The 63404-nt window shown below is 33.7% G+C and overlaps 11 protein-coding genes across 11 annotated transcripts in view; 7 read left to right on the plus strand and 4 right to left on the minus strand.

Annotated features, from left to right (window-relative positions):
* Nucleotides 1–3437, plus strand: part of TRIADDRAFT_61237 (uncharacterized protein) — a gene marked incomplete at both ends in the record, with an annotated part of 5707 nt that extends 2270 nt beyond the window's left edge. Inside the window, 11 exons of the mRNA XM_002117161.1 lie at nucleotides 695–701; nucleotides 1209–1310; nucleotides 1521–1551; nucleotides 1664–1765; nucleotides 2005–2039; nucleotides 2125–2216; nucleotides 2398–2428; nucleotides 2534–2642; nucleotides 2747–2905; nucleotides 3041–3182; nucleotides 3341–3437. Of these exons, the coding sequence (XP_002117197.1) occupies nucleotides 695–701; nucleotides 1209–1310; nucleotides 1521–1551; nucleotides 1664–1765; nucleotides 2005–2039; nucleotides 2125–2216; nucleotides 2398–2428; nucleotides 2534–2642; nucleotides 2747–2905; nucleotides 3041–3182; nucleotides 3341–3437 (907 nt within the window). The remainder of the gene's footprint in view (nucleotides 1–694; nucleotides 702–1208; nucleotides 1311–1520; nucleotides 1552–1663; nucleotides 1766–2004; nucleotides 2040–2124; nucleotides 2217–2397; nucleotides 2429–2533; nucleotides 2643–2746; nucleotides 2906–3040; nucleotides 3183–3340) is intronic.
* Nucleotides 3438–7458: 4021 nt separating this feature from the next.
* Nucleotides 7459–10265, plus strand: TRIADDRAFT_61238 (uncharacterized protein; the record flags this gene model as incomplete). The annotated part of the gene is made up of 8 exons (XM_002117162.1): nucleotides 7459–7733; nucleotides 8476–8591; nucleotides 8679–8819; nucleotides 8933–9015; nucleotides 9233–9440; nucleotides 9589–9674; nucleotides 9760–9896; nucleotides 10046–10265. The coding sequence occupies 8 exons, from the start codon at nucleotides 7459–7461 to the stop codon at nucleotides 10263–10265; spliced, it is 1266 nt and encodes a 421-aa protein (XP_002117198.1).
* Nucleotides 10266–10954: 689 nt separating this feature from the next.
* On the minus strand, nucleotides 10955–12985 carry TRIADDRAFT_61239 (uncharacterized protein; the record flags this gene model as incomplete). Its single annotated transcript, XM_002117217.1, has 3 exons — nucleotides 10955–11323; nucleotides 11440–12261; nucleotides 12566–12985. The coding sequence occupies 3 exons, from the start codon at nucleotides 12983–12985 to the stop codon at nucleotides 10955–10957; spliced, it is 1611 nt and encodes a 536-aa protein (XP_002117253.1).
* A 1302-nt stretch (nucleotides 12986–14287) lies between these two features.
* TRIADDRAFT_61240 (uncharacterized protein) lies at nucleotides 14288–17298 on the plus strand (the record flags this gene model as incomplete). The annotated part of the gene is made up of 7 exons (XM_002117163.1): nucleotides 14288–14295; nucleotides 15206–15282; nucleotides 15477–15645; nucleotides 15790–15876; nucleotides 16048–16267; nucleotides 16609–16734; nucleotides 16861–17298. The coding sequence occupies 7 exons, from the start codon at nucleotides 14288–14290 to the stop codon at nucleotides 17296–17298; spliced, it is 1125 nt and encodes a 374-aa protein (XP_002117199.1).
* Nucleotides 17299–26528: 9230 nt separating this feature from the next.
* Nucleotides 26529–28349, minus strand: TRIADDRAFT_61241 (uncharacterized protein; the record flags this gene model as incomplete). The annotated part of the gene is made up of 4 exons (XM_002117218.1): nucleotides 26529–26585; nucleotides 26827–26895; nucleotides 27136–28067; nucleotides 28166–28349. The coding sequence occupies 4 exons, from the start codon at nucleotides 28347–28349 to the stop codon at nucleotides 26529–26531; spliced, it is 1242 nt and encodes a 413-aa protein (XP_002117254.1).
* A 4938-nt stretch (nucleotides 28350–33287) lies between these two features.
* On the plus strand, nucleotides 33288–35171 carry TRIADDRAFT_61242 (uncharacterized protein; the record flags this gene model as incomplete). The annotated part of the gene is made up of 5 exons (XM_002117164.1): nucleotides 33288–33352; nucleotides 33632–33718; nucleotides 33912–34131; nucleotides 34354–34479; nucleotides 35073–35171. The coding sequence occupies 5 exons, from the start codon at nucleotides 33288–33290 to the stop codon at nucleotides 35169–35171; spliced, it is 597 nt and encodes a 198-aa protein (XP_002117200.1).
* A 2501-nt stretch (nucleotides 35172–37672) lies between these two features.
* On the plus strand, nucleotides 37673–42017 carry TRIADDRAFT_63420 (uncharacterized protein; the record flags this gene model as incomplete). The annotated part of the gene is made up of 12 exons (XM_002117165.1): nucleotides 37673–37737; nucleotides 39548–39711; nucleotides 39963–40035; nucleotides 40355–40400; nucleotides 40485–40555; nucleotides 40634–40722; nucleotides 40860–40937; nucleotides 41171–41242; nucleotides 41335–41398; nucleotides 41617–41674; nucleotides 41761–41833; nucleotides 41896–42017. The coding sequence occupies 12 exons, from the start codon at nucleotides 37673–37675 to the stop codon at nucleotides 42015–42017; spliced, it is 975 nt and encodes a 324-aa protein (XP_002117201.1).
* Nucleotides 42018–43743: 1726 nt separating this feature from the next.
* Nucleotides 43744–48259, plus strand: TRIADDRAFT_61244 (uncharacterized protein; the record flags this gene model as incomplete). The annotated part of the gene is made up of 14 exons (XM_002117166.1): nucleotides 43744–43848; nucleotides 44462–44591; nucleotides 44786–44913; nucleotides 45031–45236; nucleotides 45614–45687; nucleotides 45955–46051; nucleotides 46209–46309; nucleotides 46451–46525; nucleotides 46896–46961; nucleotides 47060–47154; nucleotides 47470–47565; nucleotides 47651–47752; nucleotides 47843–47946; nucleotides 48196–48259. The coding sequence occupies 14 exons, from the start codon at nucleotides 43744–43746 to the stop codon at nucleotides 48257–48259; spliced, it is 1443 nt and encodes a 480-aa protein (XP_002117202.1).
* Nucleotides 48260–48636: 377 nt separating this feature from the next.
* TRIADDRAFT_61245 (uncharacterized protein) lies at nucleotides 48637–52267 on the minus strand (the record flags this gene model as incomplete). Its single annotated transcript, XM_002117219.1, has 11 exons — nucleotides 48637–48711; nucleotides 48797–48821; nucleotides 49000–49033; nucleotides 49183–49273; nucleotides 49507–49571; nucleotides 49728–50028; nucleotides 50254–50279; nucleotides 50472–50591; nucleotides 50692–50805; nucleotides 51309–51387; nucleotides 52136–52267. The coding sequence occupies 11 exons, from the start codon at nucleotides 52265–52267 to the stop codon at nucleotides 48637–48639; spliced, it is 1062 nt and encodes a 353-aa protein (XP_002117255.1).
* A 3294-nt stretch (nucleotides 52268–55561) lies between these two features.
* Nucleotides 55562–56218, plus strand: TRIADDRAFT_4506 (uncharacterized protein; the record flags this gene model as incomplete). The annotated part of the gene is made up of 1 exon (XM_002117167.1): nucleotides 55562–56218. A coding segment is annotated over one exon (657 nt), but the record flags the coding sequence as incomplete, so codon positions are not given.
* Nucleotides 56219–57959: 1741 nt separating this feature from the next.
* On the minus strand, nucleotides 57960–60217 carry TRIADDRAFT_32129 (uncharacterized protein; the record flags this gene model as incomplete). The annotated part of the gene is made up of 6 exons (XM_002117220.1): nucleotides 57960–58048; nucleotides 58242–58378; nucleotides 58536–58671; nucleotides 58806–58896; nucleotides 58989–59013; nucleotides 60165–60217. The coding sequence occupies 6 exons, from the start codon at nucleotides 60215–60217 to the stop codon at nucleotides 57960–57962; spliced, it is 531 nt and encodes a 176-aa protein (XP_002117256.1).
* Between the last annotated feature and the right edge of the window lie 3187 nt (nucleotides 60218–63404).

The raw sequence follows: 63404 nt of genomic DNA on the forward strand, positions 1-63404 counted from the left end.
TTCCCTAACTGAGCAAATTGTATGCACATAACGCTAACTCTCTTTTTATAGGGAATTTGAGCTTGTCGTACTAGTTGTTATATTATTTACCTTCCTTATAAAACCTAGTACAACTAAATTCACTTGAGATATTATCTTTCGCCTTTATTAAAAATCAATTCTAAACGTTTACATTAGAGAGACCCCTAAACACTGCTATCGTTATAGATTTAATGAATCTGTAGTTGAATAGCAGTCAATGTTATATTGCCGGTAATAAATAATTCAATTTTTAATGCAGTATCGTTAGTATGGGATAGCTATTACTTACTGAATCCTAATTATTTTGAAAGTAAATAAACACTATAAATTAGTATTTCTTATATTAAATGTACACGGAATGAATTAAATCAGCAGTTAATCATTTTTTTTCTATCTTCTTAATTATAATTTTGTGCGAGAAACGGGAAAGGCTTGATTATGGTGCTATTAACTGTGCATTGCCCTAATAAAATCGTGCTTTCAACCTGCCGCCAACGATACACAAACAATTTTCTACTGTACTAATATATCAACGGAATACGTTATGTAAAGTGTAACGGAAACGTCCTAATAGTACTAGATATTGATAACGAATTAAATTTCCCTAGTAGTTCTCTTATTACGTTTCCAACAATATTGCAAATTTAATTTTTCTCTTTATCTTTCATTACAGGTTCAAGGTAATTTTAAATTAATTTCAAAGAATTTGTAGATTTGTTGGCAATAGCCCTCCCGTACTTCAATATATGGGCATATGCGTATATATATACTCATATAAAGAGAAACGATAAGTACCTTTTGTGCACAAATTTATTTCTTAAAACAGCAGTTTTATTCTCACTATTTTGTGCTGACAAGTTGATATCGTATTACGGTAACTGCTTCACTTTTCTTAGTTAGGAAGCATAACTGTGTTTACAATATATCGTACATCAATATACGATTTAAGATTTAAGATTAGTGCTAAAGCATTAGCATTTAGTACCCCTATAGCGTATATGACCAAGTCAGCTTTACTGTATATACCACTTAAAACGGAGGCGATGGTTTAATGGATATTAATTTTAAAATAGGATTATACACTCTTAGTAATACTAGATATATTGAAGTCGATCGCCAAATTTAAAAGATCTAATTATTTCATTACACGATATCTTCACGTATACCCATTTATTGAACTATTACAGGATAAAGGAAACAGCGATCTTGCTCTTAGATGTTTCATGGCATGTTTGAAAGGCATCAATAACAATAATGCGTTTTCTTTACTTCCGCAATGCTTACATAGCGTAAGTAATCATGAACTTTTGGCTTACACATTTCAAAGTCACTCATTTTCAGCAGTTTCCTAGTATCGTTAATTGCAATATTTCTATAAAGCAATTTTCATCCTCTAGTAACCTAGCTTTTTGTAATGAAAAGCAATATAGCAGATATTGTTCTAGACGGTAACAATTCACAGTCTCTAATTCTTTTTATTTTTTTGCAACGCTTACTAGATTGCTACTATTTACTTTGAGCGAGAAAATTGTACGTAGCCAACAATATCCAGCATTCCTATCGTGATATTTATTAATAACAAAGTGACCCGTTGATTTTGTAACAGATGTATTACATGTAGCTTTTTTACGATTTATTTTAGTTGATAAAGCTGTGCAATTTATACAAGCAGAAAAGTTGTATTACGAAACTGCTCTAATCATGGATGTCAGTAATCAGGAAGTTACAGTCAAAAATGATGAAGGTATTTCTATCATTATTTTTTATAGCATATATAACGTATAGGTACTTGTAGAGGTGCATTTTCTATTCACTGGTGACTGCGTTGACTTACTGTCGAAGAATTTGTTATACTAACCATGGTTGTTCGATTGCATAGATCTTATATACTTAGACATATTGTACCATTTTGATTGCTAAATTATACTTTTTCCTTAAATGTATTTTATAACTTTAATATTATCATCATCTTGTTTCTGACAGGAGCCAACACACTAAAAGAACTTTTAGAATTGCAGGTGTGTTTCATACTCGTACGACCGTAAAGTAGTCTTTATCGATATTCTATATAGTTGCTTTATAAATATCTACCCCTCATCTTAGGAGAATGAAGATGATGAACATAAAACCAATCCTTTAGCTGCAAGGGCTGTAGAATTTACTACGTTAGCGTCCATGTGTTTGCAAAATAACAAGTAAGACGTTTAAAATCACTCAATTGTTGTTTTTGCACACTGTTTCGTTACGATTGTATGCTTTTAATATGAAATTGTGAATGATGGTTGTAAAATTTAAATTGAAAAATATTCACTGAATCATAATTTTTACTCTGTTCTGTGCCTTAACATTTGCTCACTTTTTATTGCATTTATCCAGTCCCCATCTAGCCCTTGAATATTGCGGCAAGGTGAGCATTAAACGTATCTTTCATGAAATATATACAGCTTAGGATGAATAATTTAATTAATATCTTGGGTATTTCATTTAATTTAATATTAATTCTAATCTGCAGGCAACTAAGATTCGACAATCAATTTACGGAGAATCTCATGACATAACTAAGAAAACGCTGGAATATTTTACATGCATCTATGCAAGCGTAGGGAAAAAGCAATATTCTGGTAAGTTGGTTTCCTGTACACTCATATAACTTACTATGCGGTAACATCAAGCAATATCGGTATGCCCATTTTGATATCCTTAATTAACTGATCTCGTTTTGTAGATGCCCTGTCCAAATATAAAGAAGCCAAAGATAAAAAAGAACCCGAAGATGATGAAGCTACTGCAGGTGGCAATCGATTAAGGAAACGAAGTGCTAAGCATCAGAAACAAGAAACTGACGATACACTTGAGAATGAATTAAAAGATGATGAATACGAAGGTAGCCATCTTTAATATACAGAGATGAACGAATACAATAGATAAATGCTCTTTTACTCTACATGTAATAATACTAATAGTGACTATACTTGTAGTTATCTATTTCATGACGTCTGACATTATTCAATGTTATTAGATGACCGAGGACCTTCGTGTTTCTTGATTATGGCTGTTATACTGATCATATTGGTGCTGGCAATCCTCGTTGTGGCCGTATGGTGTAACGTAACTCAATCACTAACCTGTCCATCGCATAATCATATCTGGACCAGAGTAAAGTACTTATACTATAACTACAAGCAACAATGGACCAATCAACAGTATATTTAAGATTGCAAACATTTGCAAAAAAAAAAAGGATCCAGCAAACGAAGATAGCCTGTACTTTATAACTTGCATGTATAATATTGTATTACATTAATTTTAATCGCTGTAGGAAAACCTTTTCGTTAACTCGCAGACAAATGATAAGAAAGGACATGTCTCATGTCATTAAGATATTTATGGAATTTTTGTGGTTTCATGCTAACTAACTTAAAATGAATACGCAGTAATTGTTCTATTTGATCTCGCTGCAACTGATTTCAGATTTGGTGCAGTCTCCATTGTTGGCTTTTAAAGATTTTATCTGATAACTTCATCGATATCAGCAGAAATTGTTCTTGTACAGTAGTTCGGGTAAATGGACGATACAGCTCTTGCAAGTAGAGGAAATGGTTGTTCTCGAAGCTAGAAAAATGTTTCACAACAACTACTGCTGCAGTAATATCAATTCATTAGTATCTGTGTTTGTACAATATTATTTTTACAGTTAGATTAATTCTAATAAATTGTGTTTACTATGTGCTATAATTTATACTAGATTGGTATGTTGCAGAGGAATGGTTACTGACATTAAATAGATGGTTTACGCTTTGCTTTTCCCATCTTTCTGTTAAATTTAATTAGTAATTGTAATAAAAGTGTCTCACAATAGCTATCTTAGTCAAATGGTATTTTCTGAAAGGCATTTATTACAAGGTTTTGGAAATGGTAGAGCAATAATTAATTACTGTAAGAATCTAGTCCAAAATCTAAAGTATCCGGAGTTTAAAGCGAAGTGAATTCTCTTCTCCTTAGAGCTCATCTCTGCAGTTCTTCTATACATTTCTTTAAATCCATTTATGACAACTTGATTAATCTACAATCAAACATAAGTCATTCAATAAAATACTTTTCTCAAGTAGTACATCATTATCTTCTACAATCTAAATCATTCTACCGAAGATATCACTACTCTTCTATTAACGTCTAACCCCTTCCTCCGAAGGGCATCTTAACGACTATAGTGTTTCTAACCACATAAATCTTGTACCATAATTAGTCAACTGGCTACTATTAGTCATCAACAATTTCTAATATAGTAGTTAGCAATCATTTAATATTAGCTTCATGATAATATCTATTCAGAATAACCTAACTATATCCAATATAGCCGTGCTTATAATCAAATATGGTGCATCACAACAGTGATAGCGTAGCTTGATCACCGCAGGCATTGTCTGTTTGTGTGATCTATCACCGAATGGAAATAGCAGTGCCTGAACTTGTCTACTTTACTGTGATCTGAAATGGAGAGGATTACGGATTCCTGAAGGATTGGATTTTAATGATTTGCGACCCTTAGTCATCTCCTTTTTTCTTAGGCCCCTGTAGATTGCCATATGTACTCTTTTTAGTCTATGACGTATGGCATCCCAGATAGTTTCCAGTCAAACCGCACAATACTGTCCGAGAAATCTTCCTTCGCGTTTATCAGTGCAGTGAAATTCCTACTTGACATCTATTTCTGTCTGTACTGTTTTAAAAATGGATATTTAGTGGCTAAATTATTCCATTAAGTTTCCCCCCCCCCCCCGCCAAAAAATCTGAATCCTTCAGCAGGGAGTAGAAGAAACAATTTCATTGCTCCGTTTCGCGATACCCATAATATTATTATTTCGTTCCCCCCCCCCCCCGCCAAAAAATCTGAATCCTTCAGCAGCGAACAGAAGAAACAATTTCATTGCTCCGTTTCGCGATACCCATGATATCATTATTTCGTTCGCTACTGCATGGTGGACTCTTCATTCATCAATGCGATCAAGTACAGTAGTACTGCTGTGAAATTAAAAATTTTCATCCAAATTCGTGGCAGCATTCTCGCATGTTAACATACCGTCCTGTGACCATGATGATGATCACAGTTCACAGGACTGTCTATGGTAAACGCTAAGAAAATACGATGGACTGTTTGTTTTATACTGTATAACTGTATTGTATCCAGTTATCATCTGGTTGTTAAAAATAGTTATCATGCAAACCAGTCTTGAATGAACGTTGTTAATGGACATTGTAGTTTGTTGCTTCATGGAAAATTGCTTAACGCATTTAAAATATTCCAACCAACCCTGGCAACGAAGTTATGCCCCAATTTTCTTGCTTAGCCATCTTCAATGTTGACGACAGCATGGTCTACCATGAAGTCAGTCATGCTGCTCCACGACCTTGGCTGTGAATGAATGGCAGTCTGAGATTGTGCCGTGGCTCGTGTTCGACGTGTTGGAGGTGTGCTTCACCTGTCCGCTCCATAGACTTTGTATAAAAGAAGGAAACATTCGATCGCCTAGTGTCACCCCATCTCGTCGTGTCATAGCGCCACATTCATTCAATCACGTTGCCATAGCCATACACAACCGCCTCGAACGCTGACTGGACTGCGACCTTCATCAAGCACGTGATAGATACTTGGTGGCCTATTGTTTCAAAAATACTACGATGCACGTGATTGGTTCATTTCCGTATCAGGAGAGCGCTTAATTTGCATTTTACTATTGTTAAATTTGCGGAATATTTGCACTCCGCCTTTTTATTGAAGGCCTAGTCTACCTCTTGAACGATAGCAAATGCAGCATGGAATTGTATAGACTAGGGGAAAAAATAATAGACGCCTATCGATTGCTGTAAAAGTGCTGGTTAACACGGTCAAAATAACGACTTTTGATAGGGCTCTTGCATCCATTCTGGCCGATACTACCCCCCCCCCTTCGGTCAATGTAGGCAAGTAACTGAGTAGCAAGATTAACCGGTGCTTCGCCAACACGACAGTTACTCGAGCCTATCCAGCCGATTACTCAACCAACTCTTGGTGATCCAAATTAGGCCTAGCGATCATCGATCCATTGATTTACTCTTGATTGAAGAAGGACAAGATATTGCTCCAATCGTAGGCTTTAAAAGGTATAACAACCATTCGGATCTCGATACTTGCTATATCGTAAATTGGGCGATAGCATCAGATCCAACGTGACAACGTATTTTACTACAGCTTCAATAAATTAATGAATTATCTATCGACACTTATTTGATTGCTTTGATGGAGTGCTATTTTATCAACGTTCAGTTCTTTTAAAGACATACGTGATTGAAACCTTGCAATGGACTAGCTGATCATGCTATTCTTATCATACAGCTATATTGCCTTTACAAAGTGCCCTACGCTGGATTGAAATCTTTTTGAACCGTTCGTGATACGTATTCATCGCGCGATGATGATAACTTGATGCATTCCCGCTATCATTATTGTAGTAATAAGACTGCATCAATCTACTAAGTTGCCTTCTACATCCATGATTGCGGCATGATGATTGCAATATAATTAGAGTTACTTGACGATATCATCTTACTGTATGGTAGTCTTGACTTAGGACGGCAAAGTGCTTATGCACTGTACTCGTAAAGTTCGAAATCGAGCGAATAGATTGATTGATTTTATACGGTAGACTACATCAAAAAATAAATAGTCCTCCATGCTTCTACAACAAGCAACACTATCGTTACTACTACCAAGGTACAAAGCACGGCAAACTCTTGACATCACTTCGTGCCACACTTTTCAATATTGCCAACGATCATGCTCGTTAATATCGGAAAGGCGTTTTAATTTGTACCTAATTATCCAAACTAGACAATACACATGGACATGGACAATCTTTCAATACACGCGTATAGGTATATCATCTCTTAGGGACTGACTACTATCCTATTCGAATGTCATTAATCGCAACGTGTAAAAGTAGTTGGAAGCCTTCCTATTTTGAGCCCTTTCATTTTAGCTTAATAGCAGATATTTCCATATGATAAATGGTACGATGTCCCGATTAAATATTAGAGTAACGTTAAGTTAATTTACTCTTAATAGATAGTAAATAATTCATGAGGGTCAAAAAATTGTAGTCAATAGTGTTGTCTTACTTGAAATCGTAGAGCAGTGCTGTCGTCTCAGTCACAATGTGCAAGTTTAAAATGGTGACTAATAGAGATATCAGCATTACTCTAGATTAGATCAATGATACGATGCGCATACAGCATTTATAATATTGAAAATCACTCACATAGATAGAAAATATCCAAGTATTGATCGTGTTATTGTACTGTACTGTATTAAATAGCGACGTACGAGTAGATTGCGATGGAATCATTTGCTAATCGTTCTGATCAAATTCATTCCAGTAGTACAAAACTATCCAGGCAATTATGACGGCTAAATCAGGACACGATTATCGATATTGGTACCTGAATGGTATCCCTTACGATTTTAAAGATTTTCTTAAAAATCATCCCGGTGGAATAAAAGCTATTATGCTAGGACGAGGAAGAGATTGTACGGCAATGTTTGAATCTTATCATACGTTCAGACCTGCTGATGCTCTATTAGAAAAATATAAAGTCAAAAACGGAAAGGTAGTTGAAGGATCATTTTTCACCTTTGAGCCCGACGGCTTCTATATGACAGTGAAAGAAAGAGCTAGGTAAGTACATTGAATCTTCCTATCTAAAAACGGAAATTTTAAACGATAGATCGTAACTTATTTTAAATTAGAAAATTATCGATTATTTGATAGCTCAATCTCCTTCGATTTCCAACCGGTAAAGTATTTCATTTCGCAAATAAATACAAATAGTGTTAGCAATCCTTTCCTGCTCACTACATGCTGTTAAAGTACAGTACATAATGTTCGGAATAAAGCAGGTATTGATGTAATCTTCAATCAGTAACAATGTTAATATCTAGTAATCACAGCTACATCCGGTTATTTCAAAATACTTGCCAATGGCAATGGTATATCAAGGAATCATTATTTTTTAATACCGTATATAAATGGATGTCATACCTTATCTTCGATTTCGAAATTATTTTAAATGTAGCAATATCAACTGTAAAATAGAGGTACAGTAAGTAATTCCCGTTACACTATTTCTACCCGTATAGAAATAATAGTCATATAGCAACAATCGGTAATTGTAACATTTACTTCCGGCTAAGATTTTAGGTTTATTCATATTTTTGGTAAAATCATTTTTGTTTATGCCATGGCGAAATAAACAGTCAAGGATAAATCGTCACGTTATCTGTGTAAATGTTATATATGCTGTATAGCTGAATGACCACTCTTATCCGTATATTGATATTATTTTTATTTTACACCAAATTGAATGTAACCGCGATGATTCCACACTCAAAATTTTAATTCAAAATTTTTATGACCCCAGGCAATACTTTAAGAAGAACAAAATCAATCATACCAAGGCTGACTATTTAGTCGGTGCTTTTACCCTATTAGAAGTAATAGCAACATACGCCTTTATGTTGTTAACGTTTATGACAGGTAAGAGGATACAACAATTCTAATAGTGTATGTGGAGAGAAAATATATCCTTTATGACATGGATATATTAAATTATAAACTTTACAGGAAATTGGATATATGCTGCATTATGGGGATTTGGTAGAGCTATGTGTATCATTGGTCCAACACATGCTGGCTCTCACTATGCATTTTCGAGAAGCCCTTTTATCAACAAAGCCATTTACATTGTATCGATGGCCATCTCAGGTATTCTATATTTTGCAAAATAGGACCTTGCGTATACGAGCAGTAATCCAATCTGCTATTCTATATATTTCGCGAACATGACTATTCATGTTTACCCAATTAACCATCCATAGGTAGTACACCGGCTCAATGGACATCGAAGCATGTTATCGCTCATCACGTTGACACCAATATAGTTCCTGTCGACGATGATACTGTAAGCCAATATTACAAAATTGATCAATTTTATATAATACTACAATATTTCTATATAATACAGTACTATACTATAATATATTATTCATCATGAATGAATTACTAGATAACTATCTTCTTAATGAAGTAAATAAACATGCATCTTGGTTTTGACCGCTACTGATGTATAAGTATCTAAAGGAAATATACACTATCATATTTGTTTACAAATAATATAGATGTATCCATTAAAACGTGTACTACCAGCCCATAAAAGGCTCGCATTCCACCATCTACAGCATATCTATATATGGTTTTTATATCCGTTTACCTTATCTTTCTGGAGCATCTCCAATGCAATAAAATTATTTGCTGATCCACCTATAGAAGGGGTTACACAAGTTATTTACTTAAATAAGCTGGATATATTGGAAACATGGATAGTTCGTAAGTAATAGTAGCATTAATTATCCTGTTGTTTGGTGAAATGAGTGCCTGGTACTGTGATAGTACATTTAATTAGACATTTTATCCCATTAAATCATTTTAACTAGAATCTATCTAATGAATGAAATCTTTCCATCTCATTTTATAGTGGCTTTTCACTTGGCGCAACGTTTTGTATTATTTTTCGTATTTTTTCCATTTTCGGAAGCTATAAAGTTGTATTTAGTATCTGAGGTAAGGTTTACAATAATGAAGCTATAACAGCTACCGTCTTCGTAGTGAACAATAACTTAAAACATCAACTTTGTTTTATTTCTAGATGATAGCTAGCACGTGGTTCTCATTACAGTTCGCTGTCAATCATGAGGTAGATGGCGTTGTTGACCACACTCCGAACAAGAAGGTAGACTGGGGTAAACATCAAGTCATAACATCACACAACTACGGGTCAGATAGGTAATTTTAACTTTACAGTTTCATAATCGTTGTACAAATTTTACTGATTAATTACCGGAGTCTATATTGATCGAAATCTTTAAGTATATAGTAGAAGGGTGTCTACATTATCCTTAATCATTTCCTTTATTATCTTTAATTTGCTACAGTTATTTGGCACTGTACTTATCTGGTGGATTAAACACTCAAATCGAACACCATCTATTCCCTAGTGTTCATTATCATCATTATAAAGAACTATCAAAAATTGTTAGACGGACATGCAAGGAATTTAACATTAAATATATTGCATCATCTAATTTTTATGAGGCCTTGAAAGCTCACTATCGCCATTTAAGAAGAATGGGACAACCGATTGAAGCGGCTTAGCTTACATTAAAATTTCAATCTTTAGATTAAGCAAAATACCTTTAAAAATATCATCCATGCTACAAGGATTGTTCATACCAATAATTACATTAGGCTACTTATGTTTTTGTATTACACGAATCTCATACTATGATAGCGCGTCAATTAATTTTATATTAAGCTGTTAACTGAAAATTGGTTCAGGTGTTAACTTCTTACGAGAGTAATTTGAAACAAATTGAAAGTTTTCAAACGTAAAAACTTTTGACCATTTTAAATTTTTTCGGCCACAACTCAGCCGATAATACTGTAATAAATTGCTCATAGTTGATAAATAATAAAACGTTTGAGACAATATCAAACGGCATCGAAATCTGTAAATCAGTGATCAGTTGCATAAACCCAAACTAGTGTAGAATACTTAAGGTATTAAATTAAACTTGTATTTTCATCCTTGATAAAATAACTAAAAATTAAAAGTGCCAGATAGTTGTACAGAAAAGTATTATAAGCGCAAAATATCAACTTTTAATTGGCTTTACACATTAAGAATGAGTGAATAAGCATTCTATGTACGATTATTATCAGTTAAGAAAAGTATTGCTCGGTAACGCGAGAAGCACTATACGAGCGTGATATCTACTTGAGCTACTCTTAAGTGCTGATGCAAAATGATTACTAGACATTCAAAAAATTTGAGACGTGAAAATCTATAATTTGGATATCTGTTTAACACTGTAGTTTCCGGTCATGTAAAATATATTAACATTCTCATGCTTCATAACAAAGTGCAGTTTGTCATCATCTTCATCTTGCCATGTGAAGGTATCTAAAAGCTGATGTTCAAACATTTGCTTGTAATAGCTAGCGGATAATTCAGTTAAGCAGGCAGGATTAAAATCACGACCGAACGATGTCCGATATGCAGATGAACCAGATGAAACTGCCTTACTTGCAGCATCAAAACAAGCTGAGATATAGACAGCATTATTGACATGTTGGTTAATGTCGATATCATTGGACCTAATGGTAAAAGAGTACTTGAAGGCTTTGATAGGAATCTGGTTAGGGCATGTCACCTACAATAGGTAATAAATAATCGCATACATGCATTAGCTAAGAAATCAATCAAAGAATTTTAATAGTTCATTTTGAATTATATGTATGTAAGTAATGGTCCATTCACAATACGTACCTTTGAGTAACTCTTCTTATTTAATAAGGGGGCAAGAGCTTCTAATAACATTATACTGTCAGGAATATTAGCTACACGACCATGATTAACTGAGACCAGTTTGGTCGATATAGTGAGTAGTTTATTGGAACCTACTTTCAATATGTGGTCAAATATTACCGAAGTACGATTCATACTAGCCAGTTGTATGCTACATTTTACAAGAGCATCTGGAAGAATAGAGTAAAAGCCAGGGGCAATTTTGACTTCATGTCTGACAGGGAAGAATCTACCATCACTGTAGGCAGCTCGCACGCCAAAAATATCAGCAATATCCATTGTCATCTTGTCAAGAGCCACCTTATAGCTTAACATTGTGTCTAATTTTGCATTATTAAAGCGATCTCTTAGCCGATAAAATCCAGGTACATCATAATTACAGCATGTTTCAGAGCGTTGAAGGGGTATCTCGTAAAAAGGTAATTTTTCGGCTTTAAAGTGAGTATTAACATCAAAACTGGCAACACAAACGATGCCATCTTTACTGGTAATACGGAAATCGATGATGAAACGTTCAGCAACATTTTGCTGCCATATCTCTACTAAAAGATTTTCTTCCCTCACCAAAGACAGGACATATATTTGCATTCTAGCTAATCGCAATATATGAGTAAAATTTTGTGCACCTGGAAGATGCTTACAATAAATAGCATGACTAGCAGCATGTTGGCAATAAGTCACATAACAAGCTGTCGGTACGAATCCAGATTGATTCAAATCTTGCGGCCGAACAGGAAAGGAATGTGAGTGGATAGGATCTTTACGACGGGATATTTCTTTAATCTGAGCAAAACGTAGAGTTAGTGATGATTAAGACTAGGCAAGAACACAATACTTGCGTAAAGAGAAAAGATGAGCTGTGCAAAATGAAGATGAAGTAGGTAGTTACATCAGTGCTGTTACAGTTCACTCTGTTATACAAATTAAATTATTGTTATTTGGCAGAAATTTCAAGCAACTTAGTCCTGAAACGTATCAACTTAACAAAATGCAACGGTATAAATGGTCATGTTATAAAGAGTAAAGGTGTAATGAATCTAGAGTTATGCATTGGATTACTGTAATTTTTAATAAAACAGCTACAAACCTTCAAAATTTCGTCCTGATTTCTATCCACATCCACTTGAAAACGTTCGTGATTATCTACTGCTCGTCTATTAATAATTACTTGGCATAATTCGTCTTTGTGAGACTCCTCAGACTGATTAGAGAATGTTAATCTAGCCATAGCACGAAGATGATGATCGGAAATTTGGGGTACTTGAACTTGGATATCGCAAGCACCACCACATTGCAGGGCATTAAATTGTGGAGTAAAATTAAAAACTATCGTCGTCGTGATAAGTTGACTGACAGCATGACTTACTACAGTCGAAGAATTCTCTTTTAAGCATTTATCAATGAAATAATCAAGGGTTAGGATGGCATTTTCCAAGTCGGCCATGGCATATCGATTAATTCCATAGGTAAAATTACGCACTTGATGAAACTGTTGTTGGATCGCCATTCTACTTTTTGACGTATGAAGGATAATTTTACCGCAACTACACTTTCTCTATCCTACTCCCTGTATTCAGCTATCTTGATGCTATCCAGCAACAGTATATACTGTATTCAAGCAAAGCAAGTTGATCGAGTTGTCTATCGATACCTCAAGAAATCCACAGGGTGCAAGCTAAAGCAATCAATTGAATAAAATAGGCCAGCGATCATAATTTCAATCAGACCTTGACCATGCTGTGGATCAAGACTACCGGCTTGGAATATTCAGACTCTGTCGTTTCCAAGTGCAAAGTGTGATATTATTTTTTTGGTCACCACCTTACTCTCGCCAGCCACGTTCAAGTATTTATACTACCGCTACTATCCATGGAAGTCGGCCTTAATTAGCCAAGTCAAGTGGGTGTGATTATTCCATGTAAAATCTTAAGTTTAAACTTTGACCTTCTTCCTCTCTTCCTTTAGACCACAGTATGATCAGACTGGGAGACTGGAAAAGCTCGATAATGTAGAAATTGGGTTGATTAATTCAATCAGTTAAATCTTCAAGTAAACTAGCAAAAATTCGTTCAAGAAATTCAGTCTGTCAGTCCATGGAAGAAGAATTTTACTCTTGTTAACGCCCTTTATTCAACAGCAAGTTCTGCCTGATACAATTTTGAAATATGGCTTCTGTTGGACTCTATGGAGTATCTACATTATAGTGAATGGACGCTTAGGTCAACGCTAATAGGTATGTTTGAGTAGGCATTGCAATATTTTAGTTGTAAGCAATCGCTGATGCAGGAATAAAGTGATACTACAGCTGCGATCTACAACATATTGAATTATCAAAGTCTATCGTAAGCCACTTGATCATAAGTTGACGAGCTCTGCTGCCTTTTACTTTGTTGTCTGGCATTCTACTCCAGCATTGGATAACTCATGAAATATTTTCTGCTACAGGCCTGCAGCGAGGTGTTCAGTCATACGAGTTGCAGCTCCGTTATTTGCCACCGATTACTATGCAATGCAACCATGCCCTCTACTGCAGGACTAGCCTGGTATAAATAACTATCATTCACTATTCTTTCTATTGGTTCATTCCCATCGATTAACCGCCCTCAATATTAATCACAAGCAAAGCCAAGCACAAACTATTTAGCCATTGCAAAAGATTACTGAACGACCAAATTATCCATCCAGAGATTTTGCGCTATCTAGACGACAAAGTTATTTTAGGTGCTTGCTCTATAACAATGAAACTAGAATAATTCATTGTCGGTTAATTTCATACGCTACCGATTTTTATACGGTCAACGTCCTAAACATGGTTAGGTACTTGTTAAATAATAATTCAATTAGGGCGATCACTAGTCTGTTCTATGTGTAACCAATCCTAGAAATTGATGTGTATTAAGATAACCTAAACCATAACTAGGCTCGTATCCGATGCTAACATCAAGGCAACCAATACGAACTATTGATACTATAAATAATTTGCATGAATCAATAACATGATGAGATAATCCGGTAATCCTTTTTATCAATAATGACCCTGATAGAGGCATCTTTAATAAGCTTATTCAATTAGCATCTCATCATGATATGGATAACTACAACTTGTATAGGATCCAAACTGTTATGACTTCTTTTGAACCCCATGCAATACTTTGAGCCGAAATCTTGGAGGTGATGCTGTCATTTCAGCTTGAACTCATGTTGATGGACAATTAATGTTATGATCATTCAAATTTAATCACTTCAGGCTAGTAAAAAATGGTTTCGCCAAATGAATCTTGATAATATACGGAGTATACGAATGTAGATTAGTTCAATCGTTATTTCAATAAAGATGAAATCGTTGTTGGCTACAATCAAAATAGAAATGATCAGACCTGTATCAAAACTAAGCATAACTTAAATAGAAATGATGTCGAAGGATACAATTCCTTAGCTATACTACATTCTCTCCTGAAATAGTTACGGTAATATTTCATGACGTTGAAGAATGGAAAATGATTTCAACCTTAACATCTTCTACTTAAATAGCATCATCCTAAGCAAATATGATTCTACATATTCATTTACGATTTACCGCAGGTACAGTATTGCATTAAGATTAAATTTCTAACGGCTAGACCCAAATTGATCAAGTGTAAGCGTAATTCAATCCTGACTATATGCTGCGCTGTAAAGGATGATCAAATGCTATTTGCTCATGGATTATCACTTTGTACGTATACAGGAAAATGAAAGCCAACAATGATCAAGAATCACTTAACAGCTACGATGCAGCTATCGAATCTGAATACCACCGAACCGGTAATAAATCCATATAAATTTTACCTAATGCATATCTTTGACAGCACTTGAAGGCTGTAAATATTTTTTTAATGTTTATGTTACCTATTAAACAGTACTAGTTTGATTACACTTTTACATGTAGGTAGTATCTAAATACATATTAACTTTCTTTGTAAATTCAATAATAAATTATCAATTGATATCTTTTACAGCGTCTAAGAAAGAAGAAATCGATAGATCATCGAATCAATCAAACTATCGTAAGATCGTTGCTGGAGTTTGTCTTGTATTGGGTCTTGCCATTTGTCGAGCAGGAATGGCTCAATTTGGTAGAAACTTATATACCAATAGCAATTTCACCGCATCATCGTTAGTTACATGGTAAGCAGTTATGACTGCATTATTTATGCCCATGTCATAATCAAATGCTCTACAGTAAGTGTAGATAAATTAGGCAACTCATGCAGGTGTGATAACTAAATCTATTGGCGTTATATATCAACCGAAAATTATTATAATATTCAGGTCTTCAAGATCAACGGGAATTATTGTATATCCTATGGTAGTAATGATAATGATCTTAACTGGTCATAGCTACGAAGATGTACACAGGTACAACAAATTATCTATCGTCAAAACGTCAATTAATTTGTTGTATTATATCAAAATTTTGTGTTTAATATTTATTATCTAAATGAAACTTGTAACAGATTCTTCTAAATGCTAAATATTTACGGTATTAAACTACTCTTCTAAATATTAGCAATTATTCCTAATATTTAGAGAGGGATGTAAAATTTTTGGCAAAACTGAATTATCAATCAAAGATACCGCAAAGAAGATACTTCCATTAATGTTAATATCGATATCAGCCACATATTTCAATTTTTATGCACTTTCATTAACATCTGCAACTAATGTGACAGCTGTAACCTCTACTTCAGCCGCTTTTGTCTACGTTTTATCGTTAATATGGCTGAAAGAGCCGTTTCTAGTTATACGGGTAAATATAACAAATGAAAATTTGTCAACTACTTAATATTGGCAACATTTAATGAAACTTTAAAATTGCATTTAAAGTACCGATCATGTTGAATCTGAATGGCATATCAGAAACGTTTAAAGTAGACATGCTTCAGCTTTTCTCACATTACTTATGCATTAGCCACAATAAATGTTATAGTTAATATCGGTTAATGAATAACACCGATACTATCCTGGATAGTTCCGATGTTATTCATTAACTGATATTAATCATAACACTTACATGTCTAGATTTGTAGTTTTTTTCATCTATTAAAATAATTACATTGATGGATGGCTCACTATGTTCTGCTATAATAGATGCTTGCTGTTTGTACAGCAATCGCTGGTGTGATTTTAATAGCCTATTCTGAGGGGTTTGGATCATATGGAAGTGTTGGTATTGTTTTAGCTACTGCAAATGCAATCTGTTCAGCTTTTTATCGTGTAAGTATAGATTATAAAGTATTTAGAAAGAACAAGCGTCTAATTTGAAGCTTACTGTTCTTTATATCTACAACTCATCAATGATGATTAACATTTAGTGATAATCTTTAATTTTTATTTTTGCAGGTTTTCACGAAAAAAGTAATTGGACAAGCAACTGTAGTACAATCATCATTGTTTTTGAGTATTTTGAGTTTTCAGTTGTTTCTACTTTGCTGGATTCCTATACCAATACTAATATCAACTAAAGTAGAAGCTTTTACAGCAACTGACTTTCCTACAATTCCATTTCTTATAACAACATTAGCGCTTTTAGGCTATGCTAGTATCCTAACAGTTGGGATAGGCTTAACGTATCCGATATATATGTCGATGGGTCCACTTTTAGCTATTCCTATTAATGTACTCATCGATGTTTTCTACGAAAAATTGCTTTTCGATACTATAAAGATCGTCGGTACCCTTGCTGTAGTTCTCGGATTTTTGATTTTAACTATACCTATTCCTATAATAGCATCTTTTTCATCAAGAATGCGTTTAAAAATAGTACGTCTATTTAATTGAGTAAATAATAATAAATTTTTGATAATTATTTTCATGTTCAACTGGTAAAATAATCTGCAGTCTTTATCTTAAATTATTTTTATGTCTATAGACATTTATTAAAGTCTGTATAACTGGCTGTTGTAAATATAAATGTTGCATTTAGATTCTATAACTTGTATTGTCATCTATCAATTATTGTATTTGTTGTTTTATAAAGACACATAATTTCCGAATCTTTAGTTTCATGTTTATCCAATTAAGTTATTTCATCATTGCGTCAAAAAGTTATTTCAAGCACGGCAATATATTTTGATGGTTCAATATCATTTGATCTAATATATATCGTCTTTAATACCATACCTTGAAAAATGAAATACTATCATATCCTATTCAAAGGATTTGCATTGATTAAATGACCACCAATAAAGATCAGTTCATTGAAATCTTGTTCTTTTTTTGTCTAATGTATTGTAACTTTCTAATATTTTGCATGCAGCATCAACATAAAAGGTGCAATAGGCATTTATTACTATAAGATACTTTAAACTAGATAAATGTATGGCTCTTATTATAATCATCAGTAGCTCAAAGATATTTCTTCCTGCATTAGCCATTCAAAAATTAATTCTTACTTTGAAGACAAATAATGATATCTAGCGAAAGAATAACTTTTATGCATTTTTTGATTTAATAGTATTCAATATTTTCTAATATTATAAAACTGCGCCACAATATGCTGCTTTTAATACGTTGAATTACTAGTAAACAAATAACCACAGAGTTATAGCAGTATACAAATCAGTGGTATTATAGTAATATCCACGGTATTCATAGCTACAATAAAATTGCTTTGTTTGTTCGTGCAACGCTATCAATTTCAATTAACTATCGAAGAAGTAAATTCTTAAAATTATTGTAATTGAAAAATATCATTCAGATGTAGAAAGACTAGTGTGTAGTTGTATTATGAGTTACGTTAAATATTAGCAACATCCTAACTCAAAGATGGCATAGGTATAGCTAGATAAATATAGCATTAGTAGCATAGTTATATTCTCCGTGTAACATATAATATCCATATTAAATGTCTAGTACTGTTGCTGCAACTAATATAATATATTTAACATGGAGCTTTGATCAAATGAAATTTTAGCTCAATTTACTCATCAATTAATAAATGATTTATAGAAGTATATATGTCATCTATTAGACGAGAAGCTGGATATGTATACCATCCTGAATTCTGCATCAAGTTTGAGTCTATTTACTACCAGCAAAGTAGCTCAAACAGCCGCTAGTATTTCACTATTGTCAAAAGTCATATGTGAGCATGGGCATATGCCAAATACTACTAAATGAGCGTAATGTATGCCGAAAATTATTCTGCATATATTATTATTAATACACATATTAAATATCTAGTACTATAGCTATATCTAATATAGCGTACCGTATTTTAATATGAAGCCTTGACTAAATAAAATTTTAGCTCAATTTGTCCATCTATCAATTAATAAATTATTTATAGAAGTATGTATGGTGTCTATTAGACTCGGAGTTGGATACGTATACCATCCTATAGTCTGTATTATGTTTGAGTTTATTTACTGCCAGCAAGGTAGCACAAACAATCGCTAGTATTTTATTATTGCCGTAAGTCTTGTATGAGCGTGCGTATATACTATATACTACAAAATCAGCGTATTATTTGCCGAAAACTATGCTGTACGATGCAACATTTCACATTTTTGGTCAAATCTATCTTAGTATACATACCGTATACACAAGCGTGAACTAATATTTAGTAAGAAAAGAACGCAGGTAGAACGAGCTGAATTATTCTAGTCTATTATGGTATTATAAGTTGTTTGTATTGCTTGCCGCCCGCAGACTCTTCATTAATTAGAAATATGAGCATACTTTAGCTATGTATTGCTTATCAGTTAAGATCCCCATTGCAACTTGTTTGTTTCTAGCTACTGATATAAATGTAAAGCCTAGTAAACTGTGGCAATCTATGATATTTCCCATCCTATAATATAATTATTCTTTCATTCATTTCCATCGACTAGTTACCCTAAGCTGGCCGAAGCAACACCAAACGCGAAATGTTAATCACTTAATTCAGCAAGCGATTCCTTAAATGATCAATTTATTCATCTAGAGCTTTTATCAAGTCGAAACGACCAAGTACTTCAGGTACGAGTACTTTTTAATGATTATATAACTAAAGTAAATATCTAGTTCAATCTGCAATCATTCTATAGGCTACTTAGTTGTCGTCCTAAACAGCAAATTGATTCGATAGCTTTTAGTGCATACAGCCCATAAGATCATTCGAGTATAAATAAATCTTACGTCAGTTTTTACGATAGCCGATAAGCGTTATAAATCCACTACATTTTCTAACAGTATTTACTATATTAGCCATCAGAACTATTCTACGCCCATTTGAGGCCCATCTATACATAATTTATCTCAGTTCTAATTCTATTACGCTCTACTGGTATATACCGTAATATTACTGTTATGATTAAACTGAAATTCAAAATCTACATACGGTGTTGCTCTCAACCATTAACTTCCAACTTCTATTATTTTATCAGTAGCTCTTAAATCTAAGCTCAAGATACTTATACTTCTGTTACATAAACTATAACTAGATTAACATCCAATTTTAAAGTCATGGTCCTAATACTAGCCAGTTAATAACACGAAATGATTACATAAATGAATTATGTTTCTATGCAGTAATCTTTTTTATAATTAAACAACGATTTGAAAGGGGTAAAACTATAAAATACTCATTTAATTATAATTAGTGATTCATTTTGATACTTATCATCATACCGTTAACTACAGTTTACCATTTATGAGTGCCATGAATTTTTTATGACACTAATTCAATAATTGTAGTCTAACTAGTTTATATTGTCTTTTCAGCATCATTGCAGTGAACTCCTACTGATTTAATGAAGTGTTACCGAAATTGATTAAATATTCTTAGAGTTCTTTTGCTTTAGTAGTATACGTAATATATATAGCGTGATGTAATAGTTAATGCAATATTAACAGTTAATAAAAGTCATTGTTAAAGTTGACCAATATATTAAAATCATGTCTGATCTAAAAATATATCAAGCATAAATTGAAACAGGAATCATCTAAAGGGAAATTCTAATTGTAGTCTACTTTCCGTTCTAAGACAGGTAACACCATCTGCGTATAATGACATCGACTTCAAAATTAGCAACTTGTACTTAAATATTCTCGTAAGGAAATGCACTTGTATTCATTTACGATCTATATTACGAGTGCTTTAATTATAATTAGTTCAAAATTTTGATGTTGTACCCAAGTTAGTCAAGTTTAAAAGTATATTCATAGCACACTACAATGTAGAGGATAATCAAATAGTTCTTACTAATGGATTATCATTCACTTTACATCTATGCAGAAAAATGAAAGCCAACGTTGATCAAGAATCACGTAATAGCTATGATGCAGCTATCGAATCTCGACACCATAAATATGGTAATCAAAACGAACAAATTTGCTTATACATTAAAATAATATTATAATATAGCGTAACATTCATAATTGGACAGCATGGTAATAAATTCTTTCAATCACTACCAGACACTAGTTTAGTTACGCAATTTTGCATATCAACTAAGCATATATAGTATTTCTGTTTCTATACTGATTTATTTCTGTCAATATTTTTAATAATGTCTGATGACAAAGAAATCAGTACATCCCAAATTCAATTTAGTTATCGTAAAACCATAACTGGTATCTGCCTGGTGCTGAGTATTGCTCTTTGTCGATCAGGAATGAATCAATTCGGTAGAAATTTATATACCAATGGCAATTTTACTGCATCTTCACTGGTTGTGTGGTAAATATAATTGTATTATTTAAGAACTCGTTATAACTAAATATTCCCAAATAACTACGAATAAATTACAGTACACAATAAACACTGTAACAGAATTAAATTGATGAATTTTATATATCGATTGTAAAATCATTATTATAAACTTTATTTACTATTTTAATGCATACTGAATCTACAAGGCTTTATTATCACATGAATTCATTAAATTGCTCCAGCAAACTACTAATAAGCTATAGCTACTTGTTACAAATCGAAATGTGTAACAACAAAACGTTAAACTATTATAGAAATTGTGAGTCTAATATCAGGTTTGCCGTCTCTGAAAATAACCTACGTATGACTCTAGATACTGACGATCTCCTATCATCAGGAGGAATAGTAACACAAAACTAGCCTCTCCGAGGCATAACTGTATTCAAACTTTATTGAAAAATCATTCAATTCATAGTAATCGACATAAAGATTAATAATTAGTTTATAGATATTTAGATAGTATTATAAAACTATGCAGTTAACTACAGTATATAATGTATAAATAGCGTCATAGATAGCGGAGTGTTATCTGACGAAAGTATGATAAGTATTTTGTAGGAAAAGTCATTCGTGACACTACCATATCCTTAATCCGATTAATGATCATGAATTAAATAAGGGCTTCAAGATCAACAGCAATTCTGGTTTTTCCTATGGTAGCAACGATAATGACGTGTTTTGGTCATACCTATAATGACCTATACAGGTAACGTTAATCATGATAAGCTACAATAAATACTGGGTTTATTTACATGCTATAACAGAACCCTGTGTAATATTTATTACCATAAAGTGATTAAGTGAAGCTTAAAATGCATTATCCTGTATTGTAAACAAATGTAGCGGGTAAAATTATGTAATTTTATTTTTAAAATGCCAATAATTGCTGCAAATTTATAGAGAGGGATGTCAAATTTTTGGCAAGAATCATTTATCAATCAAAGATCCAATAAAGAAAATATTTCCATTGACGATAATAACAATAATGGGAACATATTGCAATTATTATGCCCTTTCACTGACCTCTGCAACTAATGTAACTGCTGTAACTGCTACCTCTGCTGCTTTCGTTTATATTTTATCATTAATATGGTTGAAAGAGCCGTTCCTAGTTTTGCGGGTAAATATAACAAGTGAAAATTCGTTAACTACTGAACATTAAAAAAACGTTTGATGAATTTATATCATTGGGGTTAAAGTATTAATTATGCTGAATCTTAATAACTTAAATGCATAGAATAGCTATGTGATGATTATTTCATGATGTGTAAACACATATGTATAACGAACCTGAATTTTTCCCATCTTTTAAAGTGATTTTGTACATTTACTAACAATACTGTACATTGTTATATTAGATGCTTGCTGTATTTATGTCAATAGCTGGTGTCATTTTGATAGCCTATTCTGAAGGTTTTGGATCATTTGGAAGTATCGGTATTGCTTTAGCTGCCGCAAACGCAATTATAACATCTTTTTTTCGTGTAAGTATATTACGGACTGCACTGGTATCAATACATAGAAAGAACAAACATTCAATTCAATATCGTTATCTCTTCTGTTATAGCGGATTAATAATGATATACTGGCATTTATTAACTATTGGTAAATGTTTTATTTTAAAGGTTTTCACAAAAAAGGTAATTGGAAAAGCTACTGTAATACAATCGTCGTTTTATTTAAGTATTTTGGGCCTTCAAATGTTTCTAATATATTGGATCCCAATAGTGATACTAATATCAACTAGAGTTGAAGTTGTTACACCCGACAATTTTCCTTTAATTCCATTCTTATTAACATTAATTGCAATTTTAGCTTATATTTCTTTACTTGTTGTGGGAATAGGTTTAACTTATCCCATATACATATCGATGGGCCCACTTTTAGCCATTCCTATAAATGCACTAATTGATGTTTTTTACGAAAATTTGTTTTTTGGTCCTATGAAGATTGTCGGTACACTTGCTGTAGTTCTTGGATTTCTAATTTTAACTATACCTATTCCTATTGTAGCATCTTTTTCATCGAAAATACGTTCAAAAATGCTATTTCTATTTAACTAATTAATCGATTAACTAAGCAGCAGAGGATATAATTATCATCAACGTCAATGCACAACATATTTAAAGCAAACATTTAATTAACTCCAATGTTCAAGCCTAAGCGATTACTTTATACATTTCTGAGATCCTTTTCTGAAAGAAAGATAGGAATTATTTTAAAGGATATTAATTAAAAGCTTTACCGTAATTGACTACTGTAAATTAAGATGCTGCATTGGCAGTATTTTTAATTTATATTTTACTTATTAATAATTCTAGAATTGTGAAATTTCTTATCTGTAACGATATGATATGTGTGCAAAATTAATTTATCAATAGTCATAAATCATTCGAAATTTATTTAAAGCAATATGACTTGATGATTCAGTCCTGTTTAATCTAATATTTTAAAAATTATTAAATAAAGATATGCGTAATAAAAGTCTCTAATCGATACATATTCTGTCTCTAATTCATACATTTCTTAGCTCCGAAAATTTTAAATACGCTAACGAATAGACTGACATTGGTTAAATGATTACCATTAAAGGCAGAATCATTGAAAATTACTTTGATTAGTGTATTTACAATCATCTAATGATTTCTTTCAGTATCATCCCATAAAGTGTAGCAGGCGTTAATATAGGATGTTACATAAATACGTAGTTTTACATTACGAATATCACAGGAAATTGCTTTCTACGTCAGTTACTTCATGTACTCCTTTAGTATTGGATCAAACGTACTATCATGCAAGAGATCAAAATGGTTACTAGAAACTTTTCAGCCTGTAGAGAGAATGATACTGCACAGAAGCTATTTATAATAGTATTATAGTTAATCTGCTTCTGCTTCATACTACGAAACGAGGCTAGATATCAATTTTTCGTCGAAGATAAACGATTCCTTATAATCGATGGAATGATCAAACTTACGACAATTTGCATAACTGGCTAATAAGTAATACTTATTGGAGAGTGTAATACGTGTATGTCTGCTCATTTTCGGCCGTACCTTTATATTCATTCATCCCGTATATGAAGTGAAGATCTCCCATATCTTTTTTTAGCTCTAATTGTATCAATTATTCTGTAGCCCTATGATTACACAGTCTCTCAGTATTGACGGAAATGAGCTTTAGCTATAGAATAAAATCTTAATTTCATTGTACAGACAGATGATGCAGAATTTGGAGATGCATTTTCTATTAACTAGTAAGATGTCGTTTCTGTATCGGTTATATAGCTTAATTATTTTAATTTATGAATTTGTCTACTTTAATTTCTGCATGTACACCGATAATTAGAACTTAATTGTAAGTTCTATACAGTATGAACTTCGTACTCAAATGGATGCAGCTATTTCTCTTTACGGTCGTAAAGCACATTTAAATCTTTAAATTTCTCTTCAAGTACAGTTTTTAGCTTAAGGTTTTTCCTTAAGTTTAATACAACAAATGCAGCCCACCTAGGCTTTTCCATTTATTTGAGCCAGAAGAAAGAAGTAGGTAATGAAGATACCTATCAACTAAGGAAAAAGAGAAGTAAAGATTATTATCATTTCATTAAAAGAGGGTCTGTTAAATTAAGGCGAAAATTACATTAAACAGAGCCAAATATTCAACAACTAAAGAATTGTTGTACGCATTATTTATTTTACTTCATTATAAATAAGTAGTGATACCATAGTTCACTTGTATAACATATATATCTAGAAATATGTTATTTATACATACGGGTATATACTCATACTAGACTAACTCGCACATCATGTATATAAATGAGATTTCTGATAATATTACGAGTAATTGATGTTTTACTCAGTGCATAATTATATCTACAAATAACATTAACAATGTAGAAGTCTTTATTTCCTGGCATAATAGACTAACTAAGTCTAAAAAATTTTTCTGGTGCTTTAAGTCACTGCTAAGATGCTATATCACATTGTTATGGAGCAAATCACCGTACTTGTTAATTGACTAAACTTTGTTATTAAATTATTATTGGGCTAAATATTAGAAGTTGATAATTTAATTTAAGAATACTAATAATGAGTAACCTTAGATCATAAAGACTTAATTGTGTCTTGAACTCATGTAGAGTATTAATAATGGCGGCTACTTGGTACCTGCAGTGAACGTGTAATTACTGTGCTGAGCCTTGAGCCTTTAATTGGCTCCTAATTAGTTATTGTTAATTAAATTTGTTTACTAATACATACTTATGGTAAACAGTATAGTTTATTGATATTGAATCTCCTATAGCAATCAAGTAAATCTTGCATAAGAAAATTGTTAACTGTGCACCACAAATTCTGTGGAAGGGTATAAATAGGCGAGCGAATACTCAGTTCGAGAGTTGATTGGTTGTGTGTCACTCAAGTAGTCTAGTACTATCACACGTTAGATCTCCAGTAGTACTGGAGTGAATAAGTAATCTAATAGTCTAGTTTAGTCGATCACGAAGACTATTTGTTATACACATAATTACAGTTTATATTATGCAGCTATGTAGAGCTGCTGCTGCAGTATCGAATATTACTAATATGTGATTACATAATTAGTAATACGATAAAATTCATTAAATAAACACCGATATGTAGGTGCTCTATATCGATTTAAGTTTAGTAAAATTGTCCAGGTTGATCATTTGGTAAATACAGACTTGAATATCAATGTCTCATGGACTATGAAAACAAGGCAACAAGTCGTATGGCATTATAACTAGTACTAAGTAAGAAACTACAAGTTTCAATATATATAAAACTTAAATTATTACGATATAATAATTTTAAGAAACTAAAATTACCGTTAAAATCAAAGGCTTTGTAATGACGAAGAATCCACCAACGCTGATACCGATAGGCCCACCTAAAAGGCGAGATTGAAATAGGGATAACTGCAAAGAAGTTAAAACTTTATTATATCATTTTCAAAGAATTCCTTTCTTAACGCGTTTTAAGAAGTTACTACTATGCGTGAAGGAATCTCTATAGTGTAAATGAATAGCTAATATCTTAAGTTATTTGCGTACAATTGTAAATGTCATATACTCTTAAACATATAATAATAACTAAATTTTAGACTTTCATTTTCTTGCCATTATACGCTAATAAATGTCGCAATTTATTTTCTGATCAATTCAACTGTATTAATCTACTGCAAATGCTGTCTTCTGTAGGTAAAAATTCTTTTTTACCATTTATGAAATCATTAAACGTTAATATATCTTGCTATTGTACGATAATAAATATCTCAATTTATTTTCTGATCAATTCAATTGTATTAACCCACTGTAAATACCGCCTTCTACGGGTGAAAATTCTTCCTCCCATTTATAAAATCATTGAACATGAATACATTCAATAATATATTAAACAATAAATGTTTTAAATGTTGAAATAATTTCAGAGATAAAATACCTTAGATGTTACATCTATTAATTATTCTCTTAGCAATATTAGTTGATCATTCCATAATGTTCATACAATAACAGGCGATGATATTTCAGTAGTATTGCATCGAATTTATCATGAGATGGAAATCTAGTATAGTAAATAATAACTTACCTCTGCCAATCCATCATTATTGACGTTAGCAACTTGTAGGGAATATAATATAGAATTAGAAGAATGTGCCTATGCGTATATATTAATAAACATAGTATTAAACATAGTCCTGTAGAATAAAATACTGCGCAACAAAAGTATGTTATTTTGAAAAATTTGTACTGCCTTTGAGCACTTTCTGAACGAATTTCTAGATATGGTAATTTGAATTATTACATATCCAATATGAATTTAGTGATAATAAAAGCAAATTATTTCTTTGAAAGCTCATCATTTCACTAATGTTCATACTACATAGCCATGTTGTACCTCTGTATTAAGAATGGAAGCTGCCCCTGAAACGATGATAGTGTTACCAGTAGTAATAGCTAGCCACATCGTCAAGACCATATTCATCCAGAAACCATTATCGTTCCAGTTAAATATTAGGCGGTATGTGTTGAAACAGGCATGGGCAAGATTTGTAAGGTATAAATGAGCTACAAATAAAGAAAAAGTATCGGAGAGTAATTCTGTTGTAGTACAGTAATCTTCGTGTTGTTGTCGATAAGTTATTATAGCTCGATTAATACTGCTATTGCCCATTTGAACTGCCGTTCTAAAGCATCTGGTTAAATTGCGAAATTTTTCAGCCATGATTAAACAACATAAACAGAATAAAACTGTGGGATAGATCCATGCTGCGGTGCAATAGAAGTGAATGGAAGATATATAAAAGTAAAGAAAGATTGTCGAATTTTCCCAAGGACTGGCTATGATGCTCATTACTGATTTTAAGTCATTAAATGAAGATAAATGAACAAATATTGGAAATGCTATATTTAATGAGGCAAAGATTGTTGCTGGAATCAGGTAAATGATACATCGTCTTCTAGCATAACGCCCAACACTATCTAAAAATCCTGAATGCTCATTAACATGTTTACAACTGATTTGCTTAAAGAATTTGACCATCTTGTGATGACACATATAAAAGTAAAAGGATGCATTGCCAGCGATATGAAGATTCCATAAACCACACATCACCATCAATGTCATCGAGGATGTATTGGTATAATTGGAAAGACTAGGCCATAATCTTACAGCATTAAACCATAATAAAATACAAATTACCATGGCATAGATTCGTTGAAAAATGAAGACAATGTTATTAATTTGTTTCCTTTCTAATGGGCAATTTATTAACTTATAGGTAGAAGCAGAGTGCTTATTATGATACGGATCGCTGGTGTTGGTTTGATCTAGGATCGAATAATATAAGCCAAATGCCTTTAATATCCTTAAATAGGTTTTATAGCGGTCATTATTGGGCTGGCAGTGATGGTCACCCATTTCATACCATTATCTTTCGCGTAATTTTTATCACATTCTTTATCTACATTATTTTCGCGTGATGATGCCGTAAGACAAGGAAGATGAATCTCATTTTTATTTGAATTTTGCTCATCATTATCCCTGCTGACAGGAGCCACATCATTGCTCGGTTTTATTTCTATAGCTTCTTTCTTCTGTGTCATCGCCATTACACAAATCTGTCTAGGTGCTTTATTGAAGAAGTCTATTCTACTGTATACTGATAGTAGTAACATAGAGGAAAGTAACGCGCATTTCTAGTAATTGGTTAATTAACCAATTCGCCTTATTTGCCTCAAGTACATTCTAGTGATGCTACGCTAAAATTTTGATTGTAAGGGATTTTATATAGTATAAAACTACTGCAAACTTACAGTCTCCAAAGGATAAATTGGCAAATCTTCCTATTATTAATTTACCAGTAGAAATATTTAACTCTCCTATCAAAAACAAAAGATACAATTTTTATTGAGATGGAAAAAAACACACAGCTGTTCTAAATAATTTTACGTCTATTGTTGAAGTTTTGAAATTATTTTTGCTTCATTAGCTACGGTACTATATTGCAACTACAAGAATTTCTAATCAGCAGATCGGATATGTCAACAATCTTCGGTTGTTACGATATTAAATTGAAACGCCAGCTGTAACTTCATTTAAAATTGAACGATCGTTCTCTTTAAATAAACAACATTCAATTATATAATTCTAGCTTGCCATAGACATTTTGATTACATTGATCATAGGTATCGAACCTGAATTAGAATTTTTTTGTCAGTTTATTGCCAATAAAATCCTAGGAGGTTCTGTATATGGGCTATTTAAATCAAAGTTGAATTTGAATACATGCTAACGAGTGCAGAGATTATCCAAAGCCATTGAACAATAACTTTTATCATTATTTTCGCTGCTCTACTATATTTGAAGAATACCGCAGAATACAGTATGCATACTGTGATTTTTATATGATATCTTATTCTAGGACACTACTACTTTCTTAATCTATTGAGGGCTTCCAGCAAAGGAGTTTTATTTAGTTTATTTATTACGGTATTAAGTGATATGTGAATGTTGAAGATTTGATGAGATGGATGAGGGGCACAAAATGGATTCGTTAAGAGACTTTATTAGCAGAACATCTAGCATAAGATGATGACAATCACTGCTCGCCTTCTACTGTATATAGAGTTGATACTGTACTAGCTGCTTTCGCATATTTTGCTATACAAAGCATCTGTTGTATGTTAATACAGGGACTACACAACTAAGATTTCCCCTCCAAAATTTCGGAGAGGGTAATCTTAGTTAGGTAGCCCCTGCTTAATAGCAATAATGTAACAATGGAAATTTATAAGGTGAGAAAATTAAACTATTACAGAAAACTAAACTGCAAGTCTGCTACCAGGCTTATCTTTCCCGACACCCATATACAGTACGAATCTAAATACTAACGATTTGCTATCGTCTGGGGGAATAGTAACCCTGCTACTCTCTCATGGACAAGACTAAACACAAACTCTATTGAAGAATCAGTCGACTTGTAGTAATTCTACTTAAATATTGATCATCAGCGCTTAGATAATATTATAAATAAATTAGGCATTTATCTACAAAAGAATGCATAACGCCATAGATAACCGTATTCTTAACATGAGACCAAAGTATGTTATCTGACATAAATAAGATCATCATTAGTTCGCGATAGTCACTTAGCAATAAATGATTAGGGCAAAACATCTTGAATAATTTACAATACATCATTATCGATCAGTTTTTATTCAATGGCCTTAATAAGGGTATAATTTTGTGAAAGTGACTACAATGTGATATAATTCTTATCCCAATCGCTAGCAAGATCTGTATGAGATGGTAAAATAGATCAACAATCTACGTAAAACCTTAACTACAGCAACTAGCCTATTGGATAGAATTTAACAATAAGTTGATGATAAAGGACTTGAGTAAAATTTCTTGATGGATCTACACTAGTACTGGTATGACTATAATATCCATCAGTTCCTAGGTTAAGCTATAATAGGTATCACTCTCTGAAAATGACTAAAATGCAATGGATATTATTGGAATAACTACTGCACTAGGTAGTTGCATAGTGCATAGGATGGAAAATACAGTAGAAGACCTTTACTGCAACAGAAAGCTCGTCTGGGTAAGATTAACAATTAGACGATGATAAACAGTAGTAAAATTTCTAAATGGATTTGCACTAGTTTTGCCATGATTAAACTATTCATCAGTTCCAAGGTAAAGCCTATAATAGACACTACCTATAGGCATTACTGATGTGCGTATGTCATATAACGCAAAATTGGCGAATAATATATGATACATGCGGTAAAATAGTGTTAAACCTGGGATTCACTAGCCCTTTAGTCAATCTGAAGATTGACCGAATCAGGTTTTGATCATAATTAATATGCACACTTATGGTAAATATACAATATCTCTATACAATATAGCTACTGCATAACTATGATATTAATTCATAGTACAGCCATATACCATATTATACCCATATTAAATAGATCAAATATCTATTACTATAGCTATAGCTAGTGTACGTATAGGCTATTTTAATATAAAGCGCTGATTCAATTAAATTGAAGTTCAGTTTGTCTGCGTATTAATTACTAAATTAAATTATTTAAATAAGTGTATATATGTTAGGGTTACATTTACATATTTACTGTCTTTTTGAGTCTATTTATGAACTTTGTCTATGCCGCAGGCAGCATACGCGTATGTGTGGGCATGTGCACAATGCCATGTACTGCAAACGCGCAAGAGCATACTACATAATATAAGAAATATTTTACATGATGTAATATTTCATGTCTTGGTCAAAGTCTATCATAATATGTCTACGCAAGCATGAACAAGCATAAAGCAAGAAAAGCCATAAAGATAAAGGGAAAAAACTGAGTTATTTTAGTCTATCATGATGCAATCATGATCTTATGATCTATTAATATGGTCTACTGCTCATAAATTCTTTATTAGCTGAAAAAATACTTTTGGTTGGACCACTTGTATTAGTTAAGATTCTGACATCATAGAGAATCCATAACTCTCTGCAAAAAGACTTGTAACTCGTTTATTTTTGGACACGTTACTGATATAAATGTACAGCCCCGTAAAAGATAATAATTTATAATATTTCCTGCTCAATATTATAATTATTCTTTATTATCGTTCTATCTTATCGATGAGTTACCCTAAGCTGATCAGAGTAAACCTGAATGCGATACATTAATTACTATTCGAGAAAATTTCGGAAACGATCGATTTACTCTTCCTCTAGAAATCTGTACAATTAGGACGACCAGCCGCTTCAGGTACTTTTTAAATTATTTTACATCTAAAATAAATACTCAATTTAAAACGTAATTGCTTTGTAAGCTACTCAGTTGCCATCCTTGCAAATTGATTTGAAGGTATTTACAATATACAGTTCGTAGGATTATTTAAACATCAGTAAAGCTTACACCAGCTATTGCTGTAATCGATAAAGGGCGTTATTAATCCACCATGTTTTCTGATTCCCAAAAATATTTGTTATAATAGATATTAGTACTATCTCTTATATATTTGATGCCCATCCATGAGTAATTTATTCCTAGTACGGTACTAATATAATTTCGCTATACCGTTATATTTTGTTATTTTGTTGCTAGGTGTAACTAAAGGATTAAAATCTTCGTACTACGAAAACGTTTACGTCATAATTTGTACTATATTTTACCAGTAGCTCATGAATCTTAGCTCTAGCTATTTACATTTAATAACTGTAAAGTAGCCTAAACCATGACTGTATTTATATCGCATTTTGAAGCCAAGATACAAATGCATGTTCCTTAATGCCATGAAATAATTTCAAAATGAACTGAACTGTTAGCTAATAATTATTCCTATAAGCTGTGGCTTTAATTAGGATATCATTACAAAACGCTCGCTTAATTAAGAAAAGATCTCCTACTTGGCTCTGATACGGCTAACCATTTCATCATGATTCATGAATGCTGTAATTTATTATGACACCCATGTAATACTTTTAGTCTAAATAGTCTATGATGTCGTTTCGGCATAATTGCAGTAAACTCATACGGATTTAATACATAGCACTGTAATTGATTAGAGTCTTTTTAATGGCCTTTGCATTTGTAATACACCTTATGTACGTAAAATAACAGATCAACTTGAACTTGAATACTTAAATAATATCGTAAAGAAATGGTGTACATTGATATTTATTCATGATCTATATCACAAGCAATATAATAAGTTAGAAAAGAATTTTATTATTAAATCCAAGCTAGTATGGTGCAAGCGCGTTCTGACAACATGCTACAATGTAGAGGATAATTAAATGTTGCTTGCTAAATAGATTATCTATCACTTTGTATCTATACAGAAAAATGAAAGCCAACATTGACCAAGAATCGTGTAGGAGCTATGATGCAGCTATCGAATCTCAATGCAATAGATCTGGTAATAAACGGAAAAAAATTGCTTATACATTAAAATAAATCTTTAATATGTACAGTATTAAAAATAAGTGATTCTAATTGTAAGGTAAAATTAAATGAGTAAATAATATTTAATATTAATATATACGTAATCGTTCTGTAATCCTTAACATGGATGTAAAAGAATTTACTATATGAAATAGCATAGCTTAGATCATAGCCTAAATATAGCCATTGAAATTCACGTATCATGATGACATGTTATGTTATTAGCGAAAGGGTATAAGCACAAGTTGCCTAATAAAAAGAACTGATTTACAAGCTACTCTCGGAGTAAGCAACGTGTAAAATAATAGTTTATGTACATAACAATCATAATTTAGTTACTATGCATACTCGGACAGGAGTTAATAAATATTTTGGAATGACTACCATAAACTAGCTTGATTGCTCAATTATACGCATTAACTAATCGGATACAGTTCCTACGCTGATTCATTATAATTAATATCTTTTATAGCACCTAATAACGAAGAAATCAGTAGATTCCCAAATCAATCTAGTTATCGTAAGACTATAACAGGTATATGTCTGGTATTGGGTCTTGCTCTTTGTCGATCAGGAATGGCTCAATTTGGTAGAAACTTATATACTAATGGCAATTTCACTGCGACGTCACTAGTTGTATGGTAAATATTGCTACGATATTCAAGAATATGTTATTATCAAATGGTGTCAAATAACTATGGGATAATGATATAATAAATAGTATAACTATAGTCAAAATTTTTATGCAGTATATCAGCAGTAAAATTATTGTTATAGGTTTAGTTAATAACTACCTTAATGCATACTAAGTCTACAAGGTCTTATTTACCACAAGTGCTCTTTAAATTGCGTAGGCAAAGTACTATTAGGCTGTAATTACCATATTTAATAATCTGATTAATGATCATTAATAACATAAGGGCTTCAAGATCAACGGCAATCGTTGTTTATCCTACAGTAGCGACAATAATGACATTTTTTGGTCACACGCATAAAGACCTATACAGGTAACGTTAATCAAGATTAAGTTATAATACAACATTTATTTACATGCTATAGCGGAATACTATCTCATGTTTATTACCGTTATGTATCTAAATGAAGACTAATTAAAATGACTTACTTTGTGCAATACATAATAGTACTGGATAGTTGTATAGCTACATTTTAAAATAACAAATAATTACTACAAATTTATAGAGAGGGATGTCAAACTTTTGGCAAGGGTCGGCTGTCAATCTTAAATGTTATGAAGAAAATATTTCCATTGACGATGGTATCCGTAGTGGGAACATATTGCAATTATTATGCCCTTTCACTGACCTCTGCAACTAATGTAACGGCCGTGACTGCTGCCTCTGCTGCTTTCGTTTATATTTTATCATTAATATGGCTGAAAGAGCCGTTCCTAGTTTTGCGGGTAAATATAATAATTAAAAATTTGTTAACTACTGAACATTAAAGAACGTTTGTTGAACTTATACGATCAAAGTATTGATCATATTGAATTTTAATAAAGTAAACTTGTAAAATAGCCACAAGATAATTACTTCATGATATCTGTACGTATATATTTAACAAAACAGAATTTTTCTCCGCATTTTGAAATAACTATTATTTTTACATATCGCTGCTTTAATAGATGCTCGCTGTCTTAACGTCAGTAGCTGGTGTCATTTTAATAGCCTATTCTGAAGGTTTTGGATCTTATGGAAGTATCGGTATTGCTTTGGCTACTGGAAATGCAATCTTTTCATCATTTTTTCGCGTAAGGATAAATTATGAATTGCACTCGTGTGCACTCAGAAGAACAAACATCGAGTTAAATATTGCTATTTTTTTCCATTGTAACGGATCAATGATGATGTCTTGGCATTTATTAACCTCTTGTACTATTTCGTTTAAAGGTGTTCACGAAAAAGATAATTGGACAAGCAACTATAGTACAATCATCTTTCTTTTTGAGTATTTTGAGCCTTCAAATGTGTCTAGTATACTGGATTCCCGTAGTAGTATTAATATTAACTAAAATTGAAGTCGTTACGGCCGATAATTTTCCTTTAATTCCATTTTTGTTAACACTGCTAGTGATTTTATGTTATACTATTATTCTGATTGTGGGAATAGGTATAACCTATCCCATATACATGTCGATGGGCCCGCTTTTAGCCATTCCTATTAATGCACTAATCGATGTTTATTACGAAAATTTGTTTTTCGATGATATAAAGATTGTTGGTACACTTGCCGTAGTTCTTGGATTTTTAGTTTTGACCATTCCTATTCCTATTATAGCATCATTTTCATCGAAAATACGTTCAAAAACTCTATTTCTATTTAAATGATTAATCAATCAATTAGGTAGTAGAAGTTCTGAATATTACCGACATCAATGAAGAACATATCTTAACAGCAAATAGTTATATTATTCAATTTACGCTAATGTTGAAGTCCAACTGATAACTAATATGTTGTGAGATCTTCTCCTAAAAGATGAGAATGTTATGTAACGTTTATTAAAATTCCTACCAATGTAATGATCATATATATAGTGAGGTGCTACATCCGTAGTATTTGCAATTTGTGTTTTATTTATTCATAATTCCGGAAATGTGAAATTTCTGGATCTGTAATGATGTGACATATACGTAAATTTAATTTATCAATAGTCACAAATCGTTTAATATTTATTTAAAACAATATAGCTTGATGATTCAGTCCTCTCTAATCTAATAGAATTAATTATTGACGATAAATATGCGTAATAATTGCTCTAATCGATGCATATTCTGTCTGTAATTAATATAATATAATCTTTACTCTGAAAATTGAGTAATGTTAATTGATGGATTTACAATAACTCAATAATTACTATTAAAGGCAAGATCACTGAACACTTACTTCGACAAGTGTATTTGTAGTCGTCTAATGATTTACGTTTAGTGTCATCGCATGATGAATGACTGAAATTTGTTATAAGATACTGAATAAATATATAGTTTACTGTATGAGAATGTCAGGGATACTGTTTTCTGCGTCAGTCACTTTATGTACTTATTTTACATTGAATCATACTATCGTTATTCATAAAGTCGGAATGGTTATTACGAATTTTTTCAGCCATTAGAGTGAATCTTACTATAGTACGGTACAGCATTATATAAAGCTAATTACGGTTTATCCATCTAAGGTAGAAGAAAACTGGTGGAGAGATCTGGCAGTAGTGCTGTGTTTGTAGTCGTCTAATGGTTTACGTTTAGTATCATCGCATGATGAATGACTGAAATTTATTATAAGATACTGAATAAATATATAGTTTACGCTGTGAGCATGTCCGGGATACCGTTTTCTGCATCAGTCACTTTATGTACTTATTTTATATTGAATCATACTTATGATTATTCATAAAGTCGGAATGGTCATTACAAATTTTTTCAGCCATTAGAGTGAATCTTACTATAGTACAGTATAGCACTATATAAAGCTAATTACGGTTTATCCATCTAGGGTAGAGGAAAACTGGTGGACAGATCTGGTAGTAGCGCTCTGTAGTATTCTCGGCTTTATTCTTACCACTTGCTGCAGAATGATATCTTGTAGTTGAACCATTGAAGCTGTATTGCTCTAAGGCAAGTCTTGTCTTTTGTCGGCTCGTTGTCTAATAGAAGATCCCGCAGCTTCATTTTCCTCTCGAATCTATTCTACTGTAAGCTAGAGGAAAACTTGCGAAGAGAGCTGGTAGATCACACATAATACAATAATATCTTGTAGATAGACCATTGAAGGTATCATATATAGGATAGGTCTTGTCTTTTGTCAGTTAGTTGTGCTGTGTAGTAGAACATCCAACTACTTCACTATCCTCTACGACGTTGCTTTCCTCTCTAATCTATTCTAAGCTAGAGGAAAACTTGGGAAGAAAGCTGGTAGAAGGGCTTAGACTAACCTCTCGGCATTGTCCCTGCCTTACATTGTAGAATAATGTCTTATAGATAGATCATTGAAACTGTATAGGATAAGTCATGTCTTTTGTCAGTTGGTTGTGCTGTAGAGTAGAACACCAACAGCTTCGTTTTCCTCTCGAATCCATTCTAGGCTCTTTGTCGAGGTACTGTACTGGTATCGCAACGAGTTTAGTTATTGCATACATTTTGATTGTTAGTTACTGTACATTATTGTAGATAGGTCCTATCTGATAGCGCAAAGGTCAGATCGTGTTGTAATCATGTTTAATCTCATGCAGTGTGCGTGCTCTAACATATTTCAAGTTAAGCTTAATTATACTAATTTAGATCGAAGGATAGACAGACAGCTGATGTTGTAGGTCCGTATTAACTTTCATATATACAGAGTTCTAGTTTTGATCTTAACAAAGACTGGTGTCTGTGCTCAACTGGCTTTTAGAAGCAGTTTCTGTCTTGCAAAAGTGGGTTGCAATAGCTCGAGAAAAACTTGTGGAAAGACCTCGTCTATGTTGGATGTTTTTGAATAAAAGCGGTAACAGATGCACTAGCTCGCAACGCCTGCGGTTAACGGTAGAGAGCTAGCGGGCATTGATTGGTGATTGGTAACCTCCTGGCTTTTGTTCTTTTGTTTTCTTGCTCTGACGTCATACAAGTCACGTACGCCAATCCACTTTAATAGAACTTTTCATTTGATAGGATAATATGAACGCGATCAACCGAATAGATATTCGTATGGAAATCGACATCGGTTTGCGTAGTAGTTGTCTACATGGAAGTCGATCGCCATCCAAAAAAACACTCACACCCCAAATAAAATTGCCGGTAGCATCTCAGCTGATTACTTTGCATCCGGCAGTTTAGCATCCAATTACGGATTGAAGGTGGATATAAAGTTGTCGAGAGGGAAAAGAAATCGCAAGGACTTCAAGTGAAATCGCTTTCCAGTATTTTGCAATTGTTTGGACAACCAGATTCTCCTATTGAACTACGCTAAGAATGACTCGAGTCTATGTTACGAGATGTTTGCCTGAGGATAGTGCTCGCCTATTGCAGAAAGATGGGTAAGATTGAGACTAGAAGAGGAGGATAGATAATTTTTAATGCTCGCTATCTTTTCTTCTTACTTACTTGCTTGCTCAAACAAGTTGAATTGGAGTCTTATTTTCGTGTTCTATCACCGTATTCATCAGTAGTATGCTAGTGAGTGATAAAAAATGAGCCAAAGGTGATTAAAAAAAAATCAAGGTCAATCAACTTGATGAACATGTTGACGATGGCGAATTGGTTCAATGAGAAGAGGTCCAGGGTATGCTCTAAATGAGTCCTCGAATTTTAGCTTAGTTTATTTTTATATCCAGTTGGCAGTAATGCCTTCAGTGAGGATAACATAAAGGCATCAGATCACTCTGATGATCGCTATAAGGGGAACTAGCATTGTTTATATTCGGATATTATTTGATTTTTCTGATAGGAAAAATAGACAAAAGCTAATTCATTAATAAGCGTAGAATTATATATTTTACGTATTAATAAATGATGATTTATACTGTAAATCTTGATATACTATGTCATATTGAATACGTAATATCATTTCCTTATCGATTTACTTAGTGTAGTAGAGCGTTTCATAAGTTATCAATTAGATCCTGGACTTGAAGCTGTAGTACTGCATCGAGGAGAAAATTTCTATTTCCGTTGCAGCTATAATAGTTGTGAAAGACATCCGTTAGGATTCATTGAGTTGCTATGTTACGCTAACCAGACTCCATCCTGAATGCTCACGATTTCTGATCATGACCAAGATGAAGTAGCAGTCGTAACAACGGCAGTTAATGTACTTTTATGCAGCATTGTATCTGTTTATAATAGTTCAAGAGCTGAATATCCTCGCTAGGAACAACACTAGCATGACTTAACAATTGCAATTTTTCTTTCCTTAAAAGAGAAAGCTTCAAATACAAATTGTAAACCTACACTTCCGTACTGATCTGCTCATGAGTCCAAAACATCAATTCCGTTCTTGTTAACTCCTTTAATGAGATTAATGCCATTTCCTTCGTGATCATCCTACGGTTATCATTTGATTTTTTATTTCTTAATATAATTACGTTCGATATACATGGAGTACATGTAGTACAATTCATGACATTATGAATCTAAACCTCAATTCCGTTGTTGTAAACTCGTTCAATCAGATCAATGCCATTTCCTTCGTAATGAATCGAAGGTTATCATTTGATTCATTTCCCAATACATTACAGCATAGTATACTGCAATTACGTTCGATTTAGAGTACAGTGCAATTCATGGTGTTATTATCGTTTGAATATTTCCTAGCTATCGCTGCTATCATAAGAATTCATGATGTTCCTTGAATACTGTAATTCAGCCCTAATTTAGCTTCAGATTAAAATTAAGAATACAGTATAGTCCTTGGTGGTTGTAAGACGAACCTAGTTTATGTAGTAAAGTAAAATTTACAAGAAACTGTAGTTGTTGTTTTATTATTTGAAGACACCTTATCACAAATGCTTAAAATAAACAGTTATTGTTAACATGGGTCCGCACGCACATACAGTGATGGCATTCTAGATAGATGAATTAGCTGCATTCGCTTTGCAAATCAATCAAAACGAATTCTTTAAGCTTACGATTGAACTCTCTACGTTTCCACGTTTTTTGCCGTTTCCTTTCATCTCCGTAATGATTAAAGTGTATTCAAAACGTCAAGCCATTTATTGAGAGGTTGCGTTTAACATTTTTGTCTAAAGGAAAGAAATTAAAAATTTTTTTAAGCAATGTACAGTATAATTTCAAGTCTTTTATATATCCAGCCATTAAATGGATTTGTTAATGGTTTACTTTATGTAGCATCAACGTCGTCATGAGAAGTACTGATGATGCTATACCAAGACAAGAATTATTAGACAATATTCCAGGATGCGATGCACTCATTTGTATGCTGACGGATAAAGTTGACAAAGATGTCCTAGATGCAGCAGGCAAGCATGATACTAAATTAAATCATTTAACAAGTATACGCAGTTAATACTGTATTGGTACCATCTCTGCATTAGGATGAATGCTAATTTATTACCTGCTGTTACGATATATTCATAATCACTTTGGATACATACAATTTTATTGATAAAAATGTAGGAGGTAATTTATTTTTATTTAGCATGTATAACACTAAATTGCATAATTGTCATTACATGGATTGTTAGGCTATGAGATTGGCCAGATGTATCTGATAACGTTTTTACTCTATTTTATGATACAATAGGTCCAAGTTTAAAGGTTATCGCTACTGTTTCAGTTGGTTTTGACCATATTGATTTGGATGAATGTAAAAAGAGGTATTAATATCTTTAAATATATAAAGGCTTTGCTTTTTAGTAAGTGAATAAATAGAAATGAAAGGATTCAACATCTTCATAATAAGTGTGTTGTTCAGTATTTATTTTGAATATTGTATATTAAAGAATGAATAATACTTTACGGTTTAAAATTTTTCATCGTAATACTCGTAGAATTATACATAGTATGGTATTAATATTTGAGCTTTGTGTGCAGATAAAATTCGATAAAATATAAAAAGTCTGAAAATGTCTCTAAATTAGCGTTTAATGATCGTTAATTATATTTGTATCACCAAACTTCCGTCTTTGAAACTAGGAATATCGTTGTCAGTAACACCCCAAGAGTGTCAACAGACGCAGTAGTAAGTGTTCAATTTTATTAACACGATGACTTGAGTTTACCCTTAATTGTCAGAAATGAATAAAGACGTTTTCTATCTTGACAGGCTGAATTAACCGTAGCCTTACTTTTGGCCACGTCCAGGCGTCTTATGGAGTGTGCTAATGCTGTAAAAAAGTTAGTCCTTATAGATTACAATAAATTAGAGCTAATAAGATTCTAATCCGGCTATTACAACTTGCTTTATTTTATTAGTGGTGATTGGAAAAGTTGGGGTTTACTTTGGATGTGTGGAACCGAACTACGAGGCAGTACTGTTGGTATTTTTGGCCTTGGACGAATCGGTACATGCAGATAACGATACTCAATTATTTTAATTTTACCTTCGATTACCATCTTGATTCTAAAGAAAATGCTAACTGCGTACTTACATGTCACTAATTTACGCTTGTCTATACCGTATGAATGATATTTACTGTAGGTATCGCTATCGCTACACGCTTACAGTGTTTTGGAGTAAAACAATTTTACTATACTGATATCGTAGAGGTACCTCAAGGTTTGTGTTTTAATTCCAAATTATTATCTAATTTTCTTTTCTTACCTTCACATTTAAGTAAAATTGCCTATATGAGAGTTAACTGTAGCGACTAATGTATAATTTTCATATCAAAAACTAATTGAAATTTTGTTCAAACAGCCTCTAAATTTGGTGCCGAGAGAGGTAATAGGGTATTTTCAATGGAAATCTAATTCTTGTACCATTACTAATTATTATTTTGCATTGATTAGTTGAAATTGAAGATCTCTTAAAAAGCTGTGATTTCATAATCATCAATTGCGCATTAACACCGGAGACAGCGGGTAATTTTTCAGACTGTAGAGATAGTAGATTTAATCTAAGATTTAGTTAGTTTGCAATGTGCTATTAACTAATGTAATTTTACTTTCTTTAGGCCTTTTTAACGAGAAAGCATTTGCAAAAATGAAGAACAATTGCGTTCTTGTTAATGCTGCTAGGTAAACTATTAAGGCAATCACTAGTAGTATACAAAGGAAATAAAGCGGATTGAGATGTCAAGATTTTCTTATGAAATTATATCCACAATTTAATAACTATCTCTTCCAAGTATCGGATAATTTGTAACCGTGTGCACTATGAATAGTATTGAATAAAATTTTTGCTTAATAGGGATTTAAAGAAATTAAAAAAACGTTTCTGTCACAACTTTTATTAGGGGCGGCGTGATCAACCAGAAAGATTTATACCAAGCACTAGTCTCCGGAGCCATCAAGGTAAGTTTAATCTAATTGAATTACTACAACTAACATTGTTCGCTATTGGAGTAAATATAATTTTATAATAATTAAATGTATAAAAGGGTGCTGGACTTGATGTAACTGACCCGGAACCAATGGCGAAAGATGATCCATTACTGACCTTAAATAACTGCGGTAATTACATTAATAAGCATATAGAACCTCTGGAGTATACTTATAATTTACATATTTCTTAGTTGTTTTGCCACACATCGGTAGTAATACCATGGAAACAAGAACGGAAATGGCCAGTTTAGCGGTTAACAACGTCTTGGCTGTCTTGGATGGTAAACCACTGCTAACCCCAGTTCCACGTTAAGTCTTTCTTCGATTCAGGAATACTGCAATGTCAAATACTGGCTTTCACCCTATAGCAAACATGTCGTCAACCACAACATGCCCGTTTATCGTATATTGTAAATGTGTGATGTATATTTATTGTCCATATATAACATTTTAAAGTTATTGAGTTTGATTATATTAGCGGATTCTCGTATTAAACAGCAGGTAAATGGATACTTTTCTGTAGACAAAGAAACGACTTTCCACTAGCTAGAACGAAACGAAATATCTGATACACAATCTTTAAAGTTAACTACAAATTTCCTCGATGAGGCTTTAAGCTGCCCCCTAGTCCCTATAATCTAGCATTTAGATATGAGATCTTGACTATAGTAAAATTATAGTCATTGGTGTTTGAAATTAAAAATAAATGTACCTATTATTCATAGGTTGATTGACATTTAAAAATATTTATTCTCTTGCCATAACTTAATACCGTTAAAGTGACATCCACGTACATATGCGTATATATAACGAAATGTCAATTAAGACACTGCTCTTCTGTCTCGAACAAGTACTGCATGCTAAAAACTAGTTAGCTGGTCCTAGGCAAGTGATTTTGATCATTCTTTGTTAGCAACAGGAAGAATGTTTGTATAGAATATGTGCTCCTTAGCAGTATTCAATTTTATGAATTATATATATGTGTTTTACATTATACGCGTACACATACCAAATTATTAGTTTACAAAACTAATAGAACTGTTGCGTTCTGGACTATTTGTACTAAGTATTAATAGCCATCGAAGCTATTATTAATAGAACTGTTCCCGTATTTTAAGCTATACACTTGTCGATGGCTTGCTACAGATTACTAAACTTATTGCAATTTATGCAAAAGCCAACAAGTCTGTAATAGCATACGAATTTATATTACTATGGTCATGCAATAGCATTCCAATATGCGTCCAGTATCTGAGCTCAATAGATAGCTGGCAAGCAGGTTAAAGAGTCTCAATTGTTAGGTTGCCTTATTATTTGGCATGTTTTGCAGAGCTCTGCGCTGGAAAGTTAGGTAGAAGCAGCTGTGGCCACTTCTTAGTTATATCTAAATGATATATGTACGTTATATCATGATGAAAACAAACAACAGCTGAATGCCGGTTTTGCACTCCATTTGTAACAAACCATAAAATAAATCCTTCTAGATTTACTACCGATGCTATCTAGCCTAAAATATCCAGAAAGGAAGACTGTCAGCCATGATCGTTAAATTAAAGGCATTAATAGGGGTCCTTTTTCAGAATTCTATACAAATTATAGTATTGGTACTGATTCACGAGCTTCATTAATAGGTATCATACTACACTCGGATTGTACACCTATTTCGCGCTTGCATAGCTTACTATAGTAGCTGCAGCGGTGGTCCGCTATAGCCCAACCCAAACACATGTCTGTAACACATACAAATACAGTACGAATCCGTTGCAGAAGTGGCATTTTCCTCTTCTCTCGTCCAATTTGCCTTTCCTCGCGCTTATTTCTATTCCATAGTATCGAAAACAAACTACCAGGAAGGATCAAATTTAGCAAAATTTTGATCGTCATTAGTGTAAAGAGCAGAAAATTAATCAGTTCCTTGATCAGTTAACCCTCGTTAAGGCTATTCTATCAACCTTTACATTGTATTGCTGCTTGGGAAGCAATACGGATGCTAACAGTGATTGATTTGAGTAGCAAAAATTCAATTTGGATTTGATAACATGGCCGAAGACAAAAGTGCCAACAAACTCTTTCTAAGATGGTTAAGAGAATGGTATCAGGATGCTAGTGATAAAGATTCGAAGATGCGATTTGTATATAAAAAGGTAAAAAGTTAGCCTGTAGCATTAATGGCTTAGTGGATTATACGGTGTAGACCTAGAGGTGATTCGGCCAGTTGTTTGTCAAGCAGTCAGACGTTCCCTGCAATGGCCCATCGAGAAAGTTCACATATAACAGCGGCAGACATTCGAAAATGGAAGATATTGTCACGTCCGATGTTGTAGTTTTAATTACCATTCCAATTGCTTCAAATTTTCTATGGTGCTTTAGCCGGTTAATTTATCCATTCTATGTTAGTCTTTGTCCATATGCAGAGCCTTGAAAACATGATTTTTAATTCCTTGCCGATGATACCTGTTCGACATGTTGTTATGCAGATGATTCGGTAAATTGAGCTCAACTCTGCGCAGTATAGTAGTGAAAGCTGGATCAAAGGTTGAGATATCGAATAGCTTAGGATTAGCAAGTGCTAATTATAAATTATACTCCAAATCTCTATGCAAAATCAAATTCTTCTTTTTCCAAATGCTACCCAGTATAGTTGTTTACAAACTACAGGCAGTAAATTGGAGTTTTACAGTTGACTGCTAAGATTGCGCACAGCTAATCGAATTCGATGGTCTAAATTGAAGTTTGCTATTGATTGAATTACCATAGGCTATTAAATCATTATCATCATACCCGCCACCTATTACCGATGTCCATGCGTTGAAGCAACTGCAAAATTTCGGAGTTAAGCTATGCAAAAGCCTTGGCGAAAAATTACAGCAATATCTGGACGAAGGCAGTAAGTGATCTAGTATAATCTTTACCGGTCGTAATACGTCTTATGCTTGCTATTCATGATGGCATAAATCAATCCAATGCAAAGCATCTAATCGCAGTAGTAATGTATCAATATTTCGTCTTCAACTTTGTTTTCCTAGCATGTATTGCTAATTTTTAAGTAAGTTAGAGATTGTTGTTAATTCTTGCATCTAGATACACTTCCTACTCATTCTGTAAATCCAGTAAAGAAAGCGACACCACCTATACCAAAAACCAGTGCCAAACAGCGTCCAATATCTAAAAGCAATCGTCCTAGCAAGACTCAGACCAAGCAACCTCTAGTAAGTGTCAAGTTGTAGATTTAAGCTTAAATTGTCAATTCTACTCTAAACATTATTATAGGTGATGTAAAAGAAAGGAAAATGCAATATAACACAGCTATACTTATTATTATTTAGAAAAAGAAGGCAGACACAGCACGGCAAAGAAGAGCTGATCGAAAAACAAGCGTTGAACCGGACGATGATAATGCAAACCAAGACTTAGCGAGTACCAGTAGCGATGAAATCCTCTTCAGTACCGGAATTGATCAATCCTCAGGTCGCAAGCATCGCAATACAGCACGTAAAAGTTGTCCCATTAATCTAGATGACTTTTACACCAGGTAAATAAAAATATTAAAGAAGCTGTGACTTGATCTAAAATCAGGGAGTGTGGATGTATAGCAAGAGAAATTACTGTCTCTCATTACTCCTCCAATGAAATAAAGTTAGGCAAACTTACTACATATCACTCTAGGTTCTGTATATATTTCTAGTGCAGTAGTGCAGTATATTTCGAGTTTATCAAGTTTGAGACAAGTGTATATTTTAATATTAGTCCCTACGTTTCATTGCCCAGTTATTAAAATGAGATATACTATATTACAGATTATTAGCATTTCATCTCTTCAGCTTAAACATGCAATTGAAGCACTGCTATCTAGAAAGTAGTTGGCGTACGCCCAACTAATGTAAGCTTATATTTTAATAAAAATTCAAGCTTGAAATATTGGTATATTGATGAGAATAAGAATACCGTTATGGCAAGAAAGAAATCTAAACTCATTTTTAATGGTATGTCTTTATAATAACGTCGTCTGCACACTCGATACAACTGCAGAATTTGTCATTTTGCAAACGGCTCGGTTATTTTACAAAATGACCAATTATCTATACGATAAATGACATATAGATGTAGAGTGCATAAGTAGGCTTCATGCTTTTTATTTGCTTACTGCGGTCTATGGGCTTAAAGTTAATCTAGTTGAAACTTAATTTCCAGTAATTGCTATTATGCGTGTATAGTTACTTAAACGACCATGTCCTATTTTGTTGCAACAGATGCAGGGCAAAAATTATATACTATCAAAACTACATTTAGTCAACTTGTTTCATCAAAGGTAAAATATCGCCTTGATGAAAATCAAGATCAGTCCAAGTAAGTTGCAGTTTGACATTGTTACTCATTCCTCAATTGAACAGATGTGTATAGGTTTACTTGTTTATTATGATAGAGAGATGATTAGATACTGCTATTACAGTGAGGATACTGTCATTTTTTCTCCGTCAAACTAACTCCTGTTTATAAAATAAAGCGATAGCGAATTCATTATTGCCTACCTCCATCATGATTACGCTAGTGAATTATGCAATCCGCCACGTGAATTATGCAATCTGCCACGCGATTCTACATATGGTATGTCAGGCTCACTGTACGAGATATAAATTCACCAAGTTGATACAGATTTAGCGGATACCACTTCTATCTACAGTATATATCTTAGCAAGCCTTCATTATTTTACTATGTTGATGACTAATTTGTGACCTCATTCATAGATTCACGTGCTGTAGAATTTGGATCTAGGGAAACTACAACGTCTTCGAGAAAATGTGCATTTAAGCTTCAGCCTGGTATGTTTGTATCAATTATATTCTATGCTTGCATAGTTGAATATCGCTAAATAACCCTGTCTTAATAACTTCTGTACTTAAATCCTTCGTTATTGTCTTTCCAAAAAATTAATTACTTAGACGACTATAGGATCTGCTTATGTGTTGATAATCAAGAAATGAGCGGGTACAGCAGCTGTTCTGTCATAAAATATTGCATGGAACCTTAAAATAAATTTTATTTATGTAAATTTGATTTAATCTCCAGGAGAAGTACCACAATTGATTTTGGAGGTTTTTTCGATACTTGCGGTAGTATCTTGTTTACACTTAATTTGTAAACGAATCTTTTTATCAATTTGTTATAACGTTTAGTAACAAATTTTTACAGACTTTATCTACGACAAACGCAAATTACATCTTGGCGACTTTCTTTGGGTAGCGAAAGATAAAAATAGTATGCTGGCGTTGAATATGTATTAGATATTAGCAAAGTAGTAATATTAATTTATCAATTGCTCTTTCATCTTCAATGTCATATATACCCTATACAAGGTGATAGGGAACTTGTAATAGACTGTATTGTTGAAAGGAAAAGTATGGATGATCTCGGTTCTAGCATTAAAGACGGCAGATATCATGAGCAAAAGGTAAATGATGAATAGTACCTACATTTAGAACTTACTGTAAGAAATTAGGTAAGTAAACCCTGGTATTACTAAATTTTTTCTTGATTTAAATGTAAAATGTACTTGTTTATCATTCTCATTACTTAACAGTTTCGGCTCGGGAAGTGTGAAATGAATAAAATTTTCTACGTAGCTGAAAATTCTAATAGTTCTGGTGTCGGTATACCAATATCCAGATTACATCAAGCAATACTAAATACTCGCGTATGAATAAAGTTTTATTGGATTTACGTGAAACTTTACGTCGATATGCTTTAATCATTTTGTTAACTTTAGGTTGTAGACGACTTTGCTGTTTGGGTTACTCAAAGTTGGAAAGAAACGGCCGAATTTATTGCCGCTCTTACGAAAAGTCTTCAACATATGTATCGGGTTAATATATTCATGATTCAGCTAACTTATGGTATTGTTACAACCCAATATTTATTACGAGATATTATATACTCCTTTGCTCTAGGGTAAAACTTTATACTGTGCAGCAGATCAATGTGATGTAGCCTATGCTGATGATTACTTACCTACGTTCGAAATGTTTAATAAAAGATTCGTGAAGAACAAGGTAATATAACAAAATTATAAGTAATTACTGTTGAGCAGTTATTATCTATGCAATTGACATTATTTTATGTACTGTACACTTGCAAATCAGAAAATGACTGTCAAAGAAGCATTTGTTAAACTATTACTTCCAATCAGTGGTGCATCACCTGATAAGGCATTTGCGATTGTAAATGTCTACCCGACTGTTAACCAGTAAGCTTAAAATAGATTAATTCTTCACTTGATTAAGATACTAACAAGATCGATATTTTTCGGACTATTCTCAAGTTTATTAACAAAATATGAAGAATGTGAAAAAGAAGATGATAAAATACGGCTATTGGCTAATATAAGATATGGCTCAAAAAATAGGTTACAAATTTCTTTCTTGTAGAAATGATACAAAAATAATATGATTGAAATCTCGACTAACATTTTTTTGCAATTTATGTCGCATTATAGAAATATTGGACACGCTCTCAGCAAATCGATATATCTGTTTTTTAATACTGTAGCAACATCATAACCTAATCTACGCGTATACTAATTCATTCTCTATCGTTAAACCGATTTAACTCGTAACGATGCAGCTCACTCATATGGTTAAGTGTGAATTGAACTAGTTATATACAAAGTAGAGTGAAAACATCATTGTATATTTTATACAGCGTCTGATGGATTGCCATTTCTCTCGTTTGCCAATATCCATTTCCTTAGTAATGCTTCTAAATTCTTGTTTACAATTGGATTTCCTTTATCGGAATTATGGATTGGTATAATAAATGATATAACATCAGTAAATAGTCAATCTTTCGATTTATTTTATTTAGGTAATGGAGTGGTTTTCTGCAATCTGCATTTTGCTACGTCTTCGATATGGAGCCATTACCATCACAACTCATTTTAGTACACAATTGCAGATGTCGCCGATTTATTCAGTCCACATGCTCCAATGCCACGTACCACTCTGTAATAACCCTAATGATAGTAGTTCATACACAATACGAATTATAATGATTATGCAGTTACGGCGTAAACGTGAGAGCTCAACTGCGATGCTTACCTTTTCTCCCCAATCGGTTCCCCAACTTTAAAATATAATTACATAGCATAAATTAATAAATTATAATGCAGTACAAGAATTACTCAAGGGCTATAAATCTATATTAATTATAATTTTCAATTCCTTGAGATATAAACGCAGTATAATCGATATACAGTATTAAGCTTAATTAAAAAGCATAAGCCTAGCATGTCAATACAAACCTATTTTTTATTATCCAATAGGGTGTACTTTTCTCTAAAACAACATTACATTAAAAGAAACAATAAATATCCACTAGTAATAAGTATATTCATCATGAGTGTTAACATATCGTTGTAATTCATGGCGATAAACTACAGCAAATTTTATAAGATATTACATCATTTGAATCAATATTATCTTACCTTCACCATAGCCAACGATTAAAACTCCATGATCTAATAATTTCGGATTGCAGTCTTTGTTTGTTGGATGAGCTATTCCTCCTTTGTAATGCTAGTAACAAGGTAAATTGTACACTTCAATCGTATCGTAGCACAAACATACATATATTAAGAATCACCTTCATTTTACAATTACAAGCCAATCATTTAAAAGTCTGGTGATGCCTTGAAAATAACTATTTAATATTATCATCAATCTGACTTTGATTTTATAGTACTATAATACATGCAGTATCAAATTACTATAATTAAGGAAAATTCTTAGCGAGAAAAATCTCATCTTACCAGCATGTTTACGGAGTTAATTCCAATTGCAACGGGACCATGTGCAACAAGCCAAGCAGCAAGATCTATGATAAGATTTTTTGTTTGTTAGCTTTAAATGATCTATCATACGATAGAAGATCAAATTTTTATGCTGCGAAAGCTGCATAATAATCCAATAAACCATTTCATTTTATTTCGTAGGCTCGTAATACAGATTCATAATAGTGATATCACTGTACCTGTCTCGTTCGTTGATACTTTAACAGAGGAATTAATGTAAACAACTTCTTCACTTTTATTGAGCTTGCATTTACCATTTTTAGCAACATAAGGGTAATCTTTTTCAGTTTCCAAGCCTCCCAGTCGATTCATGATAGAATGATACGCATTGAGTGGTAACCCTCCTTTGCAACCTTCATCGATCTTATCGCAATCTACCAACTCTTGTTCACTTAATGAGTATAATTTGCCTTTATTTAGGTACCATTGACCCTCAATATTACCAGTAGTAGCAAACGCCCAGCATGCACCGCAACGTTTCTATAATTATTAACATATCTAAAATTATACAGGCTGTACGTATGATGCTAACTCTTTATAACTATACCAAACAAGTACAGTATGAACAATTTCTTAAATACTGGGTAGAGAAAGGCTTTATATTAAGGCAATGATTAAGAGCTATAGTGTCGATTAAATACTATTGACTTCTGTCCTACTAACGAATCTATTATTATCATTATACGAGGTGAACAATTTTATTACCTGATCTTTAACGGCTGTAACAGCTCCTACGAAAAGTATTAGATAATAGAGAATTGGTTCACTATTAAATCAATTCGGTATGATTGCATACTAAAAAGCCATGATTTAACAAAATATTGAAGCTATTGGCGCATGTCATCTTTCTATTTGTCGCTTATCGAGTAAATACAGCTACAATATATCTACTAAAGCAGCAATGATAAAAATTTAACGTGTACCTTTACTTCTCCAATCGAAGGATTGAGGGAGGGAATTTAATTGAGGAATGTTTGCTTTTTTAGTAGGGTAAAGTTGTTGTGGCCACTTTTTCATAGCATAAAATGATTTAACTTCTTGATCTAGATAAAATAATACAGTAATTTATATGCTATTCTTCATCAATAGATATTGTAAAGGTTACGAGAATAAAGTGAAATTTAGGCGAAAGAAATCGTTAACCTGTTAAATCACTAAGCTTGGTGAAACCGTAGCGTCCGGTAGCGTTATCATGCTTTTGAAATAGCATAGCTCTAGCCATGTTTTTCGTAAATACTTGATAACGATAGTTTAATTCTGTCGATATCGTAATGTTGTTGAATTAAGAAAATTTAATGCGTGTTACATTTCGTTTTCTTGGATTTATATCAGAATTATGCAGTAAGATTGGATACCGTATCAAGTAGTTAACGCGATTGTCCTACAATATGCGTACTGCGATAAGTTTAAATACAACTTGAATATCTATTCACAATCCATATTATGAAATGAAGAAGTAATTCTAGCCTTTATCATTACTAGATGAATTGTCACTATTGTCAAATTGAATACACGTCATATTCACTACAGTAAAGAGATCATTGACTCAACATCGATCCGTATTAGTTAACTTGCAAAAACTAATTTAGAGCCGATGCCATATTCGAGTAAAACACAGTATGATTACCTCTGGAAAGAGGTAGGATAAACTACTGTTATACTGCAGTAGTATTGTATGTAAATATCACCATAAAGACATGAATGAAGGCATTGATGATGAATGCACCAGTTCATGGATAATACATAGTCATCTATCTTACCTTGTATATTATTGTAACTCTTGTTATATTCCTTAATAAATTGTAGATAGTTTTTAAACATTGGATCATGATGAGTAGCCTAAAGAAAAAAAAAAATCGTCCATTAAGATTTCTATTGCATAGTCATCATCACAATAACACCCGTATAAGTGTAGAATTAGAGATGAAAATTTTACATTGAGGTTTAAAGTAGCATTTACTACCTTCATCTACGTATACTAATAGTCAAGATTCTATAGATCGAGTATATTAAGGGATCCAGTCAATTCTTATGCTCTATCATATACAAATAGGAGAAAATACAAATCTAAAACTCATCCACTCGATCCGATTCTAGAGATACCGATACACTCATCACTATGTTGTCTATATCAATCAGTATCAATACCTTCACCATTTTATCGGGTATAAAAATTATCGTTGATTCATTGAATCACTCGCTCTTTTACTGTTGGAGATCGATTATACATCACTAGTATTTATTATTACAGGATGGGAAACTGTGGGTCTTTGCTATAGCAACGATGTCGCGCCATCAAATCATCGTTTTAGAAAGGTCTTCTCAACGTTGTTATGGCTAGCTGACTTGAAGGAGCATCATCCTCCTTCATCCATCGATGAATTTGGTCATGAGAGAAAGACCATAATTCGATCGAAAGCTTAGTATAGAATACTGAATGTTCAATTGAATGGAATGGCTAGAATTATTTGACACGATAGCATCGTTAAAATGGTATGCATTGCTTGTACTCCTATCCTACTATCATGCAAACTGGGGCTATGTCGTCATTCCTTCAAGGATTGATTCTAATCTACAATTCACATACCGTGTCTTGACTGAATCGTCTTGTAGCAGGTTGTAACTGCATCATTTTGACCCATTGATGAGCATGATTGCCCTTGGAAATGGTGCTAAAAACGAGCAACAAGAGTAATAAATGGATCCACTTGATCGCCATGGTTGTCCACTAGCGTAGTCAATGGGATGGATGGATGCGATCTGATACTGTAAAGTGTACGGTGTAGTCCTTTTGGAGGCCCTACAGTACTGTATGTCGAATATACTGTATCTAGCAGGCCCTAGTCTCTCTCTCATACAAGACTTGGATGCTATTCCCTCGGCGTCGAAAACGACTTGTTGTTATTTACTTTGAATTAGTTAACAAAATAGATAAAACCTTTGGTTTTATAACCAATTTTATATTTCACAATTTAGGGCAAAACCTTCTCTCTAATACTGAAGAATCAATGATTGAAGGGAATATTTTGAGTTTGCTTGGGAACGATATTGATCAATTCTAGCGGATACTGGCTGATATTGGTTTTTCCGGTAGTTATAACGTTTATAACCTGTTCCAGTTATAACATGACAACCTTAGGGTTCTGTTCCGTTCCGTACCGTACCGTGCCATTCGCTCACTTCAGAGTGTACAGTGTACAGTGTACAGTGTACAGTACAGCATCATGCCAAGTTGGTTGAATGCAATGCTGGGTCTTTGTCAAAATATTTATGCCCAACACACTTGATTAGAATCGTGATTTAGTATGAAGACAGTCGATTTGAAATTGACAGATTTTTTCTCAATTAATTAAGCTGGTTGAATGTTATTATCTGCTATTAAGCTCTGCTTGAAATAGATCATCCATGTGATTGAAATCAGTAGCAGTGATTTCGAAAACAGATACGGAAGATCCATCGTATGTAGCCATTTTTCTATATTGACAGCTTCATTTATTGAGAAAAGTCCGTCTGTCTGAAGAGAGAGTGATCAGTCGTAGACTATGTGGCTGTTCAGGGTGTCCGGAAAGTCTGGACACATCTTATTTAGTTCTGTATGAAAGATGCGTCCAAACTTTATTTCCAAATTTTGTATGCTGTAAGGTCATGTTCTGGAGATTTTAATAGGGGACACCACAATATGGTCAGAATGAATCAACTGGTCACTCCACGCCTGTGTTGAACTCATTCTGACCAGCTAGAGCCATTTTTCCATATTGACAGCTTCATTTGTTGAGAAAAGTCCGTCTGTCTGAGCGAGAGTGATCAGTCATAGACTATGTACTTGTACTATAGGAGACAACATAACATGGTCAGAATGAGTCAAGTGGTCACTCCACACCAGTGTTGAGCGGTGTTGCAGTCATTCTGACCAGCGACAGTCGCTGCAATAGTTCGCAGACTAGCCGCCAAGGAGAGCTTTTGACAAGATGGCTTCCTCCTTTCAATTGCAATGTGAGTAGGACACACTATCCAACTGTTATTCGATAGACTGATCATTAAATGGCTCGATATCGTCCCCATATTGCCTTAATCGATGGGCACGAGTAGACTACAAGTTGGCTATTGATGTAGATTGTCCAGTAGGCTAGTGGTCATGCGTTGATCATGTCTGAAATTGAAGCATGTTTCTTCCATCTTGCATCATGATCAGTCATTGATCTAGCGTGGTTCTATGGTAGCAAAATAGGCCAAAATCAAGAACGATTGTGTCCTTTCCTTGCAACTTTCTTTTCGGTAGTGCTAGCATGAAATGTTTGCACTGATTGCAACCAATCCATTTCGCTTTCTCGCTCATCACCACTCGTCGACCTCGACTGGACTTCCAATACAACGTCAAAGATTGACTAAATAGTGTGAAAATGAAATAGATCAGCAGGAAATTAAAAACCGATACTGTACTTGATATTCCATGAATGTATATCCTATACCTGCTAGTCCTATCGATGTTTTTACTCTTGAATTTTCGTAACCGGTTAAGTGCCTATACCCAATGATCCGACCGTTTGGATGCATTCTGTACTCTACGTATTATATGCTTGATGAGAAAGTCAATATAGACTTAGACGTGTAAAATTAACTTGATTCCTGTAGTCTTACTTTAATCAGTAGATTATACGCAATAGAATGAAATAGATATTTATGTAGACCCGTCTAGCCGAACAATATAGCATCGTACAATACCTCTTCTCATCCATTCGTAACTAAATACTCCATTAGGACCAAATAACCTACGATAGCTCCAATAAATGAGCTGTTACTATAAGACGAGTAGAATCGAAATTTCCATGAATTTGAACATAATCTCATTTGTCCCGCAAGACTTTATCTCCATCTACTCTACTAGTGGATAACTTCTTATTCAATATCATGTTGCATGTATATGTAATGATATTTTGCAGACATACAGTATCTTGTGTCGTTTTCCTGCAGTATTAGATACAAACCTATGCCAAGAAAGTACCTTTCGTTATAGCATTAAAAAGGGATTCGTGATACAACAAACTATAGCTAACTTCTTGAACCAATAGACAACGTCCATGGGTATCCATGGAAAAATAGAGACCTCGTCATTATTATTATACCTTCAATGATAATTAATTATCTTTTAGCCATTTTATTGCTGATCAATGAACCTACAGTATACCGTGATATACGTAAAAAATGGAAGAATAATTTTATCTTGACCAATCTCGACTGTTCTCATCAATATTGTCCTGATTTCTAAAATTGAAACCTAAGCGTATTCTGCTCCTTTTAGGCAACAACCTATTGGTAACTTCTTTGTCTATGTGTTAGCAGAAAACATGAACCTCATTCAGAATTATACTTTTCTCATTGATGCTACTTACACCAACATTATCTTTTATCCATTTTATTGCTGAAATTGGAATCTATTTCGTTGTACTATCTGAAGCTTGAGAAAATTTCATCTTGACCAATCTGGACTGTTCGCATCCATGTTGTCTTAATTTCTAACATTAGAACCTATTCGTAATATTATAACTTGCATAAACTTAAGAACATTTCTTTTTTTCAATTCATCCTATTCTAGATGTTTTTCTTCAACAGTAATTCTTAAACGATGGCTTATTGCAAGCTTATATCTATCCATTTAGTACATGATTGGGTCGCTTGCAGAGAATTTCTAGACTAGTCAATGAAAAAGACTGTAGCCATGATTATAAGAATGAAACGGTTGCTAATAGCCGTCATTTTTGTCCTAATCTTCATTTCCATGCTTCCACGTTTTAAAAATTTTATTAAAGTCGCATCACGTCCTAGCAATGAGAAAGAATCTGAAGATCGAGCCGATCATTCCATTATACTTATCGACAATCGAGCCAATGTTGTCGATAATAGTACATTAAGTATTCCAATCAATCGTATTACTAGTAGTAAAGGTACATCCGAAAATAAAACTGTTATTGAAGAAAAATCCAAACTGGTTGTCAACTATCGCCATTACAATGACATAGGGCTAGAGTATTTTTCCGGTCGACCTAGTGCGAAGCCTTGCGAAATGAGGGCTTTTATCTTACTCATGATCAATTCTAAACCTTCTCATGCTAAACGTCGCATAGGAATACGAAAAACATGGGGCGATAATACTGAATTGAATGCTAAAGCCAAACACCAGTACGCTTGGAGGACGTTGTTTGTTGTTGGCTATTCTACCAACTCTCGATTAAATAAAGAAGTAGAAAAAGAATCTGCGAAATATGGCGATATGATATTAGGGAACTTTATCGACCATATGCAAAACCTAACTGAGAAAAGTATCATGTCCATGGCTTGGGCTAATCGCTTTTGTAAACCAATTTATATGTATAAAGGTGACGATGACGTCTTCGTTAATGTAAACCTATTATTTAATTTCATGCAAGGCCAAGCTCGAAATAACAGAGTTACTCGATTCTGGATAGGTAGAGTTGATGGTTCAACACTTGCACGTAGAGTAGTTCGTAAGAAAAATCATAAATATTATGTCTCAAAGGATGATTATCCACACAAGTTGTTCCCCCGTTTCTGTTCAGGATTTGCCTATGTTATGTCGGGTGACGTAATTGCTACTTTTTTAAAGCATGTTCCAACAACGAAAAAACTCAAGACAGTCGATGATGCTTATATTGCAATTTTAGGCCAAAAAGCTGGATTAATACCACGAAATGATATTCGATTTCATTTATTTATTGAGCCTAAGCCACGCCATCGTTATACTATGTATGAGTTGAGAAGAAGATTTGCAGAGCATGACATTACTACGGAAGCTAAGCAAAAAGAATTGCATAAATTAGCACAGAGTGGCACCAGATTATACATAAGTTACACCATACCCCAGCAAAAAATTACTGCAACGTAAGTTACTAGGTTTTTACCTATGGCAATCTCAAGTAAAGGACTGCCCTAGAAAAATTCTCTCAATCTCTTTCTCTAGTAGTCCTCTTTCAATATACCTGATGTCCATAGTATTGCATGCTTGCGCTGTACGTAGACTTACATAGATATTGTACATATTACTGTACATGTGCATGCATATGGGTATATCAGATTTCTATCATGTATATTGTATAGAAGTAATGTCGGAATGATCGTTATTGTAAATCTGGATGGAAATTGACGATTTCACGGACTGCACTGCGGGTCACACAATGTATTAATGTATAATTACATCTAACTTTGACTTGCTTATTATTTTTATTATTATTAAACCAATCATATCCTACAGGTAGATTCACATCGTTAATATTAGGGAATAAATATTAATAAGAAACGAATGTATATTCTTTCACTACCTTTTGACAACGCATTATTATTATGTACTTACGATTGACATATGTATACTTATTCGCCTATCATCATGGAAATAAGGGTTATAAACATGAAAAATTTTTACAATTTGTACTACCGTTTATACTGTCTAAATTATTTGCTAATTTAAATAATATTAGCATGATTTATTTTTTAAAATATTATGCAAATATCCGTAATGCATTAATATGGATAATTAAATGATTAAATGACCGTGATGATAATCTTTCATTATTTACGATTATAATAGTTCATTACAAGTGTAAGTAATAAACGGGGAAAAAACTGGGATATTTGGCTAATAATGAATTGCGTCTCAAAAATGGATCATTTCTCCGTTTGGGTAAATGAATTTGGATACTTTGACCCTAAACACTGTAATAGTTATTTAATTTAAATTAATTTGTAGTGTACCTTTCTATTCATCAATACGTTAACAGCTATTATCGATTGCACAACAGCTTAATTGTAAAAGCAAACAACAGTGCATTTGTAATGCATTTCCTCATATTCCATAGAATGATAGTAGTCACCTTTCCATAGAGATGTTATATAACTGATCAAATCTTATTAAATTGCTTTCGACATAGGTATATTCAGATAGGAAAGAGAAGTATATAAAAATAAATAATGGCGTATTTCTCATCTATTTCCTTATATTCCATAGAGGTGTACTATAACTGATTAAATCTCATCAGATTACTTTCGACATAGGTATATTTGGTTAGGAAAGAAAAGTATCGATTTTATTTCGTTCTTTTTTTACATTACTATCAATGAAGAAAGTACAGATAATCAATATTTTTGATATATTGTACTATAAGTGCGGCGTGCCGCCAGATTAGTAACAATTTACAGTAAATAGCACATTAATAATTTAATTTGGATCATTAGTTTGAGATAACGTTGTAACATCATAGTGTAACAAGATAAAAATCATCTTAAAAACATCAGTCTCCCTGACCTGCATTGAATGTGAGCTAACATAAAATTTAATATTCTAAAAGACAGTACCATAATCCAAATTGGGATGAAAACATTAAAATTATCTTAAGTAGGCATTACGGTAGCACAGCGTCTGGCCACACTGGTTCCTTCTGAGGAATCATTGACTTTTTCTCTTTATCTCGTGAGCAGGCTTTACGCATATCTACAGCATGTCGAAATAAACAAAAGCAGAAGATAGTTATTATCTCACATTTCCTATATCTTTCTAATGCTAAATAACATCTCTTGAAGAGATATATACACAAACTACCAAGCTATCAAAGGAATAACATAAGCTAATTCTAGCAAATTGAATTGAGCTTATTGTTTACTTTATGTATCTAATTGTCACTAACCATAAGCATTTTCATTATCATCTCCAATGTAGTATTCTAACACCGTACGATAAACAATATATCCCAAAGACAGATACATATTGACAGCTGTAACGTTAGAAACGCGCACGAAAAGGTCGACAAAGAAACATTTTTGCCTATAATAAATAAAAACCATACAGTAGTTATATCACTACCGGTTTAAATTTCGGTCAAAGCAATGCACTCTAGTAAGTATTAATACCAATATATGCGAAAAAGCTTACTCATAGACATGGCATAAAAGTATATGAGATCAACTAGAAAATAACATACTTATCAGATATTTTCTCTAATTCATCCATTAACAATGCTGCAATTCCTATTCGCCTAGACTCAGGTCTGACACTCAAAGCAGTTACATGTCCATGCCATTCTTTGGCTTCAACTGAACCTTCCGATTTTCCCATAACTACGGCATAACGTTAGTCAAAAATATTAGGTCAATTATTTTCGACTTATTACAATTGATGTTATCCACATCTTTGATGTTCTGTATAGCAATAAATCCCTTCACGTAATATCCAATATTCTAATTCTACTTACTATAACCCATAATTTCGCCGGTACAAGATTCCACCGCAAGGAAATATTCAGGCCATCTCGCCAAGTACTGTAGATAGAATGATATGCTATACTATAACAACTAGTTCAAGAATAATATCAACTGGAATGTAATACATAAGACAAAATAATTAAGATATCTGCTACTTTAAGACGTTAGGATACAGTCTCTGTGAGTGAATCAAGGTTGCTACAAAGTAAAAATAAAGAAAAGAGTTTCGATTCAATATTTTGTTTATAGTATATACGATCAAGAAGAGTACCTATCAAGAATCTAAATTCTAGGAAGACTTCAAATTGTATTATCAATGCAGGATCAGACATTGATCATTTGAACGCGTTTATAACTGTACAATGAAGTTCAACCCTTTTGTATTGCGCCAAGCGATTACTTAGAGCCGTTAGACCCATAGTACAGTATCGTAATTAGTACTACAGGATCATCATGACATGGAGGATGAAGATCAAGCTTGATTCAAATGCGGTAGTTTTCGTTGACTACCAATAGATTGCCAAGTCCTAGCTGACTACAGTATTATCAAGTGAGGTATCCGATCAGGCGAAAATAAAGCACCTGATCGCTTTGTGGATGCTATGCTACCAACATGCCTTGAGCGTTGACGCTCATCAATAGATGTCGATGCTATTCTGTAATTATCGTCAGTTTCAGTTATTACTGTCATGTATCTCGAGTTTATTAGTCTAGGCTATGGGCGTCAATGATTAGCAATTTCGATGATGTGGTCGTCACTCTGTCAACGAGCAGCAAGTACTGATTGTTGGATAAGTCTCGCTTGACGGAAAGCATGATTGAATTATTTACCATATCAATAGCTAGTTTGACTCCCCAATTGAACTGAGCACGATCAATCCGATGATGCTGACTAAAATAAGTCATCAAGTAATATGATAAGAAATATCGTTCGCATAGCATGATGTGCGGGTTAAGCTTAAGTCAATCCACTGATTGCTCAATTAGCGTTTGAGCTGCAAGAACGATCTCATCCTCGGTTCTACGCTTCCAGTAATGCAAACCAGTGTACTGTATGTTGTGCGGTTTCAGACAATCAGGAATTGTTAACAACAGCAATGACACAAGGTCAATTCTAATGATTGAATGATTGACTACTCCTTGCAGTCTCCTACTATGAAGACGGTTAAGATGGATGAAGTTTTCTATCTTTTCGATTACTATTTACTGTCATTAGCCATGCTGCATGGTTGATCATTCGATGGTGCATACTGGCCATGTTGCACCGAGTGCTGGGCGTCAATTTTTCAATCAAGGTCATGTAAACTAGTTCTCCAACATTGACAGTTGCAGGTATTTCGTTGACTTACACAGAATTGAATTTAAATAAGTCATTGCAGGTGAATGGTCGTAGGGATGCCATCTCTTTCAGCTTCTTAGAATACTGTAATATTGAAGAATGGAATGGATTCGAGGACGGATTTGGCAGTTTATCGCTTTTGCAGTAGCCTTGGTCAGCACTCGCATTCAACGGCAGGATTGTGATTGCTGAATTGACCAGTTACAGTATTGCTGGTGTTCCACCGTGGTACAATACCTGGTACTGTAGGTGGTAGTGTACATTGTACTGTACAGCCGGACTACCTTGAACGGCAATATGGCGTGGAAAATTGAATGTTCTGTTTGTCAAAATGAAAATGACTGAGCAAAGTCATATATGTACGGTAGGTTGGAGGATGTCGATGGAAGATGATTATGATGAAGAAATAGTTGAAAAATGATTTCAATGCCCGTGATCATTTTGTATAGTTATTTCAATTGTATTGGTGTAAGATTATAATAAAATGGCTAGGCAGGCTAGCAAAGTAGTCGGCGGCTAATCGCTTTACTTCAAGTCGTCCTATGCAGCCTTTGCCTATTCCTCCTGTACTGTACACCACTGTTCTCCAGATAGGTTGATTTTGTATCGTGCTCGAGCATGTTCCGAGTCTCGTTCTGCAGTTGATGCCGAACATGTTCTTTGTTACTCGTAATGTTTCATTTTCAATATTGATCGAGACGGTAGGATCCGTTTACTCATGTCAAACAGTGGCATTGTCGACTGGTTAAGGAAGCGCTCATTAGCATGCAGGAATAGGATAGGATCATGTTTTGATTGCATGAGAAATGTGCCTTCACGCCTTGCCAGCTTGCATTGGCAGTCCGTCCACGGTATAAAGTTACTGAAGCTCGGACAGGTCTATCAAATGGTAATACTATCTGTTAAATGAGCACATTATCGTAAACCGTTAGCAAAGCGACGGGAGTTTGTACTAGTACTGTATAATTTGGGCAGGAAGCCATTGTGAGCGGGAGGCTTTTGATTGAACTTTTCAATCTTTTCAAAGCCGTTGGCTAGCTCGTAGACAGTACTGTGGCAAAAGGTGACCCTCCAAAGGTGACGCTAAAATAGTGACCCTCAACTTGAAAAATGGCAGCGTTCAGCTTGACGGTACAGTACAAGTTCTTGCGTCGTAGTATCGAGTAGTACACAGTACAGTACAGTACAGTGAGTCAGTAACCCGTTGGCTAGCTCGCCTTGTCTCAAGTTGTCCGCTGTACTGTAGACTGGACTGTGGGAAAAGGTGACCCTTAAATTGAAAAATGGCTGCGTTCAACTTGACCGAACTGTACACTACTGTACAGTACAACCTCTTGCGTCGTACTGTACTAATCAGTGTGTCCAAGCGCCACCACACTGTCTTTGACGCACGCGCAATACCTTACTGTAGGGAAAAGGTGACCCTCAAATTGAAAAATGAACAAGAAGTATACGTACTTAATGCGTTTAGCTTGACCGTACAGTATACTACTGTACAACCTCTTGCGTCGTACTATCGAGTACAGTAGTAGAATACAGTACTACTAGTTAGTGCTGTAGACGTCGAGCGATTGGACGTCCAACGGACGTTCGATTTTGGACGTTCGGTATGTACGTTCGTTGTCAGATCGGACGTCGACGAACTGTACTGTACAGTACAGTGTACAGTGTACAGTACAGTGTATACTGTACAGTCAGTTTGTATAATCCCACCCCAATACTATACAGTACAGTACTGTACATACTGTACAGTACAGTAGTACATTAGTACAAACGTCTTTTACAACACTTTGTATTTCAGAGTCATGACTACAGTATACTGTACGCTGTTACGTACTGTACTACTGTGCTGTACGTACTGTACAGTGTACAGTGTACAGTACTGTACAGTATACAGTAGTATAGTCTTATACCGTACTGTACAGTGTACACTATATACTGTAGTGTTAACACTGTATGTACACTGTGTACGTTGGTACGTTCAATGAACGTCCGACGTTCAAATTGGACGTTCGTACGTTCGTTCATTAAAACTGGCGAACGTCCACAGTACTACTACTAGTCAGTGTGTCTAAGCGCCACCACACTGTCTTTGACGCACGCGCAATACCTTACCCTACTGTAGGGAAAAGGTGACCCTCAAATTGAAAAATGAACAAGAAGTATAGGTACTTAATGCGTTTAGCTTGACCGTACAGTATACTACAACCTCTTGCGTCGTACACTCGTACTATCGAGTAGTAGAGTACAGTACTACTGTACTACTCAGTGCGTCAAATCGCCACCACACTGTCTTTGACGCACGCGCAATACCTTACCCTACTGTAGGGAAAAGGTGACCCTCAAATTGAAAAATGAACAAGAAGTATACGTACTTAATGCGTTTAGCTTGACCGTACAGTATACTACTGTACAACCTCTTGCGTCGTACTATCGAGTACAGTAGTAGAATACAGTACTACTAGTCAGTGTGTCTAAGCGCCACCACACTGTCTTTGACGCACGCGCAATACCTTACCCTACTGTAGGGAAAAGGTGACCCTCAAATTGAAAAATGAACAAGAAGTATACGTACTTAATGCGTTTAGCTTGACCGTACAGTATACTACTGTACAACCTCTTGCGTCGTACTATCGAGTACAGTAGTAGAATACAGTACTACTAGTCAGTGTGTCTAAGCGCCACCACACTGTCTTTGACGCACGCGCAATACCTTACCCTACTGTAGGGAAAAGGTGACCCTCAAATTGAAAAATGAACAAGAAGTATACGTACTTAATGCGTTTAGCTTGACCGTACAGTATACTACAACCTCTTGCGTCGTACACTCGTACTATTGAGTAGTAGAGTACAGTACTGTACTACTATACTCAGCGTGTCAAAGCGCCACCATACTGACGCACGCGCAATACCTTTACCGCCATTCCAGCTGACCCCCAAGATTGCATAATGAATAATGGTCACTGGCCAGTCAATATGCAAAAAGTCAATCGCCACCATTACAGTACCGATAAAAGCATTTTACAATAAACTGCGTCGGCCTAGCAAATGTCATTCGTTGGCTAACTCCTCAGTCGGGACATTGTGCTAGAGAAGAAAGAAACTTCTTGTCCATTTCAACGGGCGCTGTGTAAGTTTTTTTATCCATTTCTACTCTTGTAGTAGCTTGAAATGGTAATTTATTCCTATTGACTTGTTAGTCAGGACTACTTTGCTGCAACAGATTCAATTTTTTTCCATGGGAAAAGAT

This window comes from Trichoplax adhaerens, genomic scaffold (genome assembly GCF_000150275.1).
Source record: "Trichoplax adhaerens TRIADscaffold_22 genomic scaffold, whole genome shotgun sequence".
Taxonomy (NCBI): domain Eukaryota; kingdom Metazoa; phylum Placozoa; class Uniplacotomia; order Trichoplacea; family Trichoplacidae; genus Trichoplax; species Trichoplax adhaerens.